Source organism: Nicrophorus vespilloides, unplaced genomic scaffold (genome assembly GCF_001412225.1).
Source record: "Nicrophorus vespilloides isolate i.1.1-1 unplaced genomic scaffold, Nicve_v1.0, whole genome shotgun sequence".
NCBI classification, from domain to species: domain Eukaryota; kingdom Metazoa; phylum Arthropoda; class Insecta; order Coleoptera; family Silphidae; genus Nicrophorus; species Nicrophorus vespilloides.
This window is the reverse complement of record NW_017100111.1, coordinates 1-72,089: the sequence shown is the minus strand read 5'-3', so window position 1 is coordinate 72,089 and position 72,089 is coordinate 1. Positions and strand designations below refer to the sequence as shown.

Below are 72,089 nucleotides of genomic sequence, written 5' to 3'. Positions count from 1 at the left end.
AGAAATACCTCGATATAGTTCCAGAAACTGTTTGAAACCGTACTAAACGAGGACTTTAAAACCGTATAAAAGAAAGGCACAAAATGATGCTCTACTGTATAATGGAAACACAAAACAACGATCATTTATGTATATATTTTTTTTAAGAATTTATTTGTACTTTGCTTATTTAAAATTTCGCTCTTTTTTGTGAAATTATCAAACCGTACTACAGTGAATCCGCACTGATCGAACCGCACTATTGTAGCAATTGTTGTACATATAATTAATGAAGTTTCATTCACAATCAATATATGATTTGTTTCAATATGTTTGTTTTTGCTGTAATAAAATTAAATTTTGTATTTAATCAATTTTATATTTACATTTTACCCTGTTTTTACATATATTCCATTTCATTTCGATAAATATAAATAAAATATACACGAAAACTGTTGATTTTATACTTCCATTCGAATAAACAATGTGTATTTTTTAGCATATTCCCTAAACAAACGCAGAGCAAAGTGCACTAGTTGTTGTTTGCGAATTTTAATTAAAATTGTCCCAATTACAACTTCAATATTATGTTACCGTTATTGATTATACGAGTTTGGAGTTTATTTACTCTATATTTTTTCTTCCTACTGCTGAAAAATTGCAAAAAAAAATAGTTAACGCTGTAAAATCAGGATACATTTTTTTGTTGTTGTTATTGTTATAAATCATGATCTATCGTTGCAATATTGCATAACTACAAATTAATTGATATTGTTTCTGTATTTAGTTTGTGAATTATTGCAGGAATTAATTTTCATTGAAATAACAAATAATCGTAGTTTATCTGTTATATTATTAATACAAATTTACTATTTTCCATCAGTTTTAACAAATTAATTTCTACTAATGTTAAAATAAAATAGATTCAATTTCGGCTTCAATCAGTTTGAAAACAAACTAGATTTTAATTAAGGTAAATTATTATTCATTTTGTTGGTGTTTAAAGTTCTCGATTAGTCCCGGTTTCAATTATGCGAGTTACTTTGCTGTAAATTTATTCTTTAAAAGTAGTTTTCCTCTCTTTTTCTTGTGATTTAACTTTACCGAAAATCCATGGCGGTCCATGAATGTATTTCCAATGAACGTACGATACGAACCTGAAACAAAGATGGACAACGAATGAATGTACGTGTAATTACAGTGCTGCGAGAGAAGACAAAGGGTTACGAGGATGGATTCTGTTGTTGTCCACCCGAAAACTGGGCTGCGTTTCGGTTACTACCTATGATGATAAATGGTTTGTGTGGATGTCAGAGGACACGAATTTCATGCTCGTTAATTTTATGGGCAAAGCACAATAGGCGAAGGCAATAGGTTAATAAGCCTATTATTTACAGACTTCATGTATGCATGTATCTAATAGCTAGGCATGTGTAACTCGCATTACAAAATCGATTTCCTATTGATGAATCGTCGCATTTCGCATTGCATCAAAACTGAAAACGTACATTCCATTCCATCAGTATAAGTAAAAAAAAAAGTAACGCAATCAATCATTGAATAGGAAAAAACGTACTCGAATCTGTTGTTGTCAACATTTCTTTCGTTAATTTGGTCTTCATTTACTTTTTAAAATTTTGCGCTGAAAAACCAACCAAATTATTGGAAATTTCAAATACAAAATACATCAGATTAACAAAATATCTCTGAAACACTATTTTTTTAGATAATTCTAATTCTTATTTATTATATCAGTTACAATATCAAAAGTTTAAAATTGAAAAAATCTACTGTTTCGAATGCGGGTCGATATAGTTCCACAAACTGCATGAAACCGTACTAAACGAGGACTTTAAAACCGTATATAAAATGCACAAATTGATTTTTTTTAGAATTTATTTGTATTTTGCTCAATTAAAATGTAGCTTTTTTTTGTGAAATTTTCAAATCTTAATATAATGAATCCGTACTGATCGAAGCCGAGATATTGTTGTATACAGTTTTCGTTTACATAAAAGTAATTTTTAAATTAAATAAAATCTACAAACGAAGTACATTAATATGAGAAAACAGAAATATCTGTCTTTCCGTGGTTAATAACTTCCACAAACTGCTTGAAACCGTACTAATCGAGGACTCTAAATCTGTATATAAAAATCACAAAATGATACTCAACTGTAAAAAGGAAACAAAAAATAACGATCATTTATGTATATAATTTTTATAGAATTTATTTGTATTTTGCCCAATCAAAATGTAGCTATTTTTTTGTGAAATTTTCAAACCGTACGATAGTAAATCCGCACTGATCGAAGCCGAGATATTGCTATAATATAGTTTTCGTTCATGCAAAAGTAATTTCATAATGTAAGTACGTAAGTAAGTACGAAACACTATTTTTTAGATAATTCTAATTCTTATTTATTTATATCAGTTACAATATCAAAAGTATAAAATTGAAAATATCTACTGTTTCGAATCAATGAAAGTCAAATGTTTTCTCATATCTTTATTAATATTTGATTTACGTTAATAGTAATTTTCTAGTAATTAAGCTGTGATACATCAAGTAAATGGATCGAATATATAAAAAAAAAACATCAATAGAGGTGTAAAAAAAGAAGCGGGACTTTTATTGACCTAAAATCGTTGAACGCGAAAAAAAAAGGTCGTCCTCCTTCCAATAAAGTTCGAACATTGGATTGCACTTAATTGAAGTGATCCAGTGTATGTGTATGTATTTTTTTTTATCCATAGCACACTGATCCTTGACCTCTCCCTTTTTTATTTATTATAAAAACCTACATCATTTCCGTTCACGCATCAGCCAGCAAACACACCAACTTTGCGAGCTCTTCCAGATAATTGAGACATTAGACAAACCTAATTTGCCTAAGTGTTAAAGATAAAATTAGTTCCACGATCAGATGACCGAAACATTCATAAGTTATCGATGGGAATGATAAAAATGTAAAGACTTTTATGGCTCGTAAATTATGAAAAGCAGCATATTATCAAATTAAAAACATTTAAATGAACAAAAAATAAATATTGCGTTTCAATCTGTTTCAGATACGATTTTATGTTTTAACTTATAGGTGTTTTTTCGTTTATTTTCATCTTCTCACATTTTGACTATGCAGTTTTAACTGCGGGAATTTCCTGTCCTCAGAGCACTGTTTTATAGCTGTAAAGTCGTTAAAAGTGGAAGAAAATGGATCAAATCACATTCAGGAATGGATGCAAATGTTGCACTTTCTGTTGTAATTAATGAAAATATTAATTAGTTTAAACCAAAATGCAATTTTTTTGTTAAAACAGCTTTAAGTAATATATTTTTGCTATCGGGGAATTGGCCTTCATATTTCATTACATTTATTGGTCGTGGCCTTCCATTAAGTATGGACAGATAGTGTCGAGGTTCGTTCTTTTCTCTCGCGTTATTCCTGTGTGTAGCATAAACAACCCTCAGTTCGATCGTGTCTGGCTCTGCTCTGTTCAGTATTCTTTTTTTTCTATTCGTACATTTTTCATTACGTTGCATATTTATGATCTATCGATTATTATTTTTATTTATTTTTTGCCCATTTCCACGTGAACTCCGCACATATATCAAACAATCCAATAATAAAAGTGAATCACTATTATTTTTTTGTGACTTTTGTTATTATATAGTTTTCGTTATTACATTCATATATAAGTATGGAGTGTTTTCTGTATAGAGAATTATTTGTTGATTGATTATTAATGTGCATAACATTTCTTTCAATAATTGCATAATGGATAACTTTTAGTTAAATTTAGACTACGTCTTAAACTTATAATTTATTACATTTTGAATGACAATTAGAATACATTAATAAACGTTGTTTTTACCTTCTGAATTTCTATATAACTTTAAGAATTATATTTTCTACCACGTTTCAACCTTTAACTTTGTTAAACTTAGACTATGTCTTGATGACTTTTGCTGACATAAGTCGAATATTAAACTTTATTAGATTTTGAAAGACAATTAGAACAAATTTGTAAACATTGGTTTTTAGCTTTTGTATTACCTGTAACTTCAATATACATACAAGTTTTCAACTTTGATGTACTTAACAATTTCTTAATATCTACTTCATATTATATTTCAATAATAATTCAAAAATAGTAATTAATTATAAAGAAAACCTTTTTTTATATAAATTTTACTAATATAAGTATTTTTGTTATTAATATTATAAATTGAGTTAAAATTACGTTTTTCGATATTGATTTTATTAAATTTAACTGGAATTTAGCAAAAATTATTTAAAAAATGAAAATAAAAATATTTTATTCATTTTAAACAATTTTTTTTAAATTTTGATTTTCTATAAAACAAATTTGTAGGGATATTTTTTTATGTACCCTAGACATCACTTAAGTAAGAGAAGACGACAAAATAGGTATTCTTGAATTCAATTTAGATATATGATTTTTTTATAGAATTTACATTTATTTTAAATTACAATGTTATAAACAAATGTATGTTTATTTATGAAATGTAAGCAAGGAATTGTTGGATCGATTATGACCGTGTTTTCGGTGTGGAAGTGAGCTCTTGAAATTTGATTAGAACGGTCATCAATCATGGTATTTCCACGTGTCGTTTCGGTTTAGAATATTTGGGTCAACAAGAAAGAAGAGAAGTGAGAAGTGAGAGAAAAAAATTGGTCGAAGTGGAAAGTGAAGAAGGGCTGCCGTCGTTGGGTTTGGTATTTTAAATATCAGTACGAAAACAAACAATCAATAACGTTTTTGAAGGTGGGTTCTGCCGCCAATGCACCCGTAACGATAGGAAAACTGTCCTTGACAAGTTTAATGAATCCCCCTCACAGATGTGTCGATAGCTGCAGACCAAAGCCTGCTTTTCTAATTAGTCTCTGACTAATATTAATCACGCCACTTGTGCGCCGCCATTTCTGCAGCCTTCTAGATTTTCGGTAGTGGTCCGTCCACTTGACACCCTCGCCAACAACGAGCACTTGTCTTCAAATCCATTCCATCACACACCCTCCTCCCCTTCACCAAAATAACCGAAAGAGAATTTCTCACCAGCAAATAATTACCGAAAGCGTGTGTGTGTATATATATATATATATTTTTACAACGTGACATTTATTAATTGTCATTGAAATTTATGGGCGTGAGGGGAATTCCTATTAATTATTTCAATGTGGGGGCAACTTTTAACAATTATGTCAGTGGGCATTTCGATGTTCAGTTGTTTACAGCGCAAACCCAAAAATTATGTCACTACCCAAAAAAAAAAATATGTACGCATACATTGATTACGCAAGAAAAACATCTTGAGAAAGGAAAACATAGGATCTTGGATCGTGGCGATAAATAATATAGAATATTTCGTTTATCGTTGACGTTTTAACGGCTCAAGTTAATTAACTCTATATCCTTAAATGAGATTAATGCAAAAAGCGATAATAGAGGGCGGATTAAATGCACCATTATCCGTTAACAAGGCCTTTATCGCTGCTGATTTATCCATCGATTTAATTACATTAAACAATTTACACCAGGTGAAAGAAAATCAGAGATTGTTCTTATGACATAAATTTAGCTTCATATTTCAATAGTCAACGTGACTAATTATTGACTTTTTACCAAAGTAACGTACAAACATTTATATAAAAATACAAGAAAAAAGTTCGTTCATTCGAACAGTCACGTGTCAACAATGGCGTTATTCTCGTTAAACTAATTCAATATAGTAGATTGCTGAACCGGATAACTGAATTCCCATCAAGTCGTGAAATATATTTGACTAACACTAAGATAATTAAAGTCTCAACTGGTTTTGCCATTTTTACAGATGCCTTTTTTTCTTTTTGTTTTCTTCTCTGAGCGTAACGTGTGCGTATCCAGTTGCATGGATGTATATTTTATTCTATCCGCATGTGGTAATTTTGATAGAAACTGAAAGTCGATTCGGTTTCATTCTTATTCTGAATGTATCTAGTATGGTAATATGTAAACTACAAATGTTGTTGATGTAATCTGTAACCATAGTGATATATAAACAAGATGCGCACGCATTAAAATAAATGAATGCCACTCCTGTCATTTATAGAATTGGTGACCCATAATGATATGCGCTCGGATATATCTACTGTACTTGCATATTCCTACATAATGAATTAAAACAAATGAATGAGCAAAGTGAATACAAAGGTTTTATATTTCTGTGAATGGAAATATATATATTTTAGAGGCAGATACTCGTCAGACAATAGGAAAGAGGAGAAACTTTATAATCACCAACAGCCTTTACAAAAATCAGCCTTCTTTATATAAAAGAAAACATGTATATTGAAGTGCGCATTGAGTATTTACTCATTGAATATGCAAAGATTTTTACTTTTCATCATGGTAGAAATAACAAACAAATCAAAACATTAACTCAGTATGTGTGAAACGTAGTTTAGTCGCAACAAATGTATTATCACATTAATTAATACTCGCTACATTCCTCAATTATTTAACTTTCATATGCATCTTTTGGATCAAATCTATCTATTATAGTTTCTGAAAAAATCACTAAAATGTGAAGCAATGCTTTTTCGAGCCTTAATTTTTCATTACTTCCTTTTTGAGATTACAATTACAATCAGCAATTAATGAATATTCGCTACAATCTCCAATTATCGAAGTTTCATGTGCATCTTTTTCATACATCCATAGTTTGTGAGAAAATCACAGAAGACACAGCATTTTTTTACAATGCGTCGAGGCCGCACTATGCGAGGTGCTGTTGGATTTTAATTAAACCAATAATGAATTCTATATTTTGTGCATTCTACTCATTAACTACTACAAGATATACAAACAAATTTGAACATGTTTTAACAATAAAATCATATAAAATATTGGACATAAAAATGTTATCGGCGGTTGATGAAGACTCCAAAGAAAAACAGTGACACATGCAACGACGTGTCATTCTCTCCCTCCATCATTTAGCGAACGCTCATGTGTGTTTTCAATTCAGATTTGAAGGCGTAACATGAGCCATCATCCTATTCCGTCCAAAAGAAAAAGAAAAACAATGTCTTACAAATTATGAACGACGCGGACGTGCTTCTTCCATTGCGTATATGAAAATAACGTTGTTATTTAGGGGACAATCAATCATCTGCCAACATCAACCCCATCACTCAGATTTCTACACTGTAACCATCAGACGCGAAAATGTTTATTTACCTTGTTTTTTTTTAACTTAAAAAAAGAAGCATCCCTAAATGAGTACGTGCCTTCACATCATCATCACCATCACAGCTTTCCACGAAATATTTAATTAATTAATAACACTCCCATCATTTCCTAATTAATGTAGTTCTCTCTCCCTTCGGCGTTATTCATTAAAACTTAATCAATACCTCTACATTCGAGACGTTTATATCTTGCGCTCGCTGTTGGAATTCCTCTAATTAGTGAAATATTAAGTTTCTTTACAGATACAACAATACCTCACATAGTGCGGCTTCAATCAGTCCGGATTCGTTACTGAAAATTTCATTACAAACTAAATTTTAATTGATCTTTATTCGGTTTTAAAGTCCTCGATTAGTCCGTTTTGAAACAGTACTATTTATACAATTCATAAGAATTGATGTGTACGATTTCAAAAGAAATCTCTAACTAAAAATATGTATTCGAAAACGTGTCGCTTTTCCTTTCTTATGTCTTAATATTTGATTATCGACGTCTGATTATGTTGATGTACAGTGAAAGGATTGAAAAGTATAAAATAAATGTTCGTCGATGCATTAGCATTCGTGTCTGCGGTAATCAAACCATTTCCTGCTACATATATGAATATTTGATTTGCAAACTGGAGGCGATCCTCATATTTCCCCATCGGTGAATTGAATTGCACTCGCTGAAAACAAGATGTATTTCGACCGCACAAATCGAATTGGTTTTTTATTATTAATTCATGGTCGGAGCAACTCAACGATGATGCTCATTCCTATTACATCGAAGAATGCGCATTAATAATGCAGTTAGAAATCACTTAACGTACATACTTTTTATTGAACTAACGTGCAAATATCCGTACGAACGTACATCAATGTCAGTCGCTTAAAGTTATTATTAAATAAAATTGAAATATGTATGAACAAAAAGACGTTTCCTTTATTTTATATTCAATTAAACGTTTTTAATTGAGTTCTATTTAGTTATTTTGTTTTCACCAGTTCCTCACTTGGTGACAACTGTCATTTCGTGATTTGACATATTTGTTTGAATTTGTACAACAACCCAATTGTTTATAACATTATTTGTTTTTTTTTAACGTTTTGATTCAAAGTGACAGCTGTCATTTCGTGACAAAAATATTTGTTTTTAGTTCAACTGAAAGTCAATTGTTACTATAGAATAAATTTTGACATTTAGATACAAAGTGACAGCTGTCATTCGCATTTCGCTTTTATAGGTATCAGTAATATTTATTTTAATAAAAAATAAGGTCAATGATTAGTAATCTGTTATGCATTATCTGACATCACTCAACTTCCTGACAGACACGTTTTGTTCTAATCAGACCTTATTTGAATTGTTTATTTTATATGATTTATAATTATCCTTAACCTGTTATTCTTTTGTGTTTCATATAAAAAATAATTATTTTAGTTATTATTATGCTAAAAGTTAGCACCATTCGATTCAATGGTCTATGAACACATTGTGCAATTACAGCTGTCAACTGTCAACTAATTGTTGTTGGTACACCTGACACAAATATATACAAGCATATTGTTGATTTTTAATTTACTTAAAGTAATTAATTTTGTGAAACTGAACTTCACACCCTAATTCCATGTATACATGCACCAATTGAAGTAAACTTTATCGTTCAGTACGAACACGTCCAGACATGGGTGGGTTTAAAGGATGTTCGCCGCCGGCCTTTCCAAACCGAATTCAATAACGCCACAATAATATTTATTGCGTTATCTTCCATTGTTCGCCTCCACCACTTCTCCGATTTCGTGACCGTTAATGGATGGACGCAACCTCACAACCGATGAATTCCAATTGTAACAATGTTTACTATCGATGTGAATCATCTTCTGATACACACCCACAATCATACAATTAGTTCAAGATGATCTTATAGATTTAGACTTATTGATCTCATCTCTAGTTCTAATATAAGTATGTATTAATACATTAATTTTCATATTATTTATACTTAAAGATTATTAACTTTTTTTTCACGTATTGCTCTCCAAATCATTATTATTATTAAATACCCTGGAGATAAGGGGCGAATGTATTTGACATCTCTTGATGTGGATACTTGGATCTATTTCGGTGTGAATCAATGTGTAATACATTTCAGTTGTTGCGGGTCCGTTGTGGCCCATCCGCACGTAATAGTAATCTCAGATTAGGGATCCGATATGTCTGCTCATAATTGACAGCTGTCAAAATGTACATTTGAGTATCTTCCCTTACCCACAGACGCCCATATATATATTCAGACAATCAGACGGTTACATATAACATTGAAAGAATATTTAGTTTCAATCACTTGAAGATTGCAATTTTGTGTGGATAATTAGTTTCAAATCAATTGAAAATTAGATATCTCGTAAAATAAGTGAATTTTGTAGCGAATGTAAAATGAAATTAATTAATTGACTGAATGAACGTTATATATATTTTGATTTGTTGTTGAGTGATATTTTAATTGATGCAATTGAGTTTAATTGATTATTTATGTTGCTATCAGTATTTAACGGTTCATAAACAAATTACAAATTCTCACTAACAACTTTGATCAATTAGTAATAGCGCAATCAGAGAATCACTTTCTAAAACGAATGATTTTGAAATTTCAGTCGGTAATAATAAATAATTAGAAATATTTGAAATTTTAAAAACTTTGTTATTTGACAGGTGACAGGTCGGAAAATACCGTTTTCTATATTTTCAGTTGCTCTGAGACAACATTGAAACATGGGATAATGATCTTGAATATACAGAGATTGAAATGAGCATCAATACAAGTATATAGTTGCTTGTGTTTGTTTGTAATCAATGAATTACAGTATTTAATATTTGACAAGTGACAGTTCGAGAAATAACTTTTTTTAAATTTCATATTCATAATAATACATAGATATTAATCTCGCAAATGCATAGATGAGCTTAAATGCAAGTATTTAGAAGCGTTGATTCATTAGGAAGCAATAAATAAACTTTGATATTTGACAGGTGACAGATCAGGAAATAATGTTTTCGAAAATGGCGTGCATTTTCATACACAGTTGCTCTCAGACAAAAATTAAACATGAATAATGATCTTGAATATACAGAAATTCAAATGAGCATCAATACAAGTATGTAGTTGCTTTGGTTTGATTGTAATCAATGAATTAAAGTATTTCATATTTGACAGATGACAGTTTCAGAAATTACTTTTTCGAAATTTCATATCCACTGGGTCCCAGAAAAAAAATAATACATGGATATTAACCTCGAGAATGCAGAGCTCAAAATGAGCTTAAATGCAAGTATTTAGAAACGTTGATTTATTAGGAAGCAATAAATAAACTTTGATATTTGACAGGTGACAGATAGAAAAAGTAATGTTTTCGAAAATGGCTTGCATTTTTGTATACAGTTGCTCTCAGACAAAAATTAAATATGAACAATGATCTTGAATATACAGAGATTGAAATGAGCATCAATACCAGTATGTAGTAGCTTTGATTTGATTGTAATCAATGAATTAAAGTATTTCATATTTGGCAAGTGACAGATCAGAATATAATGTTTTCGAAAATGGCTTGCATTTTCATATACAGTTGCTCTCAGACAAAAATTAAACATGAACAATGATCTTGAATATACAGAGATTGAAATGAGCATCAATATAAGTATGTAGTTGCTTTGGTTTGTTTGTAATCAATAAATTAAAGTATTTTATATTTGACATTTGACAGTTTGAGAAATAACGTTTTCGAAAATATCCATGCATTAATCTCGAGAATACAGAGTTTAATATGAGTTTAAATTTAGATGCTTTGGTTCATTCGTAATCAATGAATATACTTTGGTAATTGATAGGTTGGGAAATAACGTTTTCGATAATGGCCTGTATTTTCAAATTCAGTTGTTCCTAGGGGAAAATGAAACATGGTTAATGATCTTGAATATACAAAGATTTTTAAAAATTGTTTATGTTGGTATAGACGTTGACTGAATCAAATGGGGAAACATGAATTGAGTTGATCCCGAGGGAAAATGTTCGAATTTTATACGGAGAATATACCATTTCCTTTTAGCATTTCATGAATGGAAGTGCAGGTAGATCGTTACCTTTTTCTTTCATTCATGCTGTCGTTTCTATTGCAGCAAAACCGCTTTAACGCCAAATTTAGATCTAATTGTTACAATTAGAAAACGTACAAATTCCGTCGTGCAATAAACATTGCACGTAATACAGAAAATAACTATTCACAACTTCATACAATTAAGGAACATCTTTTAAACAAACATTGAAAACTTTATGATTCAAAACGTAAGGTTTATTTGTAATCTAATGATTATAGTAGAAGTAGCATTTTCAATAGGATAATTTATATTCTTATAGTGTGGAAACAGGTTTCTTGGTGGCTTTAAGTGTGGGCTGAGCAAGTGGTCTAACACCTACACGTCGTCCGCTGACAATTTTTTTTTCTTTAGAAACCTGACCACGTTTTTCTCGATGCACAAAGAGAATCGCCGCATGTAAAACTAATTGATTTATAAATGCAACACATGTCTTTTTACAATCAAACGGAAAACGAAAAATAAATAATTAAGAATAAACAATACTTACGAAGCATTGTTTTCGTTTAATGCAAATTTCCACTTGTAAATAAACTAGACAATAATATTAGGAAAAACTGTAATTTTCACTAAAAAACGTTTCACATCAAACGTTTTCAAAGCAATTTAAATCTTTGTTTGATAATATTAATTCGCTTTTCAATAATAACTTTGTATAGAAAGTAAATTGTGATTTAATAATCCAATTATTTTGCGCTTTGGATTTTTCGATGTTTCGTTGCATTGTAGCCAAAGATTAATGCAAATGCGATATTGGTGTTGTTGGGGCTTTGGATTGGCTCAGATCACGAACCGCAGTGTAGATAAAGGTTTTGCGGCGACGATGATTTCTGTGTGTGTGTTTGGTTTGGTGTATGATCAATAAGAAGTGGATGGATGTAGTGGAAGTGTATGTGGGTCAGACACCTGATTGGGTCGAACAGGGTTAATCATAACTGATGATTAGAGGTCATATTCGGGACGCTTCGGGGCCGAAATTGATGTGCGAATGATTTCCTCAATAAGGAAACACACAACGCCGTTCGACAAGAATACAATTAGTTTTATAGATGTGAATCTGTTCAATATATAGGTTGCGTTGCATTTTTAAATGAGTCGCAAAATGACAACCGTCAATACGAGGCACTGGTAAAATAGTCAGGGTCGCAAAATGTCAGTTGTCACTTTGTATCAAATATGTTAGGACACGAAATGACAGCTGTCATCGTGTGTCAAAGCATGTTTAGATAATATTGCATATAGAACACAATGTCCCTTCGCGCTTCATACTCTATCGATGGATGTAATTATGTAAACATATTAACAAATCTGTGTTTACAATTAATTCCAATTATAAGTAATTAATATTTAAATACACTTGGTTCTTTTTTTATGCGGTAGATACGTTCCACAGGAAAACGCATAAAAATAAATCGCACAAAAAAGGACTAGACACACGTATAAAAATAAAGGTACGTTATCGTCGCTATATGAGAGTGTTCGGCATAATTTGCGAACTGCTTAGAAATCACTTTAATCACTTGTGAAGATAATGATTCTTCACAAGTAAAATTAGTCTCAACTTCGCATGTTGATTTTTGCCCTTTGACAATATAATCAGTGATTAAACTTTGCGATGGCTTTGCAATTTTTTTTGTACAATTCCTGATATCCAGAAATGCAATTCTAAAGCTCGCGTTGAAACTTGAATGCTCGTACAGAATTTTCATCTGTTTCGATGAAATGGTTTGCCAATTTGTGTCAAATCGTGTCAAAATGGCCTAAAATAATTATTTAAAAAAATGCTTCTTGAAATAAAAACCGCATAAATTGTACAATAATAATTATATCATTGTCAGTTTGGTAGTAATGCTTAAATATTTTCTTTTGTCTTTTAATTAGTTAAGTTATGTATTAGGTTAAAGGAATGTATGCTTGCAAAAATAAGAATACACTTTTAATTTTCTGTTTAATTGGATCGTTTTCTAAAGGATCTCGTCTCCTTCGAAGAGACATTGTTAGAAGCCATCCGATTATATCGCCTCCGTCTGAACGCGAATCGACTCTGAACACGTTCCGCAATTGCAAGTGCAATTACTAAATTGCATTGTCGCTGTCGCCGTCGACGCTGAGGACGTTTCCCTATCAATTTATATTCAATTAAAACGCGCAAAGAAAGCATCAACTCTACGCGTTATGCAATTACTGATACGCGCTAATGACTTTACTGCATTCCATTAAAACTGTTGTATTATGTCACCACATCTGCAAACTATAGAAAGGTTAGATTAGGTTAATAACGTAATCGGAAAATGACATTTGTTCGATGTCTTCGCAATTTCCTGAATCAATCGATAACATCGCAATTTGATCATAAAATGTGCAAATTAAAGACAAAAGTCTCTAATGAAACCATTGAAATATCGCTGCTATATTCCGTTCGTCTGATACGAGATTTCTTCATAATTTATTGAATTACTCGAGAACCCCTAAAGCTACTTTGATGGTCAAATAGGAAAATGAAAGACAAAAAACTCATCTATCCAACGAGCCTACTAGCATGGGTGCTATCATCTGTTCAAAAATGTCAAAATATGCAATGCAAATATTTTAGTCTAGAAGTTAACAATCTTCAAATATTTATCATTTAATATAGAAATAGGTAAGCTTTAAGTATGGACATGTTTTGATACAAGTTAACAAGTTTCAAAGTACTTTTAGATAGAGAACAATTCCACTTATCGACGAACTTAAAAGCTTTCACATGCAGCGTTTAATGAATGCTCGAAGCCTGGACAACATCAACATCATTACATACGTTTATATGCTTGCTGTCTACATCGATTATAAACTAATAATGTTTATACGATTCGCGTTACCTTCACTTCGTTTGTCCATCGGACGTACGAATATTTAGTGCGATATTATACGAACGTAACGAATCGGAATCGATGATGATGATGATAAAAATTCGCAATGTGCCCATTGAATGGAGATGAAATGAAAGTCGGGTTAGAATTGCGTAAAAGACGACGGTGAATTTACGGGCGATAAATCTGCCGGAGGGCCGTTATCCGCACACAATAAGCGGAATTGGATTGATCGCGTATTCCCATCACATAAACACAAATTAATTTCAGAATTCCTCGATATTCATAATAAGAAAAATAGAATTTCATTAAGATTATCCTCCGGTATAATCAAAACTACATACACATAAATTTATATTGAACTTAAGAGTACTCAAAGCGTATTCAAGTACATTTATGTTGGAATGCAGAAGTAGTCTTGGTTAAATTTAAATCGGACCTGGTATTTGCAGGTCGACAGCCTAGTGCGTGGGTCGGCAAAGAGCCATTTTTAACATATTGTCTGTACGTTGGGAGCCGCAATATTTCATCAATAGAGCCGCATTTTATAGGTGCAAAGGAAAGGTCAAACTATATTCCGCAGAAGCCAAAATGATTAATTATCTGAACAATATGGGGATAAAGGGAGAGATTGATTTTCAGTGGGAAAGCAATAAAAGGCTGATCAATTGGATACCTTCTGCACACAAACACATACAAAAACGAAGAGATATGGCCGTAGGGAGTTCTTTCTGAGGGTTTATTGAAAGTTCCTTTTATTTTTGTCTGCGTTTTATTCGTCTCCTTTTCCGCTCGGTAAAAAGGAAGCAGTTGCAAAAAAAAAACAAACGTCGAATCGAGGATGCGGGAGTGTAGGATTTTATCCGCATCGGAATGGTTGCATCCGGTGTATGTATGTCTGTATATTCAGGATAGAAAAATATATTGAGTTTTTATTCCTTGCATATTACCTTAAAAAATATTCGCTAGTGGAGTGGAACGTGCGCATGTATATTTATGTTACTTATATATAAAACATTTATGAGTGTGCATAAGTAAAGGCAGGAACGTGCATTTCGCGTCGCGGTTTTCGTACGGATGCATCAAATTTTCTCCTTGCTTTCGTATCTAATTAATCTTTCAACGCATCGCATTTTGGACATCAAAAAATAGAAACATAGATGAAACATTTAGCGCTTTTGAAAAAAATGTAACTTAATTTTTTGTGATTTAAAATTTATCCGTGTACTCAGATATTCTTGAATTATTCCACAACACCATTAGCTACTTTTATCATCAAAAATGCAAATTAAAGACAAAATTTGCAACTTTTGCAAAATGTCAACGCTGAAAATGCACAGTCTTTGCACGTTTAATGTAATTATACGCAAGTTAATATATTGCAACATGAATAGTAAACTGGAAACTACCTGATTTCAAATCATAAAAAAGTAGCTTCAATATTTTGATTTTGTTTTTTTTTTGTCGAAAAACATTACTTAATTGAAATTTTGATTTTTCCATGTCTTAAATTTTTCTTGAATTCTTATACAACCACGTAAACTATTTAATCAGCAAATATGACAATTAAAGACAAAAGTCGCATCTTTCTAGTGAGTCTATTGGCAGTTCTATTATATCAACGGTTCTTCTGCTACGAGCTGTCAAATATGTCAATGCTGAAAATGCACTACCTTTACGTTTTATTTAATTACTAGATAATCACACAAGCTAACTACATAATTCAATAAGAATCTTAAACTTAAAACTATCACCTTTCAAAAGCTGAAAAAATCTAGCTCAAATATTTCGATTTTGAAAATTCCTGATTATTTTTTCAAAAACACGAATTGAAATGATGATGTTTTAATGTCTTCACAAATTCTAGAATTACTCGACAACCACGTAAAGTAATTTGGTCATCAAATATAGAAATGAAAGACAAAAGAGGTACCTTTCCAATCAGCCTAAAAGCACTTGCTGTCATCCGTTCGTCTGCTATCAGCTGTCAAAAATGTCATCGCTGAAAATGCACAGTCTTTGCACGTTTAATTTGCTAGTTAATTACATATTGCAACATGAATAGTAAACTGGAAACTACCAGATTTCAAATGAAAAAAAAGTAGCTTCAATATTTCAATTTTGTAATGTAATGAAAAACATTACTTAATTGAAATTTTGATTTTTCGATGTCTTCAATTTTTCTAGAATTCTTATATAACCACGTAAACTAATTTCATCAGCAAATATGACAATTAAAGACAAAAGTCGCATCTTTCCAGTGAATCTATTGGCAGTTCTATTATATTAGCGGTTCGTCTGCTACGAGCTGTCAAATATGTCAATGCTGATAACCACACAAGCTAATTACATAATTCAGCAAGAATTGTAAACTAAAAACTATCACCTTTCGAATTGGCATAGTGAAAAATATGTGAATGCAAATAATATGTTGAAAAAAACTTCTTTTTTTGAAATAAAATTATTTATTGAACTGTAATAATGGTGTTGTTTAATTTACTATTTATAATGTTTTATTAAATGTGTTCAGTACGGCCAAATAATTATATTTTAACAAACATTAAATAAATAAATAAATAAATATTTAAATTAATTGTTAATAAATTTATTTCAAATTTGTGGGAAATCAAATAATCCATGCATAATTTTAATAACTGTAGTGAAAACATATTAACAAAAATGAAACTTTTAAATTGATGAAATAATAAATAAAATATTAATGTTGTCTTTTGTATTATGCAAGGTATGGAGACTGTGAGAAGAGATAAATATTGCAATTACGTTAAGAAAACAAGTTAATTTAATGCGATTTGAAAAGACAAAAAAAAAGATGAGGTTGAACTTTCTAATTAAACGTCGTGCGAATCATGGAACTACTGGATGCTACTAATTACGGTTTAAAATCGACTTGTCCTCTAGAATTAGATTCGAAGAGAAATAAACTCCCGTTTAGTCTGCGGAATTAGTAAAGCAGCAATAATTGTAAACGTAAATCGATAAACTTTCCACAATTATCTCGTATTAGGATATTCCGAAGTTGAATGTGCCAGTTTTCACGTTTGTTTTGTCGGTGACATGAAAAAAAGGGAAGTCGCAGTTGGTTTATGCATATTTAATATGCACCGACGTGTCTTTCGATGCTTGCAAACTGTGAATAAATGAAAAGCGAATACGAAAATGGAAGGTTCGGTCATCCATCGTCCATGAGAGACGTATGGACTTCGTGCAAACTGCAAACGCGCACGCCAATTGATTTCAATTAAGGTTGAAGACAAAGAAGCAAAGTCGATTCACTTCCTTCACGATTTATTTAATTACAATATAACCACGCAATCTAAATAAATAATTGAACATAAATCGTAAACTGAAAACTATCACCTTTCAAAAACTAATGTAGCTGTAGATTTTTCTATGTCTTCGCATTTTCTTGAACATAAACTAAGTTGATCATCAAATAAACAAATTAAAGATAAAAATCGCACCTTTCCAACGAGCCCATTGACACATTGCTGCTCTCATCTGTTCGTCTACAACAAAGGTTCCCAAACTTTTTTGTGTCGTAGACCCCTTGCCATGTATTTCGGTTTTGGGTAGACCCCCTACTTACCTGATATTGATTTTTTGTAAATTTATTATTTATATTGGGACATCTTTATAATTATTAAGATCTTTGCTCTGAGACTGCGCGTATGCTTGTAACAAGATGATACTGGTATATCATTATGTGCAGGTTTTTACAAATTCAAAATCTATTGCGACCACAAAGCGAATGTCTACATCCTACAACTTACACAATTTTATAAACATATATAATAAATGTTTTACTTCATATGTACTTTTATAAATAATGTATATGTCTTTATATTATAAGATAGTATAATTTAAATAAATAGGTACTATGAGATCCACTATCGTGGACCCCCAAACTTTGTTTTTCGCTGACGTAGACCCCTTGCAGGTTATCATAGACCCCTGGGGGTCGATATAGACCACTTTGGGAATCACTGGTCTACAACAAACTGTCAAAAATGTCAATGCACCATCTTCACGTTTCATTTGATTACAAAATAACCACGAAACCTAATTACATAATTCGACAAGAATCGTAAAATAAAAACTATCACCTTTCGACAGCTTAAAAAATCTAGCTTTATTATTTCGATTTTGAAAATTCGTGATTTTTCTTCTATTCGCACCTTTCCAACGAGGCCTGGTACATTGGTGCTGTCATTTGTTAGTCAAGAATGTCAACTCTGAAAAGCACCATCTTCTCGTTTTATTTGATTACAAGATAACTTAATACTTAATTCAAAATAAATCGTAAACTGACAACTAACACTTTAACAATTGGCTCAGTAAAAAAAAATAGATTTTAAAAATTCTTCCTATTTTTTATCCAAAAACTACTTCATTTTATATTTCAAACTGAAAAAATAGAGGAAACGCGGACACCAATCGATTTCAATTTTGGTCGGAAGGAAAGATTCAAGGTCGTTGTCGATTCAATTTTAACCATAATTAATTCGATAGACAAAGGTCTCTCACCTAATACTGTTTGCATTCCGGTGTTAACTTTCACTTCCCCAATCGACCGCTCTTGTTCCGCGCAATTCCACGACTTTGAATTGCAATTGTAGCTCGTAACTAGATCTGCTACTACAACTACCTTTGATGATTTAACTACACTCGTACATAGTCTATATACATATAATAACCTCGGTTTCGGGTCAAGGTTCAGTTTGTACATATCATTTGTTTAACTATAATTGTTAAACAAATGAAACTATAGAAACATTTCACTTAAAGTTATTTTATTACACTTAGGAAAAAACTATTTTTTACTTACATATCACATTATTTGTGAACAATAAAACTACATACGCAGATCGAAGATACATTATTGAGTGTAAAACTATAAATTACCTGCTTACTTTTATAAATCTCGCAATTATAAATGAACTGCACAAACTTTAGTAAGTTATAAATGTTCTTATATAGGGTGGACCAGGCCAGTAATCAGAGTGTCGGATTTTAATTTGGCGCCACTTTTTTTGTACAAGGTAGGCAGCTCTACAAATGTTATATAGGCCACCTATTAATCTTGCGATTAGTAAGTATGAAATATACAAATAACCTGCTTACTTTTATAATTTTCGCACAATCAAATTGATTTGTACTTGAAAAAAGTCTTAAATGTATCTAAGAAGTTAAATTACGTAGATTGCTTTAATTAATTGATACAATAATATTAACAGCTCTGTTAAGTATAATAGTTATAGAAGATGAAATTGTTACATAACATATTGATTACTAAGCGAAAGATTATATCCACAACCTAAGTAGAATTATGCAATTCCGTTTGTTCCGCTTTGTTACCTGCGCGAGTGCGGATTTGCTGAAATCAACGTGAATAATTTGTTATTATTGACTTTCAACTCTCTAAAGCAACATCAAATCTAAGTGCCAAAGTATATATTGGATAACTAAAATATGTATAATGTTATTTTACAATGTATTAATTAAAATAATATTGCGGTACAATGTATAAACTTTGAGTAGTTAAGTTAATATTTGCAGTCGAGAAAGGGACGAGTTTTAAACCGAAATCGCGGAAAGACAGTTAGTTTTCTCTCTCTCAGATGGAAATGCAATTAATGTTATGCCCGACTTGAGTATGCAAGGGATTTGGGAACTGTGCGCTAATTCCTTCGAATTCGCATGCAAATATCTTCGCCGTAATAATCGCACCCATCCAACCAGAATATCCGACGATTCGAACGTTCCAAATCTCTCCCTCGTTCGCATTCCGAACCAAACTAAACGCGCACGGATCACGACAAATTTGACACCTGTCTTCTGTCCCCAAAATATATGTTTCCGTTCCAGATCCACTCTAATTTCCAATCCTCATTCCTTCTCATAATCCTTTTCATATTGAATATCGATTAGAATATCATGTAATTCTTCGCAAAATTTTGTAAACTGAAAGAGAAATGTGATTATCGATTTCGGTGAGAAGTTTGCAAAATTATGTAATAGTTTCGCGTTCCTGCGCCATAGAATTACTGCGTTAAACTGGTATCATTAAATTGATTTACGTTTATAACGTAGATGAGATTTTGCTAGCGAAACTGCAGCTAAATCGAATTATGTTTATGTAATAGACAAATCTAACAAATTAATTCTCCCAACAATCCTAAATTTGATCATATCCTGGGAAATTTTATAAATTCTTTTATATCATCATTGTTACGAAAATATTTTCAGTACTTTTTCGCTTGTCCTATTACAACAATTCGTTGTCAAATAAGTTAGAGCTGCCAACCATATACAAAAAAAAATGGCGCCAAATTTAAATCCGAAGCTGTTACTGGTCCATCCTAGATAAGAACAATTATAATAAAGTAGTCATCGTGCAATTATCATGAAAATTAGAATGTAACGTTTACTGTTTAATATATTATTAAGACACGAGACGCAAACGATGTTAGAATGAAAATGATGTAATCAATGAGTAATCTGAATTCCTTCGTATTCAAACCAAACACACACAGAATGTCGCATAATTTACAAATTTGTTGCGAACACACATGGCCCATCGTATATTATTCTATGCGAATCAAAGTCTGTGTAAGTTTAAAATTAATCAGCGAATGTTTACTTTAATTCGTTCCATTTAATAGCAAAAAAAAACAGTGAATCATGTAAATAAACTGGAAAAGCGTGCGCGGAAATTCCTGTTACACATTGCAAAAGGAAAATGTTAATTAGATAAATCGACATTTCCATGACATTTACTTGTTAATCAAAATAATAAAAAAAAAAATGAGGGCGATAAATGTCTCGCTCTGGAGGTTCAATCGAGTTACCTATTTTCATCCCATTGTTAGCGATGATTATGATATATGTTTCGAGTTTACGGTTAGCTAATTTCAATGTTCCACGCGTAAAAAACGTATAAATATTTAGGGGCGAATGCGAGGAAGTGGCGGCATACATATTTATGATATAATAATTAATATCCAGGTAGAGAGAGATTTCCTCGTTTCTTTGTTGAGAGAATGCAAGACACGATACAAACCTTAAAGATACTAATCATGAAAATGCATTAGCTTTTCTAATGAAGCAGTGACATTTTATAAACTACTTACAAATATTACTAATTAAACTCTATTAATAATTAGTAATTTAAATGCGTATTTATAATAATTAGCAATTTTATAGAATAATTTGATAAAGTCAAATGAAGTAAATCTAAATATAGCGTGCGTAGAAAGTGAACTAGTTCTGTTGATATTGCGTAACGTCCGTCGCCGTGTATGTTTTTTTTTGTTGAGATTTATTATGAATTGGTGTGGCGCTAAAACTCTTCGCCTGCCGAATAAAATTATGCTGTCGCGCATAATTCGAATTAAGTTATGTTTATTAATGCGCAAATCGGTCAATTAAATACGCGTATTTCAATACGAACGAAAGTGTATTTATTTCCTTATTGCGTATTGTCTTAATTATTTACAATTAAGATGAAAATACTATTATTTCCGTATGTAATGTTGAAATGAAACGTCTTCAATTTCATTTCCATTTTCGAGTTGGATAAAATCCGAAAGATGGAACCAAAAGTATTGTTGAGAAACAAAAGGGACAAGGTTAGCAGATTCATCCTTTAGCGTTTGGCGATTTGATTCGCAGTTGCAACTGCTGATTTTTATCGCCAAGAATAGATACATTTTCATAATCTTTTCAATTTTTATTACTTTCTTAGCGAATGAGCGACAGGCTCACTTTTCGTGGCCCAATGAGATTTGTTTACATGTTCATAGCTGTTGTGATTCGTCGAGACAAAGCGCGGTTTCAAAGAATATAAGGCAAATTTTTCGATAATCAACCAATTTTAATTCATATTAGAGAGTCAAACCGAAATTAATTTTGTTCCAGTTAACGGTTCCAGATTCGGTTTCGGTTCAATTCCGGTTCTGTTCCGGTTGAAATTAAAATATAAAATAGAGTCCAATATCAAATTTTGATTTAATTCTATTCCCTTACTATTGTTTTCAAAGTATTGAAAATACAAAAGAAACACTCGTTGTAATGTTTCTTCAGTCATGTTTACAGTAATATTCGTTTTAATTACTTTCATTTGAGTTTGTTCTAATGTTAGTTGCACACGACTTGCACTTGCCATTTCTTCTTCAAATGATCTCTTTTTGGTCGGTTGAGGCTTTATTTATATTGATGATTAAGCGTTCCCACAGAATGTGGACTTGATGGTATTGTTTATTATGTATTTGTTTATTTGAAAAAAGAATTCGGAGTATTCAAAGAGACTTCGTGGATGTCTTCTATACATTGTTTTTTATATACTCTATTAACAATAGACCGACGAGAACAATTTTGGCACACTACCATCAAAGAGCATACATGAAAGAAAGCGATTATGCATTAATTAAAAAAAAAATTGAACCGAAATTAACCGAAAATTTAGTTCCAGTTCCGGTTACGGTTCAGTGAAAAATTCCGATTAATTTCTATTTACGGTTTTCGGTTCGGTTCCGGTTCAACTCTCTTTATTCGGAATTCGGAGTATTCAAAGAGACTTCATCGATGTCTCTTATGCATTGTTTGTTTATATACAATGTCGAAAATTTATTTTTTTCAAATGTCTGTATAAATAAATTTTTCAATTCAGCAATTTTTGTTCCGGTTACAGTTAGAAATTCCGATTGAATTCGGTTTACGGTTCCGGTTCGACTCTCTGATTCATATACAAGTCAAGTATTTGTAAATTACTTGACAAGTTACGAGTATTATTCATAAGTGTTTATAAAATTAATTGCGTCAATCAATAAAAAAAAACAGTTTCGTTTTTGTAACTACTCGTACAAGTACTTATACAAGTAACTTGGCAAATATCACAATTGTTTTAATTTAAATAAAAAAAAGGCATACTTACTATATATGCAAGTTTTCTCTCAAAACGCTTAACAATATAAAAGATTTGATTGTATAATTTACAAATACGTTTTTTTTTGTGCTTCATTGAAAAAAATAATAGAAATTTTAAAATTTTTGCACACATTGATTGATTGGCTACAAAATATAAAAGTAAGTGATTTAAAACTCAATACAATTTGATAATGTTAAAAAGAAACAAAAAAATCAGCAGTATTTTCATGCTTCGACGAAAACATTAAATATTTATGTTAAAGAAATATATACTTTACTCCATATTTAAACTAAAAATATACGAAAAAATTTCGGTAAAATTCTATCTAAATCAATTAATGAAAAATTTCAATCAATAAATTCTGCACTTGATGAAAAATTTCAAACGAAAAAATTAAAAAAAAAACGTTATGTAATGAAAACATTTATTTGCTTAACATCTCTTTAGCTTCTCGCAACAGGTGTAGTAAACAACGAAGTAGGAAATACTTTCTGCAAATATATATTTTTATAAACGATGGAAAACTTTGGTAAAGTACATTTAGAAAGTGTGACTATTTTTAACTATGAAAAAAATCAATTTTACGGATAGTTAGTTGAATAAATCTCTGTAGTTTCAAACCAGAAATCTTTAGTATTAATAGCTTTTAATAATAATTATGGCTGAACTGGTTGTTGTGACACAGTTACGCAATAAAATTCATATGCAAAACGGAACGAAGCGCTTAATAATTGACAAAACGAAGTTGCATCACACACACACTTCGCCAATTAACTTATTCTCGGCACTGCATCATCATCCAATAAGGCAACAACCAGCACGTATATTCTAGTAATGCAACTGCAGTTTAAAGAAAATCAATTTGCGTGTGGAAACGTTTATTATATGTAGATGTATTATATTTATATATAAATATATATAGTGTTTCATTCATGTAATGAATACTTGCATGCAGCTAGACTATGCATTCAATGTCGAATTCGATAATGGAACGAAGTGAATAATGTGCGTTTCATATAGATATGTCGGCGACGAATGTGTGTATGTGCAATGAATTGAAAGAGTCCACTTTATTTATTTAGGTCGCGTAACTTCTGTAATTAACATTATCTCAGTCGGCGCGATTATTCACCAATTATCATCTTTGGATCCAATTCAATTCACTTACAGTTTTATTCCACATCAAATGAGATGAGGAATAAACAAGATGTAAAAATGGAACTGTTTTTATGCGTGCACACGCGGATCTACACTCAATATCTTTATTTTTAGTCTGTTTCCATCCAAACTATTGTTTTTTTTACTTATTACCTGTGATTTATTTTGGATTACTATTATTTTCAGTTTTATTGGTCAGTTTTAAATATACCTATAAATTTGTTACTTGATAGAATCAGAACAATTTTAAAATCAAGCGATTTTGTACAATCTTCTTTAAATTTGTTAATAATATATTAATAAAATTACATCAATTACAAAGTGTGAATTTCAAAGAATATTATGAATCATCAGTTTGTTTGAAATAATTTTGTTAAGATTTGTAATGAATTACTAAACGTGTTTAATGTATCTTTTGCAAAAAAAAATGTTTGCAAAGAGCAAACATAATTTAAAACAAATTTACTTTGATGACTAAAAAGTTGTAAGGTTTGAATCTCTTTGCATGAAGTTTGAGTATACTTCATAAAACTTAATTTTAGTTCCCTAACAGATTATGTGCATTTATTAATTACATTATATATACAATTATTAGCTATCAAACTTAAGTTTTAAAGGAATTTGAACGTATGAAATCAAAAGAGATATTTTAGATTTCTCAATTCGTTTTCATGTAAAAATGTATGTAAAACAAAACATCATATATTTGCAGTACCTCGTACAGTGCGGATTATCAAGTAGGACTAATCGAGGACTTTAAAACCTCTTAAAATAATAATGAATTTTGTTCAATTAAAATTTAGTTCGTTTTTCAATTTTCTATAGTGAATCCGCACTGATGGAAGCCGGACTGTACGAGGTATTACTACGTGGTTTGAAATGAATATGCGTTTCAATATTTACACGATAATTTCATACAATTGTTGGATTGTAGTCTTGATATAGCATGGAAAATAAATACCTCCACTCTATTAGTCTAGACATGCGTGATACGGCGCTAATTTATTGTTGACCAATGATAACATTGTGATCGGAGGTTAAATGCGCTCTAGATTGATGTAATTTAGCACTTGTCATATAAGAGTGTACAACTAAAGTTTGATCTAGAAGGCTGCGAAAAAAAAAGAATAGGTAATGAACGAAACGTGCAATGCGATAAAATTGAATCATAATCCGTGCAGTTTTACATATTGGACAATTTGCTGGTTTCAATTCAAGAAGCGAGCGTTATTAAATCCTGAGTCTGCACGTTTCTCCTTCCTATTCCTTTTGATATCCAACTCATGCGAACTCATCCATTTATTAAGGCCCTTTTGCATTCTGATGCAAGCCAGATGCTCCATATTCCCAGTTGCAAAATTCTCTGCATCTCTTCACATAAAACATGTTATTCCTTACTTTACAACTCACAATTTATCAATAATACAAAGAAACACGAACTTATTTAATGAATAAAGAATCTCGTTATTACAAAACTGACATCAATTTCTTTTGGTGAATACAATCACGCATGATTTAACTTCTAAATAAAGCTACGATTCCCATCGTAAAATGTAAAATAATTCATGAAATGTTCAAATACATTTCCGGCTTTTGTAATCACGAAACGTGCACGTTTAGTATCGTTGCAGCTACGCTTTTATTTATGTTTTTATTCGAATCTTCCAAACGCATTTCCTTTATTAACCAATAAAAATAAAATACACTTTCCCATCTTCGACTATAAACGAAAGAGCTTCACAATTGACGCTACAAAGAATCGGTGAATCAGTTTCGATCTTTCTTTTTGTAGTTTAATATTTTTTTGACAATAACTATATAGTTATTTTTTGTAAACCATTTAAATACGTTCTTCAATATTGTATTTTCTCATACTATTATTAATATTTATTTTACAGGAATTCTCATTGTATACTTTAACTATTAAATCGAATTGGAAATTAATGGTAATCTTATAAATATTGGATTAGATTTAATGGATTTGGTAATTAACATATAGAATTAATCCAAGTCTAGACTTACAGTAATAATATATGCAAATTAAACTCATTAATTATATGAGAAATTGTTTTTTTTTTGTATGTAATTATATTCATCCAATTATTTAAAACATTTTATATTAAAAATTTCTCTACTTTTTTAAAGTGATAAAAAATATTGGGTAATAAATGTATTTTTATGCTGAAAATGTGAAATAATGTAGAAATCACATACATTTCCATGGAGACACATATTTCGCATAAAGTCAGTCTTGACATACTTGATTCATATTTGAAATGAATAAAAAAGTTCAGGATATTTGCTTCAAATCGGACGTTTCTTAAATGACAGATATATGAAGATTCTAATAAGAAATACACTTTACTACTGTTTAGTTTGAATGAAATACCTGAATGAAAGATGATATTTTGTAAAGTAATTTAAGTTTACCTTAAAACTAAATATAAATTAAAAGTCAATATTAGGTAATAATTTGCAGTAAAGTTCTTATCAACTTATAATTTTCAAACAATGAGTATAATAATGTTGTTTAGAACATTGTAATTCGTAGCAATGAATACTATAAGTATTAGAGGTGTGTAATAAATCTCGAGAAGAGCATGAAATCAATGACTGAAGGCATTTTATTAAACTCTGTGCACCTGGTGCAACAAAATCGTGGTGTCTGGAAAAAAACAATAGTGGAAATAATATTCGCCAACTAGATTAAAGGGCAGACAGAGAAGGAGCAAAAAAAAGTTTGTCGCGTCCTGAAAAAGGGGATGGTTGTATATATAAAGTGAGCAAAAGGATGAAGAAGTCGGGGGGCGACAGACTGTGCTTCGAGTTCAACGTACACAGACAGAGGAGAGCTGTTGGGAAAAATAATGCACACACTCGCAGACACGAAGAAAACCGGCTTCCACAAGCAAACGATCACATAAACTCATCCTCATTCACATCCATTCGTCCAGAATCTTACCTTTGCCATGTATCGGAACAGTGCAAAGCCTTCGATTTCACCCTCAGAGATGTCCCACACACACTCACACAACAACAGTCACACAGAACACACACGGTGGTGGCGGCGGCCAAATGCGTGCACACGACCGGCGGCGGCGACGGCTTCCTCTCGAGCTTACTGCTCCGCAAATGCTCAATGTTGATTCGCTGTCTGCTCGATCTCGCCCCTCCTCAACAGCTGGTTCTTCGATTTCTATGGTTCGCAAACCCTGGCGCCATCTCTGACCCTCGGTCCTATCTTCAGGTGCCCTAACTCACCTTCGTAGTTACCTAGATAACTTTCTTTACCTGATGTTACCACGGCAACCAGCGGTTCTAAACTGAGCTGCATACGTTTGAACGTCTACTTCCAACATTGCAGGAAAGCTACAACTTAGTAAATCGAAAAGAAGGACAACGCGCATTTATTTTATAATTCGGCTGAGATAGAAACAAAGGATATTCAAAAAATCAACTCTAAATTATGATCAAATATCAAGAAATATCCTAAAATCTCATTCATCATACGTTGTTTAAATATTTTTTTATCATCCAAAAAGCAGTGACGTAACGCGAAATCAACATAATAACAGTAATTTAAGAAGAGTGGGCTGCTACGCCACTGACCAATAGTATATCTCATATAAGTGGAAAATCGTTGTAATCGTTCGGTGGCAATCGCAAGCCCGACAATCCAGACTGTATCGAAATCCAGGCTGTATCGAAATCCCGACTGTATTGAAATCCCGACAGTATCGAAATCCAGACTGTATCGAAATCCCGACGATGGAAATCCAGACTGTATCGAAATCCCGACAGTATGGAAATCCAGACTGTATCGAAATCCCGACATTGGAAATCCAGACTGTATCGAAATCCCGACATTGGAAATCCAGACTGTATCGAAATCCCGACGTTGGAAATCCAGACGGTATGGAAATCCCGACATTTGAAATCCCGACGTTGAAAATCCAGACTGTATCGAAATCCCGACATTGGAAATCCAGACTGTATCGAAATCCCGACGTTGGAAATCCAGACGGTATGGAAATCCCGACATTTGAAATCCCGACGTTGAAAATCCAGACTGTATCAAAATCACGACAGTATNAAAATCCCGACTNACCATTGAATTCCGAAAGTTGAGAAATCCAGACTGTATCGAAATCCCGACTGTATCGAAATCCAGACTGTATCAAAATCACGACAGTATCGAAATCCAGACTGTATTGAAATCCCGACGTTGGAAATCCAGACTGTATCAAAATCTCGACATTGGAAATCCAGACTGTATCGAAAATGTGTACAATAACATTTTTAAATTATTCCGGAGCGTAGTGACNTTTAAATTGTTATTAATAATAGATAATAACAATTAATAATCTAATTGTATTTAAGATTATTTCATAATGTTAAGGTTTATTATGAATAATTCAACAAAATCAAATAAATTAATAATAATGTGATTGTCGAGATTTCGATAGATGGTATTTCGGGCTTGCGATATATCGTTTCTATCTAAAAAAAAAGGAAGGTTTCCGATGGGAAATCGTTCCGCTCCACGCTTGTTACTTTGTTCTTCTGTTTTGATTTCAACTTATTGCCAATAAGGTTGACTGGTTGTGAATACGTAATAAAGGATTAAACAAAAATCGAATTGTATGAAACTCCAGTTTCTATCCTTCCAATATCAAAATCTCTGAAGTTTGGAGTAAATATTTGGCAATATCAATATCTTTTATGACAAAAGTCCTAAGTCTGTTCGATGTCCACTTTTCAAATTTAGTTAGTATAATATATTTCTTCAATACAAGTTTAAATAGTTTTCAATTGAAATCGTGGGAATATTCCAATCTTGAACTTACTTTTATTAAAGTTAATTTATATATGTGACACTTAGTATTACATGAAATTTAATACGAATAAATGTAAAATGTAGTTTTTTTTAAAATGAAACTGATAATTGATAAAAAAAAATATATTTAAGCAGATTTGTAAACATATAAAATACAATAATTTTAAAGTTTTTGTGAAATGACTTCTTTTTTTTAAATAATTGTTAGCTTTATACGATTAAGTTTGTGTATTAAATAAACTTTCAACAATCGCATTAGCTATACCATTTGTATAAATGTTTAACAAAATTTTACTTTAATTCTCTCTAAATTCAAATTACTATGTTGCAAACAGAATGCAAGTAATTACATTTGAAATTGTATTTTGTGCTTAAGTGGTAGCCTATGTCAAATTAGTAATATTTACTTTTAAAATCGTATATAATCCAATCTGACTAATTAGAATAGTGCGTATAAAATAATTATCAATATGATAATGTTAATGTAAACATGAATCTATTATTATATTAATAAATTAATTAAAATACAATAGAGATATTGAAATTAAATTTTATTATAAATAACTATGTACAAAAATCATATTTACAAGAATTATTAATAATGGTTTATTTATAGGTTGTTTGTAGATGTTAATTTGCAGTTGTTCTGTTGATCCATTTTGTTCAGATGTTGCAGAGGATATTCAGAGATTTTGCTGATGTTATCTCTATTGAAAGATCCGCTTTTCGAACCGATCTTCGAGATGGGTAGTTCCACGCTCACGATGGTCGTCAAAACGGAACTTCTGTGGTTGTTTCCGGTAGCGCTGTGCGCCTTATTCACTTCTCCCGGATTCCTCCTGTACTGTCCTCCGGCACCGTAAGGTAAAGGTTTCCCACCGATAGCGCCTTTATGCCTTTCCGCTCTGTCCTTGCAAATACCGTACCTTCCCATCAGAATGAAGAAATCCCGTCGGTACTGTTGCGTCAGAAGCGTGTAGAGGCACGGATTGGCACAAGAGTTCAATGGGTAGAAGAAAACTAGAAGAATTTTGGTTTGCGTTACAGTTATCAGTGGATATCCTAGGAGAGCGGTAAGACCGAAGAAAGCTATTGGTGCCCAACACGCGAAATCCGTGAAAACCAGAAGAGCCATCCGTTTAGCTACGGTTAGATCTGAGCGTACGGACGTGATGGAACATTGGTTCCCGCCTTCGCGGATCGATCGATACATGCTAGCATAACATACGCAGATTATGGAAAACGCGATCGCATTGAAAGCCAACAGCGTGGACAAATAAACGGTATCGGCTTTGCCTTTGTTCTCCAATGGTAGACATATGCTGATTCTCGAGTAGCTGCTTATGCCGAACAGCGGAAGCGATGCCATGCAGATAGCGCAAAGCCATCCGGCGAACATGACGCGAACTGCGGTTCGCAGCTTCAACCTCTTGTTCAGATGGATGGCCCAGGTTATGGTGTACCATCTCTCTGTAGTGATCACGGCCAACGTGTAGACGGATAGGACGTTTCCGAAGATCGTAAGGAATCCGGCCACCTCGCATCCTACACCTAAATATAACTAGTAGTATTAATGACGAACGCAACAATTGTATTGTTATTGAACCTTCTTGCCAATCGATGGCGTAATTAAAGTAGACGCCTATGGATTTGGCATCGACGACTGCGATCAGTAGCAGATGGATTCCGATGCAGAGATCGGCGGTGGCCAGGTTACACATCAGGAACTTCGAGACTGTCAGACGGAAATGCGAAGTGGCTATTACGATCACTACAAAGAGATTGCCGATGACCGCTGACAATGAGATAAACCAAACTGGAACCCTCAAAGCCCAATTCCCCATCAAATCCTCGCAGGGATTAAACGCGTCTGGCTCTGGATAGCATTTCACCTGCAACACAGAAAGGGAACACCAGTGAAAGAAAAAGGCCGAAGGGCTCAATTCCGTTCGATTGATTGAATTCAGTCAATCCTAACATTGATCTATTTATCTAACCTCGTATATAAATTTTATATTTCTTACACGTTGTTAATTTTCTAACAATTTTCATTGCAGCAAGTTAAAATTACAAAAAAAAAATCTTAATTTGATATATTTACTTAAAAAGATACATCTTCTGTTTTGAAAAATAACTTACATTACATATTTTCTTCTAAATATTAATAAATTCTTAAATTATGAAGCTGTTCAATTTGTGTCAAAGTGAGGGACTGTTGAAATACTCTAGTAATTGTTTTTCAGTACAACAACAAAAAACAAGTATGTTGAGTTTCGAATTTTATGTTAAAAAACAATTGTATCTCAGTACAATTACAAACAAATATGACAAACAAGATTGAGAAAAAAAAGATTGAGAAACGCTAAAGACTACTCGATCAAAAATCAAATTATTTGATACTAAGCCGCAAAGTTTGGATACAGGATCAGCAACATTCTAAGTTTTGCATATTTTTTAACAGAATCTCGCTTCATCTAATAAAAGTTTCTACTTATAAGTTGTATGGATTCATTAAACTTCAAACATTATCTCAGATATACCATCATTGGAACTAAATTGTCTTCTTAACTAAATGGAAACTTTTATACAGTTTTATCTAGAAATCATTTACTAATACGGGGCAATATTTAAAGTACAGCAATATCTCGCATATTGAACTTTTCAAAACAAACTAAATCTTAATTGATCAAAATATAAAAATTAGTATACATTTATTATTGTGCTGTTTATTGTTATGTAGTTTTAAAGTCCTCGATTAGTCCGATTTCAAACAGTCAAAGATCTTAACTAAACCAATATTTTGCTTAAATAAATACTTTAAATTTGAAATCGAATCTTTTAGTAAAGTGATTGCTCATAAATCACATTCATTGTAATTCCGCAATCTAGAACTGGCAATTAATTAGTCTATTTTGTAATGTAGATATAAATCTTGGGAAGGAGACGTTTCGAGTTAAAAAATTGGTTTGGTAACAAAGGAACAGAGGAGAGAGCGATAAAGGATCGTACACACCATCCAATTTATTTATATACCTTCGTCGTATTCGATTCGTCACTCTCAGTGGTGCATGGGATCCTTGTAGGAATCGATCAGTTAATTAGTGTGAAAGATTGTATTGTTGGTTTGGTGAATGGAAATAAACTTTTACCTCATGGTAGTCCCGATAAATCTCTCCGCAGATGACAGTCGTCGCAGGAAACCCGTCGGACATCTTCAAGGTGTCATTGCGAAAGACCTCCTCGTCGTGCCACCAAAACTCCTCATCCATCGTCTCCTGAGCAACGATGCTCGTGTTCAGCGGCAACAATCGAAGCACCGCTTTCAGAGCGGGACTGTGCTGATCGTCCTTGAGGACGAGTCCCACCGTCGTCAAGTTCGTCGACGAGCACATGGCCTTCAGCTGCTGCACGAAGAGCTGATGCTCATCGAATTTCCTGGGATCGTGCGTGTCCGGAAACTTAAAGGCGCAGCAATGATAAGGGTACGTCAACCAGGCCTCCTTGATGTTCTGCAAACGAAACAAAAAATAAAAACAAAGAAGACACACACTAACGAGATTCTCAAAGACTTCTTCCATCAATTTACATTTTTAATCTCTGCTCGTGCAAGAGAGGAAGAGTGATTACGCAGGGACTTTAATTAAAAACGCGACTAATTATTTATGCCCGCCCTCGGCAAAAGAAATTATTTTTTTCTTATGACCGGAAAAGCGCATACCAAGTAAACATTAGGTAATTTGGTTGTGGGTAGTGAATAATTTATACCTAAAATCATTAATATGAAAGTAGAGAAATGTCAAATTGAACTTTAAATATTAATTTTGAAATTGTTAAACTTTGGAAAGTTTGCAGGAGACTGTAAATTGGAAAAATCAAGTGAAAAGTTATTTAAAAATAAACAGTTTTATTTACTTAATATGTTATAAATATTTTCGTAAATTTATGCTTCAATCGTGAAAATCGTAATCTGAAAAATCGATATTTCGAACGCGAATTGCTTATGACGCAACTTCCCCGCTGGGGAAAACATTAGAGAAATTGTGCCTTCACCATTCATTATGCATAAATATTCGATGTTAAGTCGGTCTTTATCAATATTTACAACTTGCAACTCTCCCCCAAAAGCTGGAGTGAAAACACATAAATTATTTTATGACAATCCGGCTGGAACTCAAATTGCTTCCGCCACCGATGTTTCGGTTCGGCTCCGGCCTTAACTTGATCTCAGCAATAATTGTGTTTTGTTGGTTTAATAAACTGCTGTAAACTTATATGTTTTCATTACACAAGCAAATATTTAATGAATAATGGAAATATCCAATAATTTATTGCTAACATCAAACATATATTTTCAATGGACATTTTTTTTACTATGCTGTCACGTTTTCATAAAGTGACCCAAGTCTCAGGAAATTATCTAATTTTCGGGATTATACTTGCAAGAATCAGATTCAAAAGAAGTTGAAATTATATGATTCAACAGCAATGAAGACACGCACTCTAAAACTTATGAAATCGATAAAATCATTCAATTTCTAGTCATAAAAATCAAATAATTCTGTTGATTCTGTGTTTTTTTGAAAATTTATTTTAAAAATCATTTATAATATCAATGGTATAAATTTTACGAACATTGAATGAACAGCACCCAATAATTGAGAGTGTAAATTTGTAGATTAAGCACATAATTAATTAAGAACTCATAGTTAATCAATTGGATTGTTTTAATCTCAAAAATGAATGGCAGAAATATGAAAATTTCTTATTAGATTTTTTTTTTTAATTTTATCTAAAGTTGTTAAGAAAGTCTTGCCTTTTGTCGTCAATTATAGAGAGCACCGCGATTGTAGTTCGTGAGTAATTTAGAAGAAAGTTGAACGATGTTAAATCCCCTTTCATTATTTATTATTGTCGCTACTTACTTGAAAGTTGTAGACTGATGGAAAAACTTTGAGCGTGTGGGTGTCGCGTACTTTCAGCACGTCGATTTCGTGCATACCCTCGACAGGGATGGATTCAATGGCCGTGCTCGAAAGGTCTCTAAATAAACAAGGACACACAAACACATAGTACATAAAAAACAACTACTTTAAAAGTAAATTTGCATTGGAAAATTGAAAATTCTAATAACAACAATGAAATAATTGTATATCTGATTAAAGCCAAAATCTCGCACTATTTGAAACCGGACTAAATGAGGTCTATAAAATCATATAAAAATAAACAGCACAAAACAAACTTGACTACAAATTTAGTTGACCGCACTGTATGAGGTATCACTGAATTAATATTGATGAATCATCCTTAATTTATGGGAATGTATCCTATGGGAATTATGGAAATGGGAAGGATTGAGATATGTAAGACTTCTAATAGAACTATTCGAGATTTCAACTGTGTTTCAGTAACTTGGATGCAAGTTGGAAACTTTTATTATGTATTTAGTTAATTACAGTTTAAAGCTGCGCACGACGTAAGCTCCGAACGATGGGAACTTCAACATGTGGTTCGAGTGCACGAGCACTAGATTTATTAGGCGTACTTTAAAATTTACAATTGCGTTTACTACATTTCATTCTTAATTGTTTTTTTGGAATCGATTCTTTTAAGAATTCTGGGATACACTTGTATCCCGCTGCAAAATTAAAAACACTTTTAGTACATTCAATTTGCACTACCAGCGGGATTTCAACTCTAAATCAGAATTACTTCACCTTTAAGATATTTCATTTTAAAGTACACCAGCGCGCGTTTACAGTTCCATTATCTCTCACGTCGCAGCTTCATTTCTTTTTTTTTTAAATATATATAAGACTACTGAGATGCGTTTAACGTTTCGCTAACGACTGCACACTTGTAAAATGCAAGATGAATATCCGGTGGGAAACATTTTCCAGTTTATGATTTAATGAAATTATCATTAACATAATTATTTTAGTTTTATTGTAATATAAAAAGTTAATTTAAGTTGATGTTAAGTAGAAAACGAATTGTATTAATTTTAAAGTTTCCGATGGATTTTTTTTACTAGGATGTGAAAGAAAGAGCGGAAGACGAGGAACGAATATTTCTTCTTTCTAATCAGGAAAGTTCGACATGCAGAAATTGGCATAACTCACATATCTCTTAAGCTTTGCAATCCGGCGAAAGCCCGGCTGTGAAGATTTACCAGACGCAAATTGCCTTTAAAACTCCTGCAAGATAAAAAAGATGATAATATTTGATGGTGAAAATATGTCGTCGGAGTGTACGAAACTTACAGCTTGGCTATTTCGGATCCGTAAAACGCTTCCTCCTCGATAGTGCGCAGATCATTGTAGTCCAACAGCCTGCAAATAGATAAGGGATAACATGTTTATCATACAGTTTGTGCTCGTGTCCATCCAAGACCACGAGTATTGAATATTGATTATGATTATGATTTGCGATTATTTTATATACTATACAAAAAAAATGAAATAATGAAATTTAGTTTATAAAATGAATAATAGAGGGAGCCTATCATAAATGACGTCGATATTGGGGTAAACAGACCGCAACGTGTGAATATTAAACACTGATGAATATTGAGTAACGTCAATCCGTTTTGATTGATTACTGGCGCACGTTAATTCGGTAACCCATCCAAAATTTACGAAAACAAAATGCGAATTGCAATTCAAACACGTCGCAATTAGTCAGCAAACTTGATTACAAAAAAATGGAAATATTTTAAATTAATTAGAGCTACTTCAAGTTGGTAATAATGGAAATTAATTGGAAAGCTTTTGGTTGCCAACCTGCGAATACGAAAATCTCAATTTTACCAGAGCAGGATTAGGACGCGGTCGCCGCAGTACGTGATTTCCGTGCGATCAATTGATGTGCATGAACAAACTAGGAAGCGCACGTGGCAAGTACCATTGAAATTGTATCTTTTTGCAACTTTACGTTCAACTTTTATATTATTGTATAATATAAAAGTGGTTTAAGTGGAAATTCAATACTTACAGCTGTTCCGCTTTTACGTTTGTGATTTGATGAGATTTTATATGTTGGATACGGTTGTTCTCGAAATCCCTGAAATACAATAACAATTAATTCATTTATTTATCTTTAATTTATTAAGTTACTTCATTTTTGAATGCGAATTAAAACTAAATGAAAGAAAACACGTTTCATTCTCTAAATATCCAGTTTTGATATGCATATTTTGGCTCCATTCTATCTATTATAGTTTCTGAAAAAATCCCTAAAATGTGAAGACACTGCTTTTTCGAACGTTAATTCTTCATTATTTCAAGTTTAAACGCGAATTACAAGTAAAATGAAGAAACCACAGAAATAATTGAATACATGATCATGCATCTTCTGGATCCAATCTATTTATATTATAGATTCCGAAATAATCACTAAAATGTGAATTACAGCCAAATGGATGAAACCACAGTATTATATGATTAATCGCTAAATTCCCCAAATGTCGAAGTTTTATATGCAAGTTTTGGATTCTATCTATTATAGTCACTAAAATATGAAAACACTGCTTTTATCGAGCATTAATTTTTATATTTTTTCAACTTCAAACGCGAATTACAGCCAAATGGTTGAAATCATAGCAATCATTAAATACGTTTTGCATTCCCCAAATATCCAAGTTTTATATACTTCTTTTATATCCATTCTATCTATTATAATTGCTGAGAAAATGAAGATTCAATTTTTGTTTGTTTGGCGATAATTACGAGCGTAATTTATGTGAATTTCAATGCACAATAGATTTGAACGTTTTAATATCTGCAGTTGGCATATTCACAAACAGGTGAACAAAGAGCCGACTGTGAATAGAAAGGAGGACAAACAATAGTTACGTGTGAACGTGAAATAATATTGAAGTATTGTATAATTCATCCATAATTTTAATGCAATTTGCTTGTAGACGTGTACGAACCGATTGTATAACTGAATCGAAACGCGATTAGCACTAAATTGTTAAATAAATCGACGTCTGGCGGGGAATCCCCGATGTCGAATTAGCATCGCGGTAATTGTAATAATGACAGTGACATGTGGCGTTTGCTGTCGTTAGACTAATGGTCGGCAATGAGAGCGATGCGATTTAATCCCGCGCCAAATTTAAACGGCAATTCCAAAAAGTCATCCGGATAACATTTCTCTCACTCATTTTCCCTCAATTTCCCATTTTGCGGAGAGAGAGAGTGAAGAAAAAAATAAGTAAACCGAGTGGTGGAGACATTAAAGTAAATCGTGCGCATAATGAATTCAGTTTGGTGGACTTACATAATAAAGAGCACGGAAGAATCGTAGAAGTTTAGGTAGGGCATCTCCTCCAAACCGGTGCTGACAATTCGCCTGTAACAAATATCAACAAAAAAATCAACAATTTGGTACAAAAATCATATATAAGAAATCTACATAAACCTTCGTATATTCAAATGGGAATATATTTGTTTCTTTTTTTTATATTCATGTCTGGAAATTGCATGTTTAGAAGCGAGGAAGTCATTTACATTTAACGCAGCAGCAAACGAAATCAATAATTTACTGTTTGCAGCGAAAAGTAGGAATCATAGTTGTTTTCTTTTTGCTCCAAATAATTACATTTGAAAATGTACAAAGGTAACAGAACATTACAGAGTTAATTACTTCAATTAATTATTATTGCATGCACTATATAAAATAAATTACATTTCCTGCCAAGGAGACTAAATTGAAATTGCAATTTTAGTAATATTCTTTATAAATACTTTTTCTTTAAATGTATTAAATTACTGTGCAGGTAAAATACTATATATTCTGTATTAAAGGGATTAAACTTGTATAACTAAAACTGGTCTGTTTTACACTTGTTTAGAGATGCGTACGTGTCCGCCAGAATCACGCAAAAATTAGTTTTTGTGTTCATTGTAAATTCGAAGCGCGTTCAATTTCATGTACAACTGGATATGTCCAGTATTCGTTGTGTGCAGAATACAAAAGATTTGATTATAGATCGAAGCTCCAGGTTAAAGCATTATTGTTTATGTAAGTTATTGTGTCAAAGCTTAGTTTTCAAATCCTTTTAAACGATATATGGAAAGCACCTAATAATTGGTTAATTTTGCAATATCCAATGTCTATAGTCGCGAAAGTTGAAGCTAATTCAATTAAAAACATCGACGACATTATTTCCTTCGCACAGCAGCAAACTTACATCAAAGACGCGAAAATATCAAAAGTGGAAGTTTGCTAGACGTTTCACTATAAATCAATAAATTACCTGCACTTTAACAGATGCGAAACAACGTTTAAGTGGATTGTGGAACGAATGCACTGTTTATTTATTGATCTCTGGAAAGGATTTGTTCCGTGACGCAAAAGCTATACAAGAAATGAAAAAAAGCTTTGATTCTTATAACTATCAACAAAACATAACAAAATTTAACAAGATATTCCGAAAATTGAGATCTTGTTCTTAAAAACAGAACGTTTGTATTTTAATTAACATATATAGTGTCTATAAAAATGTAATTAAAATTCATTTTCATTCTAATTTATAAGCAAATGAACTTAATGTGAAAATTCCTGTTTATTACATTTTTTGTGCAGAATCAAAATTCTGAAGAGTTTTCATTTCTAAATTAATTAAACTAAATTAAGAAGTCCAAAAAAAAATGGTAATTAGTTGTCAATTTTTTATCGGTCAGAATTACAAATGTAGTTCAGTTGACCCGACGCATCCACCAAAATAAATATAGTCATATTGTGTTGCAAAAGTGTTATTATGTTGTAAAACAATACCTCGCATAATCCGGATTCAATGTATACGTATGTCCGGTTTATAAACTTTGTGTTTCTAATCATTGCAGCTGCAACTAAAACTTTGGTGTTTCACATGTGTTTTGCGGGTGCTCAATAAAAACGCTAGTATTTCTAAACTAATTAATTATGTTAAGTAAAATATTAAAATTCTAAACGATAGATTAGAGCGATTAAATACTTACAATACTTTAAGGTTCGGTAGAGCAACGTTGAATACGCCCGGTTGAATTTTCAGCAGTTTCGGAGCTCCGTGGATATACCTGAAACAAAAAATAAAAGATATTTCAATTAAATAATGGTTAGAACAATGTTATTATTAACAATAGATATTCAGAAATAATAACGTTTCCCCACACACAGTTTCCTTAATTGAATAACTAAAGTAATGTTAGTTTTACGAGGAGATGGGTAAAAGAAAAACCTGTCCGTTTTGTTCCTTCCATTCTATTTACCAAAGTTATTATTAGGATAATTTTCATCGCCATTAAATATTACATTCACGAGTTTCGCGACGCCGAAAGTTTTCAAATCATAGCAGACGAAACCCCGCTCTCTCTTCCACTCGAAACAAAGCCAACGTAAGTATCAAAAGAAGAAACCGTTTATACTCAATGATACATAAGATTCATTTCATTCCCTTTCGCCTTTCATTTCATCCGATTAATTACTATCTACCGTTGATTAATTATAGTTGCGTTTGATGTATGTTATATAAAGAAATTACATTTCATTAATAATTTTCTTAATCACATTTCCTTTTATCACTTTTTTTTGTCAATAGCAGTCATGCACATAAGTTCAGTCCGTGTCTTTAAATCTCTCAAACTATAAGCATCGTATTTATAAGTACATAATTTCCAGGTTACTGCGAGCGCCATATGCGGCCCGCGGGCCACCACCATCGTTTAACACTTACAGAGTCTGCAGCTCGTTTAAATTGAAGAATACACCGGCCTCGAAGAAGTAGAACTCTTCCAAATTCACCAATATTCTGAAACAAGAAAACTTTGTATGTAATATAAACAAATTAATGTAAAAAAACGGCTTCGAAATGCAGTTTTGTCTAAACTACGTTGGATTATCAATCCATGAATCATAAACATGATTATTACGTGCACTACGTCGGATATCGCATGGGATACATTTGTATCCCACATTAATGACTTGCTCACAGTACACAATTGTCTTGCGTCAAATTTACTTTTTAGAAGAAACGGTAATGAAGTAAAAATATAAATTGACTTGAAATTCGCACATGAATTGATGTTGCATGGGATATATTTGTATCCCACACTAATCACTTGATAATAGTACCCAATTTAACATAGTTAATTTATAATGTACAAAAATTATTCTGTCATATTTGGGATACAATTGTATCCCACACGTGTACTATAAGACTTAACACTTGATTGTAAAAAAAAGTTTCCTTCACCATTTAGTTTAACACATAAAAAATTAATTAGTGCTTAATAGAAAATTAAGTTAACAATATCGAAATCTTCGGATCAAACTGTGATGTATAATATTAATCATTTCGAATACTGACTGAAGCAGATGCCCCATATATGCACACATATTTGTCTCGAGGACGACAAAGCTAAAGTCTATCATGATAGTGATTCCATTGAGGCAAGTATCAAACTTTAATTAAGCCCCGCAGCTAAAACCCCTTTAATCTCAAACCATAACAGATTGATCTGCTTCTAAACTATTTCATTATAACCAGTTAAGTTAAATTGCTACATTATTGATAAAACTATAAAAAAAACACATCACATTTCGCTTTATTTTATATAATTATTTTGCAATTTTAAGTGAAAATCACAAAGTGGTTTTATTCGCTTCAAATGTTTCCAGTAGAAATGATTTATTTCATGCATTCGTGTCGGCTGGGATTTAAGCTTGCGTGAAATAGTTTTCTTGCAAAGTCGATGATGGATGGACTCGCATTTATTTGAACACCGTAAATGCACTTTCATTCATCTCGAAACAGACATTTTCGTATTTCACGTATTATCATTTCAATTACAGAAAATAAACTGATCAATCAATTTTGATTTCATCTTTAAAATAAAATGTTTTTCAATTTCTATTATATAGTATTAAGTCTGCAAATTCCGCACCGTTTGAAACCGGACTTATCGAGGATTTTAAATAGAGTATAGATAAAGAACATTTTACTGATTGAAACCGTTTTAAGTGAGGTATTGCTGTATAAATCTAACGAGAGGATACTTTTCAGAAAGACTAGCGCCAGGGATCTAGCTCAGGCTTTTGGAAAGTTCTATTCAACACCATATTCGATGCTCCTCTTCCACCCGACGCGCTGAAAGCATTGAGCAGCTGGACAAAGTCTGCCAAGTTAGCAAGTTGAACTTCCCAGAATTCGCTGGCAGATCAACTGGCTAAATTTGCATCTGGTGCTGATGACATGCAAGTGACTAGTCTTCTACGTTAAGTACTCAAGTCGCTGATCTCTTGGGACTCGGCCGAAGCTTGGCAGAGAAGGTGGAGCAGCTCTGAGACTGGTGTCTGGACCAGATAATGTATCCCGTCCATCGCGGAATGGCAGAGGAAGAAGCTCGAGCTCCCTTACCAGGCGGTACAACTGATCACGGGGCATGGCAAATTTGGACACTACCGAAAGCGATTCAAGTAAACAGAGTCATCGGATTGTGCCTGTGGCGAAGAAGAGGACACAGTCCAGCATTACTGGTTTCGCTGCCTTTTGCACACCACCTGGTGAAGCAGCGCAGAGAGGCGAATGACTCTACAAGGCCTATCATGGCCACGTAGCAAAGAAGATGTCATCGAAATCGCAGAGGAAGGCGCCGATGGTGGTGTGCGTTTGGTCGGGAAGCCAAATGTCTCTAGAAACTTGAGCACGACCATCACAAAGGATGTACAATAATACCTCGTATTATTCTATTATATATTTATTATGTTTTGTTAGTTTTTATAGTTTTCTTAAGAATGTGCTATGCCTTTGCAGCCCAATAAATAAGTTCTATACATTTTTTTATATATATTTATATATTTTCTGTTTATAAAACTTGTAGAAAAGTTGCAAAAAAAGAGGTTTTAAACTTATGTGATGAAATATGAATGTAATCATTTGTGAAGTTTGTTATCTGAGATAATTAGGAGATTCTGAAGCAGCAAAAACTATTCGACCCAAATAAATTACAGCAAAGTCCATTAGCACTTCGACAAGAAATATAACCGCCAGTTGTTAATTCGAGTGGCTCATGGAATTTTCATCAACAATAATAACAACACTTTTAACACTCCCCGTTTCATCGCTAATGATTTAATTATTTCTCGTTTATTAAAATTACTGTGAAAAATCGATATTTTATCTGAAGAAGATAAAGTATATGTTCATTTACAGATTAATACAAACTTTTTAATGATTATAGTCTAATTATATAAGTTTAAATTTTTTTATTTCAAACGTTTCTAGCGTTGGCTGTGCCGAAAAAAATATTCGTTGTGGGCCTCAGTAGGCCGCGATTTTGACATTATTATTATAGACATAAGTGTTAATCTACTTTTTTTTTAAATGGCTGTAAATATTACAAGATTTTCAAAAGCAGATTTATGTTATACAATTGCTTGACTTTCTTTAATTATGTTTACTATTATTTGTTATAAATGCTTCATGGGCTAATAAAGTTTATTTCCGTTTTAATATCAAGAAATTATCGTTTATCGCACCGTGAAATCTGTTTGAAATTAGTAATTGAATCAATTTAAGCGAATACATTTTGTAATACAATTGTGTTATTCGAGCATTTCCGTTTGATATTTACATGCATAAAAATTGATTCAAAAGCAATTACGTGACATTTATACGCACAAACAGTTGAAATTAACTAGTTGCGTTCACCGATCCAAAAAAAAATCGTTTCTCTTGTAAATTTACAGTGAAAAATGTACGTAAATGATCTTTGTAAATGACTAATTGGAATTATTATAAACAACAACGCAAAGCTTGCAATAAAGGAAACAAAATACGGAATTATTTCGCTTCGATCAGTGCGGATTCATTATATAGTACGGTTTGAAAATTTTAAAACAAACTAAATTTTAATCGAGCAAATTTAATTCTAAAAGAATGATCAATTTGTCTCTTCTTACATATTTTCAAGTCATTAAAAACCCATAAAGATAATTTCAATTTATCGAAAACCCATAGAGATATTTTCATTGTGAAAACTCGTCGGATCTCTGCGAAACAGCGATTATTAAGAAAATCCTATTCACTTTTTTTCCAATTTCTACAGCAAATTATTAAAAACCCATAGAGATTTTCAATTTATTTTAAAAAAAACCATGGAGATATTTTGAAGCCTCTTTATTGTGCGGTTTTAAAGTTCTCGGTTAGTCCGGTTTCAAACAGAAACTGTGCAGTATATTTTTTTTCGTGCATTAAAGGCTATTTCGAAATTGTATGCATTTGGATTACACGGTGTAAATAATTATAGAGCTACACGAGTTCCATGTTTTGCACGTGCATTGATTACAGGTAAATCCGTTTCTCGTTATTTCCATAGTTACAAACTCGATTTACAATCAAATTTAATTCTATTTACTATATTTGAATTATTCTTTATATTAATTCGATTTTAGAGTAAAATAATTTTGGAAGATTCTTAACGTTTCTCTAGATTTTAAGAAAAGTGTCGGATATCCAAAATTTATAAAAAGTTTTCATAAAACTCTTATATAATATTGAAATTAGGTATGGAAAATGTGACTTCTATACTTAGAAAGCTAAATACCTGGCACAGTGCGGATTCACTGTAAAAATTTCACAAAAAAAAATCTAAATTTTAATTGAGCAAAATACAAATAAATTCTTAACAATTATATACATAAATGATCGTTTTTTTTCGAATCCTCGATTAGTACGGTTTGTGGAACCAATTACCCGCACTATGCGAGGTATTTCTGTTTTCTCATTTAATCATCTATACTTCGTTTGTAGACTTTTTCGTTTAAAACTTACGTACTAACATTTATAAATTACTTTTACATAATCTATAATTATATTACAACCATATATCTGATTCGATCAGTGCGGATTCGCTATAGTACGATTTGAAAATTTCACGAAAAAAAAAACAAACAAATATTCAATTAATATAAAATACAAATAAAGTCTTTTTTGTCTGGTTTTAAACGCCTCGATTAGTGCGGTATTGATTTAGAAACAAAATTGAAAATCTAGCGACTATATAGTAAGAACCGAACTAAAGTTTTATATAAAAATTATCAATTACATCAATTTCGATATTGTTGCAATAATCGATGATTAAGCAGTAAAATGCACATGGAAAGAAGATCCGGTATATCCATTTACGAAATAAACGTACATTTTCCGGAAGAGACATACACATACACAGAGAGAGAGAGAAAGAGAGAAATATATAGAGAAACGAGTCGTGCAATCAATTTGAACCGTGAAATAGTAGAGCACACATTCTGCGAAGAGAGCGAAAATAAAAGGGGGAAAAAAAGCAAACAGAAATGGAAGATAAATTCGTCACGTCACATGGTTCGTCGGAGAGACCAAAGCGACATGAAATTCAAATAGTAGAACGCAAAAATAAATATAAATAAATTGGAAAAAAAAGGAGGAAAAACGGAACACTAGTTAATGTACTTTTATTTCACGTCGAGCAGGCAGATTTACGTGAAATTAAAGAGCATCAATTTGCGTGCACTTAAAAATTTTGTAACTATGTTATGCTTACAGTTCCTTCAGGCTGTTAGCGTACGGCCGCAGCGAATCCCTTTTCAGCACCTCAATTCCTGCTTTATCTATTGATCTGCAAAACAAAACAAAAATACAAAACTATTTGTTATATTTTATTTAAATTATTAAATTTTATAATAAATTAATGTATTAAAAAAATAGACTCAAAATTATATTATATATTAGTTATAAACAAATTGATTTGATTACAGTTGAAAAAGTTCGAATTTCTGTGAATGTTTTGATGATCACTACATATTTTATAGATTAGTTATAAAACCGCACTAATTGAGGACTTTAAAACCGCACAAAAAAAGAAACACATTATGTAAAATGTTCAAATCTATATTGAATCCGGACTGATCGAAGCCGCTCTAGACGAGCTATTACTGTATTTCTAATAATAAATCTTGAATTGTAGTATTTAAATAACTTTTGTTTGAATGAAAGTCTATGATTAAATTTTTCGCATTTCTGTAAATGTTTCATTACATACGTATTTTACATATTGGTTATAAAACCGCACTAATTGAGGACTTTAATACCGCACAAAAAGAGATGTAACTGTATAAATCGAAACACATGTAAAATGTTCAAATCTATATTGAATCCGGACTGATCGAAGCCGCACTAGACGAGGTATTACTGTATTTCTAATAAGAAATCTTGAATTGTAGTATTTAAATAACTTTTGTTTGAATGAAAGTCTATGATTAAATTTTTCGCATTTCTGTAAATGTTTCATTACATACGTATTTTATAGATTGGTTATAAAACCGCACTAATTGAGAACTTTAAAACCGCACAAAAAGAGATGTAACTGTATAAACTGAAACACATTATGTAAAATGTTCAAATCAATATTGAATCCGGACTGATCGAAGCCGCACTAGGCGAGGTATTACTGTATTTCTAATAATTAAACTTGAATTGTTGTATTTAAATAACTTTTGTTTGAATGAAAATCTATGATTAAATTTTTCGTATTTCTGTAAATGTTTCATTACATACGTATTTTATATATTTGTTATAAAACCGCACTAATTGAGGACTTTAAAACCGCACAAAAAAAGAAACACATTATGTAAAATGTTCAAATCAATATTTAATCCGGACTGATCGAAGCCGCACTAGGCGAGGTATTACTGCATTTTTAATAAGTAAACTTGAATTGTAGTATTTAAATAACTTTTGTTTGAATGAAAGTCTATGATTAAATTTTTCGCTTTTCTGTAAATGTTTTGAGGATACTTCATTACATGTGTATTTTACATATTGGTTATAAAACCGCACTAATTGAGGACTTTAAAACCGCACAAAATGAGATGAATACAATAATTTAATTTGTATTTGTAATTGTCTTTAAATTAATCAAATTTCATAAATTAATTAATGTCGGTTATTGTGTTACAGGTTTGGAATATCGTAGGTAGATGCAGTAAAATTGAATCTGAGCGTCGCGTCGCGTTGCATTGCATTGAATCGCAGATAATTTCTACGTCCGAAACAGAAGCCTCGGGATAATAATAATAATAATAATTAATGTAGGAAGTGCTTGCAAGTCGATTCCCCTTTCAGCTGTGTAGCAGCAAACGATCGTTTTATCCGGATGAACCCAAGAAATGTCTGCATTAACATCCAACCGCCATCCCTTAGAAACTAATTATCAACATACAATGCGCAACCTTACAGGATTTTCAACGGTTTAGGAAGATTCGTGGGAACATCCTTTAAACCTAATCCGGTACATCTGCAGGCCGCCTTCTCATCCTCGCAAGAGCAATCGTCCAGCGTCTGTCCGCTCGCTGGAATACCGATGAATATCCTTTCGTTCGCCTCACTCCAAATAGTCAGAAACCATAGAACTAATCTGTAACGAGAGAATGTAATAATATTATTCTTAATTTCATTTATTGATTCAATTCAATGTGTGAAATTTGGAAATGGATACAAAAAATAACGATTTTACATTTAGAAACCGGTTTTCAAAAAAAAAATGCTTTTCATATGATTTTAAAAAGAACGTTTATAAGTCTATTTTTAAACCGTTTCTTTGTTTTGACTAAAGTCTGACGTTGTTATAAATCATTTTTTTTTCATTATTTCTTCTTAACTTGTTTAAGTGTATTAGAGAAGTTTTCTATAACTTTTTTAAAACTACGCTTTAATTTTCTTCTACGCCACTTTTTTCATCATCCCGGTCATCTTTTATACACTAATTTGGATATAATCTCGATAATATTTGTCCAGTATTTAACAATATTCCCGTTTTATGCTATAGAGGATTCTGTATCAAATCGTTGATGTTTATTTTAATAATAATTCATTCATATTTTTTATATTTTCATGTCTAAATTAAAGAAAAACCGGTTTATTAATTGGTAATAACCGATTTTCAAATTATATAAATTTCTTTAGAAAACACGAAATTTTGTAGAAATAAATAACAGAATTGTATAGAATGTAATTACAATGAATAATTTGTAGAAGAGAGTAATTTATTTGATTGTACAGTAGTAATTCATAGTACGAAATTAAGTTATGAGACAAAAGTAATTGAGATGGTTTCGGATAAAGTCCCGAGCGTCTCCTGTGACGGATTCCGTTGCAGTTTAATGCTCTTTATCTGAACGAGAAATATGAAAATGTCAGTTTATACCCGCTCTTCAAGGCACACATTTTTTGTTGTTGTCTATCCCTAGAGAATAGCCGTTTAAACATACATATGTAAGAAATGCACTAGATATTAATAATACAGAATGATGCAGCAGTTATTTACAAACGCGAATGTTACGTAACTTCCAATACATTTATTACTGAATCGATATAATTTGAGTGCATTTATTGAGAATAAATGCAAACAATCTGCTGTAACGAATGATAAACAATATTCAATGGGCCGTTGTTTTGTATTATTAATTACGTGAGTGCAATGCACACGTTATGCTCGAATGCACGAAAAAAAAAAGAGAGTAATAAATAAATAAAATCGAAGAGTTCTCAATAATCCGTTTTGCTTTTAGTGCTTGAACATGTTGATGGCGCTCGTTATCAGCGGTTTATTGTTCATTGAAACAAGCCTCAATATAATATTGTACACATTCTATTACCGCTGTTCGGTTAACGTACACAAACACAATTTATCGTAATTAAGATGATAAATATTTTTGTATTGTTCGCACATCTTTCAAACAGGTTATATATTTCAATTATTTCAATTAAAAATATTTTTTCGACAAATTGAGTTTCAGAACATTCTCTTTGTACAATACTCGATTTCTCCGGCTGAAGGTCGTAAATAATCATGTACAGTCAACCCTCCTATAACGCGGTACTCTCAGAACGCGGTTTCATATAACGCGGAGCTGAAATTGCGACAGTCCCATAAGTCCCATCAACGCTTAATTCGTGTTGAAAACCTCTTTTACCTCAAATGGTTCAAGCAATACAAGATGATTCTACAATTTCACTCCCAGTTACACAAATACTAAACATTGCTTCTCGTTTAAGCGATGAAGAATTTGCAGTAAACCATCAGGATGTAAGAGAACTAGTACTCGGGGAAGAAACTTTAGATGAGGAAGAACTGATGGAATTAATTGATGAATCCACCTCAAATGCATTGGTAAACGAAAATAAGGAAAACGAATGGGTGCCAAATCTCGATTTACAAGATGTAAAAAAAGGGCTAAATTTGGCTAAAAAATTAGAACTTCATTTCATTCAAACTGATTGTTCAACGGTGCGCAGCGTTTCTGTTGAAAAACAGTCTTTTAGTTTAGTTCTTGTTTCATTTTTGTTATCAATCCTTGTATGAACTCTTCAATTCAATTCAATAAAAATAATTTATAATTTATCTTATCTTTTGTATTTATTGGTCTCCATATAACGCGGTACGAATGATGTGATTTGTACTAATTCCGAGTTTCTTATAGCGCGGTTTCCATATAATGCGGTACGCACTCACCGCGTTATAGGAGGGTTGACTGTATTTATGAACGTTACGTCAAAAGGATGATGTTAAGAGAGAAAATGTCTATATGAAATGATTAAATAACGTATTTAAATTGATGTATGCACGAAATTACAATACTTTCAATGTATACTTTGTAAATTGAAAACAAAAATGTCGTTTGGGATTTAATGCAAAGGGCTTTAGTTGTTCCTAGGATTCTCGATTCCGTCGAGGAGAGAGCAAAAGCTGCCTTCGTTTGCTTTATATTTAATGAAATTTTCGTTTTTCGTTGGGACTGAAAGTCCGGGGAATTCTAGCTGTCCCTTGGGGCCTCGAGGACGGAAACATTGCATTATATAATATATATCGAAAAGCGGACCCCGAAAGTTTCGGCGGTTTCACGCATACCAAACTGAAATCGTCTCAGAACTATAATCGGGCTTCAGTAAGTTTCGGACATGTTAAATAGGCCAAAATTGACATGCTTCAAAGCAGTGGTTTCCAACCCCTGGTCCGCGGGTCTATACCGGTCTGTGGATCAAATGGTACAAGGAAAATTAAATTATTTTCATTTTATTTTAAGTCACTAGAATCTAGTGAGTTAAATGTTAAATCACTTTATATTCATATAAAGCGGGCCGCGGTAAAGTTATCAAACGTTGACAGGTCTGCGGCGATAGAAAGGTTGGGGAGCACTGCTTTAAAGGACAGAATGTTATGCAACAATATACAGATACAATAAAATATTTACAAAGCCGAAAAAAAACTAGTCAATTTTATGTTTGAAACATGTCAAATAACACTATTAAAAGAAAGAAATATCATAGAATCAATATTCTGTTGTTTGCATATTTATTATAAACTATTATCACAAATACAGATAATATTATTTTAGTAATTATAGCGCTGCACGTTTATCTTTTCAGCCTGAAAATTGTGTTCGAACAATTAGTGAAACTTCTCGAACAAAAATCCAACATGAAAACAGAACATGTACGAACAGAACCAAGTGGGACCAGTTCAGAGGCTGAAGTCGGAGGAAGACTTGGAAAATGCGATCAAAGATCTCACCCGATCCATGCAAGCAGCTGCATGGAGCTCTACACCTTCACCATCATCCATCCGAACCAGCTACAAAGGTCCAGCAAACGTACGTAACCTCGTAAAATAGAAACAAAGGCTGAGGAAGATTTGGCAAACCACCCACCATCCGGATGATAAAACTCGCTTGAATAGAGCCAATAAACAACTCAGGAACTTATTAGAGAGCCAGAGCAACCAGACGCTGCACGAGTATCTTGGTAGTCTGTCTCCTACTGGAAGTAACGAACACTCACTGTGGAAGGCGACCAAGCATACGAAGCAACTGAAACAGAAAGAGTCGCCTGACCATCTGACAAACGTGTTTCAACCTTTCCCGGCAGGACTTTCAGGGGAAGAGAAAAACGAGATAATGGAATTTCTGGGACTCCATACCAAATGTCACTTCCCATTGCTCAATTTAATGTGAAGCAGGTTAAGCTAACTATACTAGTGTTAAAGCTAAAAAAGCGCCAAGATATGACCTGATTACAGAGTTCGTGAATGACATGGCACTGTGAAACAGGTGCATCGTGTGGTGGATGTGATTGGCAAAAGTCTTGAGGAGAAGAGGTGCTGCTCTGCCGCTTTCCTCGACATCTCTCAGGCGTTCGACCGAGTAAGGCATGGAGGATTGCTATATAAAATTAAAAAGTGTCTCCCACATGAATATTACGTCATATTCAAATCGTACTTGACTGGGAAGCACTTCTAGGTCAAGCACAAGAACGAAATGACCTCGCTACGCCCAATCCTATCTGGTGTCCCGCAGGGAAGTGTTTCTGTACCCTTACTTTATTTGATCTTCACGGCTCATCTACCAACTCTTCAGTACGCCACTATAGCCACATTTGCTGATGACACCATTGTTCTAGCATCCCACCAAAACCGAACTACGGCCTCACAGATACTCCAATCAAGTCTGAACAGCATAGAACATTGGTTCAGAAAGTGGAGAATTAGGGCTAATGAAAATAAGTCGGTGCATGTAACGTACACAATGCGTCGACAAACTTGACCATCCGTTACACTGAATGGCAGTGCCTTACCACAGGCTGATGATGCGAAGTATCTTGGCATGCATCTGGATCGTCGACTCACCTGGAAAAATCATATTACGACAAAAAGAAAACAGCTGGTACTGACGGTAAAAATATTGCATTGGCTGATGGGTAGATACTCATCCATCTCAGCGGAAAACAAAGTTTGAATATATAAAACGACAATAAAACCGATATGGACTTATGGTTTACAAATATGGGGATCTGCTTGTAATACAAGCATTGACTTCATACAGCGGTTCTAGTCAAAAACGCTCAGAGCAATTGCCAATGCTCAATGGTTCTCGACTAACATTCATCAATACACTGGAGTCCGAGTTGTGAAGGATGAGATAACGGAACTCAGCAGCAAATACCAACATCGGCTGGAGGACCATCCAAACCAACTTGCCTATGAACTTACACAAACTGAATCTCATCGACGAAGATTGAAATGATTCAAACCACAGACCTTCCTAATCGCTTTTAAAGTTACTGTTAGTGCCTAAATTGACAATAAGACTTGTTTACGTGTATGTGTTCGTGAATTTTTCTTTAATGAGCACTCTGTGGAGTTTGGTCGCTGGATCAATCTCCAATATATATTTTTAATTTTTTATCAGAACAAAAGCAGGCTATCTGTTTTTTTCTTTTTATTGTTAATAGATTGCTTTGAAAATAATAAAAAAAAATCCGAACATAATTTCCACATTCCGCAATTCATTTTAATTATGTTTGGCTGTTGAATTATTTATTAATTGACCTATATTAAATAACCACATAAAATTTCATCGAAATCGCTTGATCCGTTTAGAATATACGAACATTTAATAATCCTGTTTTTCACCCGTTGATTCTAACGGAATAGAATGTTTACTTCACTAAGAATTGTTAAACTATTTATTATTGTATACGATTTTATGCATGAATTACGCATAAAAGTTTAGATAAATGATCAACGGAGCTGCGAGGGTAGATTATAAAATTTTACATTAGTTCTTATAAAGATTGTTTCGTTTTCTCGAGAACCGAACTTTTAATAAACTTAACTTTCTTCAGATAAACTTATATTTCATTATGTACATCCACATTACATTATGCAGCGTAATATTAAGTTTTCAACCAGTGAAAAACAGTGTTCGCCTCAGTTCTTGCTCGCGTGGTTTTTTGATTTAATTTTTAATCCAATTTTCGTCGCAGATTGAAAAAATAAATTGAATCCACGTTCAGCGACGATGCGACTGGCACATTCTTTCTCTTGTGGATGATTCTTTGTTTTTTCACATTCGACTATATTTATGTAACCTTACATTATGCAACGTGGGTGTAGAATAAATGAAGAAAGAGAGAGAGAGAAAAAGAGGAAAGAGAAGCGAGTATGAAATAATTGAATAAATAAGAAATACCTATTTTTTTGTGGTGAGTATTGAGCCGGAAGGGTATGAAATAATGAGGAAATACGATACGTTTGTGAGGCCCTTAAAATATATTTCAGTAATGCGATATATTCGTGCGCTTGGAATGTTGCGTTGAAGATGAAATTGCGGAGGAAAAAATGGTTTTTGTTCGGAAATCGAGGTGTTCGAGAACCGAAATAGTTATATGTAATGTAGATTATAAAAGTTCTCTTGTATTTCATTATTTGGACAAATTTATAAGGAATTTTATAACAAAGAATACTTTTTCTTTTATTATTATTGGTTTTCTAAATGCTTGCAAACACTTTTAATGACCACTTTAATTTAAGTCTGAATCTGAATTTAAGATTTTATTCGATATTTACACTGTTATTTCATTGTTACATAAATATTTCTTTCCTCTCCAAATACTCTTTTTTTTTGGCTCAATTTGCTGCAAGGTCAATCGTAATTGAATTAATATAGCAGAGATTAAGTTGCATCATTATTTGCTCAATTTAATCAATACACCACGAATAAACAACAGATATAAAACGTGACGTGTTTCCGGATTAATTGGAATTAATGCGTTAATATTGGATAATCTTTTGTCGTATTGATTCGTTACTAATTGAAGACATATTACACAACGTTCATTTCGGTGAATCATCGTGGAAATTTCAACATCTACGTTATGAAAATGATTATTGCAGTTCTCGTTCTTTGTGAACATTTCAATAAAGTTTTCGACACGTTTCGCTTAAACGTACGCGTTTGAATATTTTTTTTTCAAACATTTATTCGCTAGGAAATGTTATTAAACTCTATGAGATTTTACTTTTACAATTTTCGTTTCATTTTTGCAATTTGATTTTACATTTTATAATGTAATTTTCAATGCAGCACAGCGTCCATAGGAAATTTCATATTATTAATTATACTTTTTTAGTTTATATTATATCGTTCACGTGGAAAAACTTCAAATTGGTAAATACTACATGCAATAAATAGATCATTCATGAATACAAAACTCAATGGTTTCACTTCTCTATGACCTTTCCACATATGCACACGCAATTTGTATGGTGTTTGAACATTGCATGCGTTTTATTTCTCTTCCAATACGTTAATGTTTTCCAGGCTTATTACTTCCGAAACTACCAAGGCTAAAATAAAACTTAGATATATTCATTGATTGCGCAGTTCTTTCTCCATAAAAACATACGAAAAACTAGCATTTTTTTTTTGAAGTTAAACAATGTAATTTCAAAATTTCGAAAGATTTGTTTTTTTTATGCTTTTCAAACTGATTTTAAATCAAATTTCTTACAATTATTAGGAAATTTTATATTAATTTTTTAAATATAATTTTAAGTAAGAATTTTGTTTTAATCATCATCAAATTTGAAAAAATATTAAAACCATAATTAACCATATAAAAAATCATCGAAATTGTTTGATCCGGTTAGCAGATTATTTTGTGGAGAAAAATGTGAATATTTCAAATCGTTCATTTATGGTTGAAAATAAATTAATTTCTTCACTCAAAAAAAACTCGTAGCTTCTGAAGCATTCAATGGATTTAAAAAATAAATAAAAATTCATATTAATAATGTATAATTCAAGAATTATTTCATGTAAAAAAAAATATTTAATCATTACCTAAAAAAAATGAAAAAAATATTTTTGGAACCAATGGTATTAACAAAATTCTGTTTAGGCTACTTTATTCACTGATCTATTGTAAGTAATCATATAAAATTTCATCGAAATCGATACAGCCGTTTAAAAGATATTAATTATCTTATGGAGAAAAATATCAATGTTTCAAATCGTTCATTTTTGGTCGAAAATAAATGGATTTCTACGCTCAAAAACAAACTCGTAGCTTCTGAAGCAGTTAATGGATTTAAAAATAAATAAAAATTCATATTAATTATGTTTAACTCAAGAATTATTTCATGAAAGTAATTTTTTTTTTAAACATCACCTTAAAAAATTTGAAAAAGTATTTTTCTGATCTATTGTAATTAATCATATAAAAGTTCATCGAAATCGATCCAGCCGTTTAAAAGATATTAATTATCTTATGGAGAAAAGTATCAATGTTTCAAATCGTTCATTTTTGGTCGAAAATAAATGGATTTCTACGCTCAAAAATGAACTCGTAGCTTCTGAAATAGTGAATAAATTTAAAAGTAAATAAAATTTCATATTAATTATGTTTTACTCAAGAATTATTTCATGTAAGTAAATTTTTTTTTAACATCACCTTAAAAAATTTGAAAAAATATTTCTGAAAAATACTTCGTGTAACTCAAGAATTATTTCATGTAAGTTAAAAAGAAAATTTAATCATCACTATAAAAAATTTGAAAAAATATTTTTGAAAACAATCGTGTTGTCAAAATTCTGTTTGCGCTATTTTATTCATTGATCTATTGTAAGTAATCATATAAAGTTTCATCGAAATCGCTCAAGCCGTTTAGAAGATAATACTATTATTCTCATTTTGAATCAAACTTTTAAAGTAGAAATAACTTGTAAAATAATTTGAATAATTGTTAATATATATATATTCACTTCAAGTAAATGTCCAAATCCATTGTAAATCTGAACGAATATTTCACTTAATTATAGAACAAATATTTCGAAATTGAGTTACAGCAAACTTTTGCCTGATTTAATTGTAATATCATCGTCCCCCTCGCAGATGGTGCGACCCTTTTCAACTTATTTACGCATTCTTAAACATCCCTTTTCCATCCTATTGTATTACTCGAAAATTAAATCGCTCCCAGATAATTGCATTTTATTTTGCTTTAATTGAGATCTCCGGGTTTCAATTAGCGATCCGAATGAAGCTCTATTTCAGCGCTTCATCGTGTCATAAGCTGCATCCCATTAGTTTGTTCTTACGCCAAATAGTTTTAATTAAAATCCACTCGAAAATCCTAGCTGTATCGAATAACAACTAGTAAACCTTTATTTATTTGCAGCCAACAGATTCAGCACTTCCTACAAACAGATTTGGTATTAAAAACTTGATTATCGCAGGATCATCTTATAATCATATCTTATTACAACTTTTAAACTCGTTAAATAAAAATTATATATGTTTTTTTTTAAGGAAAGACGAAAATTTCTATCTTTAACAATATGTTGACAGTTCGTAGCCGATGATAGCATATACTTGTGAGTAGGCTTGTTGGAAAGGTGAGATATTCTTCTTTAATTTGAGTATTCGATTATCTACAACCTTGAATGGTTGTCGAGCAATTTTATAAAACGTGTCCTATCCAATTCAGTTTGATTCTGTTTATTTTGTAGATTACGAAGGAGGTTGAAACCTACGAGGATTATGTCTAAATCCGTCCCTGATTGTATGCATTAGGAAAACAAGTATAAACTAATTCAATTTACAACTTAATTGACAAATTAATTTGTTTCTATATTTACTTCATATTTTCAGTATTTTATGCATGGAAGTGCATCGATTGTTTTGTAATTTTATGCTCTCGCGTCAGATGTTATATCTACGCTTGCTTTTATGACAATACACGTCATTTTATGAGCGAAAAAAAAAAGAAACGCGCTACACGCTAGATATTTATTATCATCATCAGAACTATTTTACTTTAGTAAATCAATTTCTAATTGAACAAGTAATTAAAAATCGTGGAGAAAGTCAAATATTTCGTTCAAAATACGAGCAAACAAGAAGCGGATCTAATCCAAAGTTATGCGAACGTGTCGGTCATAATAATAAACGGATCCACTAGAGAACTAAAAGGGATGAAATCTCTCTAGAGAATTTTAAGTTCACGTTACTTTCCATTCTCTAAAGCATAAAAGACTATAAGTATCCACTTAATTATAATGTGCTTTATTATTTCCTTTTTATATACGTAATATTTATTAAATTTCTAGACGACTAAAGGAAACGCACTCTGAAATATAGCAGAGAAGAAACAACCAAAAAGAACTCTAATAAAAACAGTATATATTTCCACTTCAGGGTTTTTTTTTTGTTATTATGAGATGGATGTGGGGAACTAAAATGATTAAAACTTCTTTTTTATTATTACTCGAGCGTAAAATTAATCCATGATGTTTGTACAGTTAATTCAATTACGTTAATAATTTGACAAAAAAAAGAAATGTATTCATGGGTCGTGTAAAATTGCTCCAAGGGCCGGATGCGGCCCGCGGACCACACTTTGAAACAATTTCTGTATAAACCTTCGTAACTGTTAAACATTTGTTATTATGAATTATAAACGTTAGATAAATATATTTTTTATTTTAATATTTCACAATATTTTTCTTGTTTTAAATTATTTTAAATGTGAGCTAGTAAAACTGAGTTATTATGTAATCTGCAATAATTGCTTAATTGATACACGGAATTAGCGTATACTGGCGTATAATTTAATTTTGTTATAAATTAAATTGCGGAAGTTTGTTGCAAACTTTGGCTTCAAACAAAAACACGAGAATGTACAGAATGTGGTACATGAGCAAATGTGTCTCTTTTGTGTCGTTACAAAAAGGAAGCTGCGATCCTCTGTAAAACCTTCGTGCGGATTACATGTTGTATGTGTCTTTCAGTGTATTTATCGCCTAGAATTTCGCTCATCTCGTAGAAACATTTTGTCAATTTATTTGATAAAAGTTAGAGTACAAAGGTAAAGAAATATTTGTGTAATCATTCGAAAAATAAGTAATTTTATAATAATCATTAGCCAAAGTATTTGTAAATATTTTGTAAATTATTTATGATTTAATACTTTCTTTCAATTTAAAAAGAAAATAGGAATAAAAATTGTCAATTTTTGATTATTTGTATTTCTAAAAAAGTATCCAAAATTTTTAGCTAATTTAATTAGATTTTTCATCTTCTAAATTTTCTTCACAGTTATTTTTCTCACATTTATTAATTTAGTTCAATAAATTTTATGGAATATTCATATAAATTCCAAAAAAACTCGATTTTTTTTTCTTAGAAATTGCCTCTATTTAAAAATACACTTTAAGTAAAAAGAAAAAATAACATTAAGAATGTATAATTAAAAATCTTTTATTTTTATTGTAAGTGGAATGGAATAATGAAATGTGCTATATAAGAAAACTTTCAAATGTTGGATGGTTTCAAGACGAATTAGGTAGAAGAAACGCGCTCAACGGAAGAATTATTCCGGGCTTCTGCGATGTAGTTTTAAATTAGATTTTTTTCCCTGTGCATTCGTTGCAGCAGCTTGCGAACGTCTCTCGTTTCACCGGAATATAATAGTTCAAATTGATTTTCATTCAACCACTAATAAAAGCGTCACCCTTGAAAAGGAGCGGACGAAAGCAAGGCCGTTTTTTAAATTGGATCTTTGCGTATATGCGAAACCGTTCCAAAAGCATATATATTCACAGACTCACTTAATTATTACATAAAATCTGAATAGAAACGGATTTGCTATTAAACTTTATGCAAAAGACATACAAAAATGTACGTTTGAGTGCGGACTAAACGAGGATACAAAAAATAAATAGTACAAAATGAGGCTGTATAAAACTGATGTTTCATATTTTATGACGAATGATTATATAAGTGTTTTTTTTTCTTCTTCCAAACTTTTGTCGAAGTATTTCTTGCAGCTATTATCTCGGTAAAGTGAGCATAAGTTTCTTATACAAGAGGACACTGATGGATCTATATAAATTAGTTGTAGCCTTCGGTTTACCAGTCTTTGCGATGTAAATTTCTGAGCTTCATTTCGATTAAATTGCAGGATAGTAAAGTTTGTTGTAATTCTCCGGAATAGGTTTAAAGTGGAAAATCATTTGGCACGAGTCGTACGCGGAATAAAGTTTCATTTGACGTAACAGCGTGCCGTTATTATCCGGCGACAAATTCTCTTCTGCTCCAAGTTAATCTCAAGGGAGAGGAGCGCTTTACGCATTTGACTAATGTTACGAGCATGTGTTTGCGTTGTGTTACAATAAATAGTGCGCATTCCCCAGGTAATAACATAGTCCGAGTCGCAGCTATACTTTTTTCCTTCTCTTCTCTTCGCTTGTTGCTTATTTCATTGTTGTATCGATTCCTTGCTGTTGTGTTGGTCTGTGGTGTTTCAGTAGTGGCATAATAAAATGTAACGAGTGAAGGGAAAAAAATTGTAATCAGCTGAAAATATCGTTGGGTTCGGGTTAATACCAACAATTTGCAAACCAAATTAAGCTTCCAAATAACAACACCAATTATTGTGGCACTCTCTAGCATTTGATTCGTTCCAAGAATAATAATCGTCAGTATACTAGACAATAAATCAGATGTAAATGAAACGCAAGGAAATATCTTATACTAAATCCAACTAAATGCAACTTGATCTAGTCATAGTATCTTATAAATATTTTAACGAAGTCAACAGTTTTACAACCTAATATATACTTCGTAGTTGACCCAAATGTTAAGAGTATTTCAGCAGTTCAATCATTGACACAACTTGACAGCTGTCATTGTGCAACCCAATGTATTACTTTGTAGTTAACCCAATTGCTAACAGTATTTCAACAGTTCCATAATTTGACACAAGTTGAAAGCTGTCATTTTGCAACCCAACGTTTTACTTTGTAATTATCCCAATTGCTAACAGTTTTTCAGCAGTTCCTCGATTTGACAAAAGTCAGCTATCATTTTGCAACCCAACGTTTTAATTTGTAGTTAACCCAATTGCTAAAAGTATTTCAACGGTTTTCATGATTTGACACAAGTTGACAGCAGTAATTTTGCAACCCAATGTTTTACTTTGTAGTTGCCCCATGTGCTAAAAGTATTTCAGCAGTTCCTCGATTTGACACAAGTTGACAGCTATCATTTTGCAACCCAACGTTTTACTTTGTAGTTAACCCAATTGCTAACAGTATTTCAACAGTTCCATGATTTGACACAAGTTGACAGCTGTCATTGTGCAACCCAATGTTTTACTTTGTAGTTAACCCAATTGCTAACTGTATTTCAACAGTTCCATGATTTGACACAAGTTGACACCTGTCATTTTGCAACACAACGTTTTACTTTGTAATTAACCCAATTGCTAACAGTATTTCAGCAGTTCCTCGATTTGACACAAGTTGACAGCTATCATTTTGCAACCCTACGTTTTACTTTGTAGTTAACCCAATTGCTAACAATATTTCAACAGTTCCATGATTTGACACAAGTTGACAGCTGTCATTTTGCAACCAAACATATTACTTTATAGTTGACTCAAACGTATTTAAACAGTTCCTCGATTTGACACAATGTGACAACTGTCATTTCGCTATTCAATTGTTTGTACTTATAAAGCAATTGCTAATAGTATTGTAATTCCTTTCCTTTGGCACAATGTGACAGCTGTCATTTCATGAACGTTAAGTTGTAAAACTATGCTTCGCTATGCGTCTAAAAGCGATATGAGTTACATTTCGTATTCCTTTATACTTAAAGATTTGTCAGTCATACACTTTGCGTTTTATTAAAGAAAGGAAAGCAGAAGGTCGTATATATGGAAGGCTTATATTTTATGCAAGTCTCATCCGGCATATACTTTGCTAGTCTCTATATTGTTCGTTTTTTTTCTCTATTTTTTTTTTGGTGGCGCGTGGAAGGATCATATTTGCATATCCTTTCTACATAGGAATGCCAATTTCATTATGCAACCCGTTGTGCGTTTGTTCATTGCAGCGCTGTAGTGGTAAACATTTAAATTGCAAATGCGGCAATCTCTACTAAATTTGCTTGATTTTATTTGGGCAGTTTAAATTAAACTACTCAGGAAAGGTGAGATGATATCATTGAAAAACACATTTAAAACTAGAATTTTTAATAATTCTTAGAACTTAATTTGGTTATTAGTTATATTAATATTTCTAAAATGTTGGCAAAATAAAATTTTATTTGCAAATAACGAAAAACGTAATGCTTCAGTTTTTCAACTATTTCTCGACTATTACTAAACCGATTTTGGAAAATGAATGATCAAATTAAAGCTGAATGTACAGAGAATGCAATACTGCAATTAATTTTTAATGTTCGTTTACCAATTTTTAATAAATTTATCTCTTCAGATTTTCTCAAATTAATGTTGAATTATTACCATTTTTTTAAAATATATATTTTACATCATTGATCTGATGCACGACTAATGAAAGTTATTACTTAAAATAAATTGTTTAACGTGTCAAACAAGTTGATGATGGATTTCTACAAAGATAAAGTAGTTCACATGAATAGAATAGACGTGCATGACTAGTTTACTAAGTAATTTCAGAAATTACACGTTTGTAATTAATACGCACACAACGCCAAGTGCGTGAAACAAGTGGATATTAATTACATCAATTACACCATTACTCATTTCCAATATAGAAAACAATATCTCTCATAGTGCGGCTTCGAACAGTGCGTTCGTTTTATTAATACGTATTAAATCAATAAACCTAATTTTCTGAAGATGTATTTTTTTTGTCAAACATCGCGACATTCTATATAAAAAATGTATCTTAAAGTACATTACCTAGGAAATTGTTAAATAATGAATCAGCTGAGATATATGCGCGTGTATGTGAAATATATGAGGCTTGTAGCGATTTTGGAAGCAGTGAAATGGGGAAATAAATGTACAATAAATCTTCGAAAAAGAATGAACGAGGGCAGATGCGAATATGAGACAACCATGTGTTAAACAAAACTCGTTATTCTGTAGGAATAATGCCAGCTTCTCCATGTTCACTATTACTAAAAAACTGAATAAGTGCATTGAGCAGATTAAAAAGCAAACTATAAAAAGTCTCTTTTTGAACACTCCGGTTTCAAATAGTGCGGGTTATTGAAATTTGACTCTAACAACTTGCTCTAGATAACATTACTAAAACACTTTTTATTTAACTTTATATCTTTTCCAGTTCTTAGATAACGTAAGTATAACGCAAATGAGTCTGAAGGGAGCGCTAAGAAAGCCTGTATTCACTTAAGAACTGGAAGATAACATTTGATCACCACGGCTCTGTAAGTTACAGACTCTTTATAGTTAATTTTTGTCGAAGATTTTTGGTTAGAAAACATATTGATTACAATTTCGATAAGATAGAAATATAATTGTAATAAATACATTAAAATTAGTGAATATACATAGAAATGCTAAATGAAATTTTGATGTAGTTTATAAATTGTACAACTTTGAAGTGATATTGAATTCGCTGAATTTCAGATTGAATACATGAAAATTAATATAAGAGATAAAGAGAAATACGTTAAGAAAACAATTTCGCAGAGAGATAAATTGTTTCTCACCCTATCTTTTGTATCTATTCTGTAACCCATTTGCGCAAAATTGAGTCGACTACTCACTTTTTTTCTTTTTGTTACGTCGTAGAAGTTTTCACATATTTTTCCGGTGTAAATTGTATCTGCAGGGAAACACATTATATTCGATTGATGCGACTAAATAACCTATAACCTTTTTCGTCTTGCCATTATTTTCTTTTGGTTTTGCAATTTTTTTTATATCAAGCGTTTTTCAACCGCAGTATTTCACTAGTTCCTCGCTTTAATACAAGGTGACAGCTGTCATTTTCTGTCGTAACATATTTGTTTGTGGTTACACCCAACTGCTAAACGACTAATTACAAATTTAAAACGTGACTCATAGATTGAGAAACTCAAATTTAAATATCATAAATAGTCTCAAAAACAAAAAAGTAAAATCTTGGGATTTTAATTGAACGTGTAAATAAATAATATTGCGCTTGAAGTAATTGCAATTATAACTTAACATAAAAATACTATTTAATTTTTATTCGATGATCCGTATTTATTATGCAATGACAGTTGAAATTACGGAGGGATCGTAAATTCGGTTTGCACGCCAGAGCGGCGGTGAGAAACCATATACTTTTTTTTTTATTATCCAAGAAGGCCCCACAAATTACATGTAAATTTTTCAACGTGCTTCACACGATGAAATAAGCAATACGAATTTCCATATCATTTTTATTCGAGCTGCTTTATAATCAGATTTTTACTGTATTCTCTATAGAAATTTAAAAACTGCACAATTTTCAGTTTCTCTAGGAAAAATTAATCGAAATCTGTAATGTTTCTATTTTATAGGGTCTCCCAAAATTAACGCAAGATTTGAATTTGCTGCCTTTTGTGCAGTTAGGAGTACCCACATGTGATTGTCGAAAAACAAATGCATACACAGAGTGTCGCTGTTTGGTGCAGATTTTGAGCTGGAGGCATCATTGGTCCATACTTTTTTTAAAATGACGCTGGTCAAACAGTGACTCTTACTGGTGCTCGATATCTCGACATGATAACACACTTCTTTCTGCTCCAGTTGGATGATATTGATATAGACGACAAGATGATGCCACATGCCATACAGCCCGTGAAACAATTCAATTACTGCAAGAGACATTTCCTAGTCGTGTACTCTCTCGTTTCGGTGATTAGAATTGGCCCCCTAGATCTTGTGATTTAACTCCATTAGATTTATTTTTATGCGATTATTTGAAGTCAAAGGTTTATGTCAACAAGCCCACAACCACCCGTGCATTACCGGAGGAAATTAATCGCTGCATAAACGATATTCAACCACAAAATGGTGATGGAAAATTTCGATAAAAGAGTGCGTATGTACCAGCAAAACTGTGGAGGCCATTTCCTCGATGTGTTATTCTATAAATAACCCTATGTATTTTATGATTCAATAAAAAAATCACAACTTGAAGACTAAAAACTGTGTTTTCTATTTAATTCAAATCTTTCGTTAGTTTTGGGACACCCTTTATAACATTTTTTTTTTTATTAAAATTTTGAAATTATAGTTAAATGAATTATTGTATTCCTTGAAATAGAAATGAAAACTTATTTTATTTTATATTTCTCTTTCATTTTCACAATTTCAGTAACGACGCATACAATTGCTTGAATTTAATTCTAAACACGTTCTGTCATTTTTCACTAATTGTTTTACCGTTCTATCACAAGAATGTCTCTTACACTTGCACAAATTGTAGTAGTTTCCTACGTCTTCTAATATTGTCGTAATGAATTTCCTATGTCTCGGTATCATGTTTATCATTGAAATGTTCATCTAAATTAATGAATGAATTTGGCTCCAAATAAGATCAAATTATTCATTGTTTCATGAATTTCATTAAATTTTGCTATTATAATAATTTATGTTAATTGTAATTTTGTATTAATACTAAGTATAATTTATAATTAAAAATTATCGCTGAAAAAAACAAACGACACAAAATGTTACCGTAACATATTCAATGATTATATATATATATTTGTTATTTATATGGATGCAAGGTAAAAACTTCTCGAGATGCATCCGTTATGGTGGATGATGTTCGTATTCGAAATATTCGAGCAACCACCGACAGCGGATCTAGGGGCTCGCGGTTTCCCCGAAATATCAATCTTTCGCGACAGATGTCGTTAAGAAAATTCTTAGCCATTGGCCGATTCTTAGTCGTACATTCCGATTTACAGTGTTTGTGCGTTATTTTGAAAACGGCTCTTGTTTTTCAACCGTGACTGCAATTAATTTAAAATCTCGTTACTCAATTTACTATACATTTATTAATATTAGAATCACGGTAGTGTTAAATTCCCGTGAGTTTTGTGCGTATTTTTGCTAAATATTTGAGAATGTTCGTGATCAACGAGTGGTGAAATGGAGATGTGCAGAGATGCAGATGGTAATGAAGACATCAAGTAGAAAGTGATTCACAATTTGCCCTCCCTCGTCAGCCTAAAAAATTTGTTCATAATTTTAATTATTACTGCGGTAATTAAATTCTTTTCATGTTTTTATAATTTCAATTATTGCTACGCCTATTCAAAATTATTAATTAATTTTGTATCTTTTTCAATTCTTTTCAGGCTTTTATATTTTTAAATTAATGCGCCAATTTAATATTACTAATTAATTGATTCCCTTTGTTCTTGTCCGTATTTCCGTTTTATTTACATGTTTTAGTTTAGGTTGCATTAAATTACTATTGATTTGTATCTGTATTATTTGTTTATTTTTAATTTTACTTTTTTGCTATTTTAATATTTAAAAAATTATAGTTCAGGAAATTCTATAATTAGGATTGGCCACCGTTAAAAGCAAATTCGTTTCTCATATTTCCAAAATCTGAATATTGTATGTTAGTGTGTGTTGTTTTGGTTTGAATGAAAGCGAGCTCGCAATTGTTTGTGTGTGTTTGAATACATGAGCAAAAGTGTTTCGATTTTGAATGATCTGAATAATTATTGTTATGATTGTGCTGGGTTTTCGATAGATCTTTCAAAAAATGTTAAATATTCATTAACATTTTCAAATTGTTAGGTGCTTGATTAGAATTATAATAAATTATTATAGTTGATTATTCATTTATCAAAATTAATTAAACATTTGTTATTTCCCACGGTGTTATACTCTTTTTTAATTATTTTTTTTTTATGCAAAATGCATTCAAATTTATTTTAAATTATTTATTATTTCGTTAATAATGGAAATTATCTCCCTCTCCTCGATTGATACCTTTCCCTCTCATTGAAATTTAAATCCAAACAGTCCATAGCCTCCCTCTCTAAATTCTGTGCCCCTCGAAACCCAAATTTAAATATCCCACATTATCTCTATTCCAATACCTAATGTCCCTCGATTGATACACACTATTCCGCTGCTTTTTTTTACCTCATTCTTCAAATTTTCATACTTTTTTTTTGTATTGATGTCTGTCCAATAAATTATTATTATTATTGGAAATTATCATTTTGTTTCAAAATTGAAACAATGTGGTCAATTTTTATTTATTAACATTTAATTTAATTTTAAATCTTTTTCAATTTCAATGGTGATTTCGTGTCGCCTCGCGATTAATAAGCATGAGCAGTTAGTGGCAAATCTAACGTATTTGTCAGCTTTTTATGTTTTCTGCTTTCAGGGGTGGATCTAGCGTATCCACCGTGCCCAAAAATCACTCGAAAGTCGTGCAAAAAGAGACTCTTCTTTTTAACAGTTTTAATTCAACAAGACTTGTCAGTAGACTCTTTCTGCACGATTGTATATTTGTATTCTAAATAAAGGATATTTCAGTACCCTTACCCTTCCCCTTAGAGTTTATCACAAGGGTTATTTCATTCTAGTTTTAATTTATCCCTAGGATCGTGAAATGGTTGCACACTATCACGATCTACCTGCAGCTCTCTTGCAGCACTCTTTGCTTTCAATTCAATCGTATATATTTGCTTTTACTTTGATAATTAAAAGTAGCTTCAATTCTTATTAAAGAAATCTTTTGTATTTGATTGGCATTGGTTCCCTTCACGTCCACCCATAACTGGTGCTATGCCTATTATGGGGATGCCGGTAATTCCGCAGACTAGTCAGTTTGCTCTTACAGGGTCTTTGCCGGTCCCAATACCTTCCTTACTTCTCTAGCCATTTGCCATTTCAATACTTTAGTTTTCTCTTCGTTCGGGCGAAGTTTACTATCATCTTCATCTTGACTTCCTGGTTAAAGTTAGGCATTTAGTATGGATCAAATGAGCTTTTGCTTGGCTCACGATTCACTCACTCCATATCAGTTTTTTTGGAGTTTGTTTTAATATTTCGAGTGATTTTCCATTTATGTAATGTCTGTGGGGATCTAACGTATTCCCACGTGTTTCTCATTCAGCAGATAAAGTTCACCTCCGGACTGTTGCGCTCGATTTGTTCATTTTTGCTGTGAAGGTTCAGGTCTTGCTGCTAGGTCGGACACTCTGCAGGTGGACACAGCATAAATCATAGACAAATTATATGATTAGGTGGCAATTGATTATCCTAAATGTTCAATTAGGCAGTTACTAATGAATACAGTAAAGTGCAATTTATTATAATACTTAGTGCTCTCTTTCGTTAGGTTAGATTAAGTTATATTTGAAATACGCCCATTTTGCCTATATTCCTCTTTAGTTATAAGTTAACACCTCAATCGATCTTTCTAACTCTTATTAACCAATTCGAGGACTCTCCATTCTTTCCTAGAACCGCCGACTCTCCGGTTCGCATTTACCCTTATCCTTTTCCTATATCAATATATCCCCTTACCACGAGGAATTGAATATTTTTAATTTGTAAAGCTATCGGCGATTACTCAAAGCCTATAGAGTAGTCACAATACTGAACAGCGATTATATTGTTATGCATTGCATATTACACTTTCATAATATAGAAAAAATAATATAAAAAATAATTAAAAAATTGTTATATGATCATAGCATTTCCTTCTATCCTAATGTTCCCTATTTTCTTTTTGATTCCTCCAGGGTGTGCGGTCACGCGTTTTCTCTCATTTACTTTGAATGAGAGCAACGATTTCCACGTGGGCGCATGTCCAGGTGCTAATTAAAGGTATATCAACTTGTTCCGAAGATGATAACCAGGTATCAATTCAAGATCAAAACACAGCCTCTGAATCTATGCAAGACCGTACGCATTTAACTTCGCGAGATTGCACCTGTTTTTAATCAGAAAATGAGACGGATCTCGTTTTCATGCACTAGCTTTATCTATGGGATAAAAATTAAAATCTAATAAATAATTATTAGTTTCTATGAATGAATTTGTATAAATTATCATGTCAATTTGTGGATGTTTGTTTTTCTATAACTTCTATGTCTATAACTATCTAGATACTCTATTTTAAATGAACTAAATATCAAGTCTGTAATTCCACGCCAGTGAAAAGTCAATACTGTTGTTGGTAACAATGTTAACATATTTACATTATACGTGTCTTGGAAATGCAACGTGAAATCATGTAACTTGATTTTGTGCGCTGTAATCGGAAAACTTTGGTACACGAAGACCATCTTAATGTATGAGCATCAATAACATCTATTATACATTCGAAATGCGGTTTCCTATATCATCGGAAAACTTCGCAATCTCCATCACATAATTACAATGAACATCCGAACGAAAGTACAGCAATACAGAAAATCTTAATTAAATTAAATATAATATACAGTTTTTTTTTCTTCTGAAGAATTTCCTTTTTGCTGTCTCAAATAGAATCTGCTATATTAGATGTGACCTGAATATAGAAAAAAACTTAATCTTCCATTACCTCTAATGCAATTAATCCATTCTTAAAAGATCAATTATTATGTCTGGTACGTCTCCAGCTTCGTCGAAGATGAAAGAAATATAGTAATTAATTTCTAATTCAAACTTAATGTTGTTTTCTTTGTCCTTTCGCTCTCGCTTTTTATTAATTTCGTGTAGTACGATTATTTCACAGTAGCAAAAAATTCGCACGTTTTTTTTATATCTAATCAAAAAGAATCTTTATTAAAGATATTTTTAATATTCGTATTCATTTTAATATAATGAATTTTACCCTGGCGCATGCACCAAAAACTCAACGAAATACCTTTGAAATTAAATTGTATAATACAATTAATTTTGATAACTTTAAGATAGATTGTTTAATTTATATTAGTTTTACTTATAATTTGACTGATGATAGCAATGCGGACTGTTCGAGGTCATAAAAGTAAACAGCAGGAAAAATGACCAATTGCATTCATGTCCTTAATCTATATGAAAGCAATTGAGAAGTACACATTCTTATAGATAACTATACTCATTAGTTCTTTGTCACAAAAAAAATATACATAAATCATAAGAAAAATATATAGTTTTTTGTATATAAATGTATCGCACAACATTTGTAAACTGTGGATACATTTTATTTGTCTTCTCGATATAATTTAGTGTGCAAAAAGCATTTGGTTTGAAGAGGGAAGCAGAGAAACGGTCGTAAATATACGCTTTATTTATTTTTTTCTTTTGAATTATTATACATTTCTCATATATGGTACATTACGCCCAACTTTACCTTTTTTCGTGCATTTTCATAGATGCTTTAGAAGTAAATTTTATATACACTTAAAATCTATAGACTTACTAACTTCTTAAGTAAAAATGAACAAATAACAATTTGATTTTTTAATTGCTATTAATTATGATTTTTACTATATTAGATTGCTTAAATGTTTCTTATCTTAAGTTAATTGCAACATTGTTTATATATAAGTAAAATTGAAAAGTGCAAAAAAAAAATAAGAATTTTATGTAATTTATATTAATTTTATCATATTTTAAATTAAGAAAGTGAAACAAGTTTAGAATAAAATTTATATATGAAATTTGATGATATTTCAGAAATATTATATAGTGTAGATATTAAGAGGAATTTTTCAAAGTTTATATGAATAGTTTGTAAAACATGTACTCACACAATCCAGAATATTATATAGACGTTCATGATGTAATAATCAGTTGTTGATAAGTTATTATTGAAACTGTAGTAGTAGTAGCATTGTCCAAGAGTTTCGCGCGCGCTTGAAACAAAGTTTTCAGTTGAGATGGAGGAACCCGCGCGCGCTTACCACGAGACATGCATGGGAAAACTGAAAATGCGTTCGTCCTATTCCTTCGGCTCCTGAAAATTGTTTGGTTGTGCTGTTGTGTTCATGCGCGACATTTTCGTGGTCGGTTGCGAATGTTCTACCTACGTTCGTTTAGCACACAAGAGTAATTCGCCTCTCTCAGTGTGTGTGTGTGTGTGTCTGATAATAATGAACGACACTCGCACGAAGATTTGCAATTGCCTTTGTACGCTTATACCCTTATACCTGAAATTTGCTGGATATTGCGAATATCGTCTTTGTTGAAGAGGCGAACCAACCAATCGTAGATGAGCGTCTGCTCTCTCGGCCTAAAAATTAGTATTAATAAATTGGAAAACGAAAACGAGAAACGATTTTCATTAAAGGCCTTTTTACCTCCTTCTCCTCCTCACTACTTCATTACCTTTACGAATATATTAAATTATAATACAAAATTCAATTTTATAACTGTTAACTTAGGAATACCTTCTTCATGATTAATAACTTTTAACGTTTGATTATTACAAAGAATAAATTATGATTTTCATCTAACAAACCTTGAGAAAATACTCCTAAAACGCAGACTACTTCATTAGCTTAAGAACTATTTCGGGAATTTGGAATCTGAAGTTTAGATGAAGAGAATTTTATGGTATATCAACTTTAAATCCATCGTAAAGAATTATACTTAGATTTCAATAAAACGCTTTAAAAATGTTGCGTTTCTTATAATTGTAATAAAATTTTATAGTATTATGTTAAATCTACAACTTTTCTACAACATTAATTTTAATAAAGCTACAGGTACAATCAATTTCCATGCAATATACCTGAAACATTCTTTGTTTCCGTCACCTTTTATAAAGATTCCTATTAATCAGAGAACGAGGTTTCTCTTTTGATTATTAATAGCTACAAAGCACGAGGATGATTTATGAAGTATCACGACAATATGTTCACGACCAGATGTTGTTCATGCTGAACAAGAATTTCAATGGTGAAGGGGACGTGTGTCGAATTTTACTAGTATATACTCAACTTAAATGATGCTTTCCTTGTATCTGCTCAAAATAATTTTTAATTGTTACTTTCTTGGGAGAATAACAATACCTCGCATAGTGCGGATTCACTGGGACGATTTTAAGTAAGGACTTGTATTTATTTAATTAATGTATGCGATAAACGTCTTGGAAGAACAGCAAAACCTCGCATAGTACCACTTCTATTAGTGCGGATTCACTATGACGAGTTTGAAACTAAATTTTACCAAATTAGTACACTTTCTTACAGTCAAGTCCCTTTTTTGTGCGCTGTATTTAGTCTAGTTTCAAACAGTCCGGAATATTGACGAAACCGCACTTTACAGTAAAACAATTAATTTTCTTTATGATTATTTCAATTTTAAAAGTAGGAATAGGAAGAATAAAAAAATATATAATTATTATAATTTATTAAAAGATACAATAAGTAAATAATATTAAAGAAACATACTAAGTTTAGCTAAATAAATGAAAATTTGTTGCATTTTTATGAAGTTGGTAATCATGTTGAACTTTGGGACCAATTTTGCATTTAAGATTTACTCATTTAATCTCATTTAAGGTGTTTTTCCTTTGTACGCAGAATTCAAACTGATTTTCGAAAGGCGAACGCTTAAGGGCATTAATTTTGGGTGATTTACAGAAACTTCCGCATGTATTGTTCGTGAACGCGCTTATTGTGCGGACAGAAATTGTAATTATGTTTAATCTTCGCGGGGCTTTTCCGCAAGAGTGAGGAGACTGTGGGTAGAGAATGGAAAGGAAGGAGCGAAGGCGGAAAGGTCTCTTTCCCAATTGTAATTCAAATACTTTTGAGACGGGAAAGGAAAGGTATTTAAACGTTAAGTAATTTATTGTTAGGAAATGCATCGTTTACAATTTGTTGAAACGCTCGGTGTCATCTTCGATTGCTTGGATCTGGGCGGAGGCGGTGCCGCGTAAACAGTCGAAGTACCTGATGATGGACCTCTCCTGTTCCGGCGTCTCGATGGAATTGGGCCGAATCAGCCGGATCTCCGACACGGCCCTCTCTGGTGTCATGTCCTTGAAACGCACCAGGTAGCAGGCGGCCATGACTCCAGACCTTCCTCTTCCCATCCTGCAGTGAACGCCCACAGCCTGCAACAACCACAAAAAAAAAACGTGAGCAAATCAGTTGTAGTTGTAGAAATTATTATAAAGATAAAATAGTTCTATGCGACGAGGATGGGATTCGAACCCACGCGGGCAGAGCCCATTGGATTAGCAGTCCAACGCCTTAACCACTCGGCCACCTCGTCGTTGCGCAACCATCAGTAATTCATTAGTTACATACAAATATTTCCTATCTTTGGTTATTAACAAAATCTGTCAGCTGGAATTAATAGTTAGATTCTCACATTTGCATGTTGAACTTTTTTTTGTTAGTTCATAAAATCAAAAGTAGAAATTGTAGAATATTACTGTTAATTTTCATTATAAGCATTTCTCACTGTTAAATGTTTTTGAGAAATCTGATATATTGCAACAAAGTAAAAATAAACATTCTACAGAATTCGTTTGCAACTGAATATAGAAATAAGTTCCGAGAACTAGAACATATTCCAGCGTAATGAAAAGCGTGATAAATGGCAAGGGCAGTAATTTGAAGGACGAACCGAAGTTTCATTCATAAATCAACGTAAAATGTGTGTGATTATTTTTACAGAATTCAAAAGATCTGGCATAAATAATGTATGTTACAAAAAAAAAACATAAAAACGTCTGAATCGAAACTTTTCCTATTCCAACTAAATTCATAAACTGTTAGAATAAGTAATTGTTTGTGTCTTATATCATTATTTAGATGATTACAATTATTTTCTAAGAAAAATATACAGTCAACCCTCCTATAACGCGGTACTCTCAGAACGCGGTTTCCATATAACGCGGAGCTGAAATTGCGACAGCCCTCCTATAACGCGGTACTCTTACAGGGCGGTTTCCGTTCAACAGCATCCCAGATATTGTAAGAGATTTAAGGATTGGTTTTATAATTGTTTTATCCCGGCAGTGGAAACCTATACGATGGAAAAAAAAATTGTATTTCAAAATTTTATTGGTTCTTGATAATAAATGTGAAAATTGTCTTCCTTCCTCCTAACTGCACGTCATTCATTCAATCTTTGGACCAAGGAGTCATTCAAACTTTAAAAATGTACTACACACGCCAACTTTTCCAAACCATTTTCGACAGATTAGAAAACAGTAAAAATAAAACCCTTACTCAAGTGTGGATGGAATTTTCTATTTTTGATTGTATTAGAACCGTGTCATCGGCTTGCGCGGAAATTAAACCATCAACACTTAATTCGTGTTAGAAACCTCTTTTACCTCAAATGGTTCA

The 72,089-nt window shown here is 32.0% G+C and overlaps 3 protein-coding genes and 1 non-coding gene across 9 annotated transcripts in view; all 4 read right to left on the bottom strand.

Moving 5' to 3' along the window:
• LOC108568501 (dystroglycan-like) overlaps positions 1-27,468 on the bottom strand; it is a 79,161-nt gene extending 51,693 nt beyond the window's left edge. For all 6 annotated transcript variants that reach the window (XM_017929634.1, XM_017929632.1, XM_017929636.1 and 3 more), the window contains exon 1: positions 27,284-27,468. The gene's annotated coding sequence lies outside the window, so the exon portion shown is untranslated. The remainder of the gene's footprint in view (positions 1-27,283) is intronic.
• Positions 27,469-29,768: 2,300 nt separating this feature from the next.
• LOC108568488 (lutropin-choriogonadotropic hormone receptor-like) lies at positions 29,769-68,690 on the bottom strand. Its single transcript, XM_017929609.1, has 13 exons — positions 68,532-68,690; positions 46,414-46,593; positions 44,722-44,796; positions 39,876-39,950; positions 39,142-39,219; positions 37,439-37,510; positions 36,149-36,217; positions 35,419-35,487; positions 35,278-35,352; positions 34,081-34,198; positions 32,308-32,667; positions 30,765-31,050; positions 29,769-30,709 (listed from the first exon to the last, which is right to left on the bottom strand). The coding sequence occupies exons 1-13, from the start codon at positions 68,558-68,560 to the stop codon at positions 29,769-29,771; spliced, it is 2,427 nt and encodes an 808-aa protein (XP_017785098.1). The 5' UTR covers positions 68,561-68,690.
• Positions 68,691-70,595: 1,905 nt separating this feature from the next.
• LOC108568484 (dual specificity protein phosphatase 23-like) lies at positions 70,596-70,872 on the bottom strand. Its single transcript, XM_017929604.1, has one exon. It carries the CDS (start codon positions 70,820-70,822, stop codon positions 70,598-70,600), a length of 225 nt encoding a protein of 74 aa, XP_017785093.1. The 5' UTR covers positions 70,823-70,872; the 3' UTR covers positions 70,596-70,597.
• A 50-nt stretch (positions 70,873-70,922) lies between these two features.
• Trnas-gcu lies at positions 70,923-71,004 on the bottom strand. Its single transcript has one exon. It is a non-coding gene; the product is annotated as a tRNA-Ser (tRNA).
• Between the last annotated feature and the right edge of the window lie 1,085 nt (positions 71,005-72,089).

Bases quoted from the DNA above. Each gene is read 5' to 3' on its own strand.
- LOC108568488 (XM_017929609.1), bottom strand. From the start codon at position 68,560: ATGAACGTCTATATAATATTCTGGATTGT. The intron at 46,594-68,531 runs GTGAGTACATGT...CTCTCGTTACAG, and splicing joins TATATAATATTCTGGATTGT to ATTAGTTCTATGGTTTCTGA. The intron at 34,199-35,277 runs GTGAGTTATGCC...TTGTTTATTTAG, and splicing joins TTGCAAAGCTTAAGAGATAT to AGACCTTTCGAGCACGGCCA.
- LOC108568484 (XM_017929604.1), bottom strand. From the start codon at position 70,822: ATGGGAAGAGGAAGGTCTGGAGTCATGGCCGCCTGCTACCTGGTGCGT.